Genomic DNA, 72,089 nt, shown 5'->3' with positions numbered 1-72,089 from the left:
ATATAAATCGGTAGTAGAAATTATAAAATCCTAAAAAGAACTGGATTCCTTTAATTATAGTCGGATATGCCTAATTGTATATAACAGCAATTTTCTCAGAATCTACTTTAACTCCTTCTGTAGAGATTATAAAGCCAAGGTATTTAATATGAATAATACTAAATTCGCTTTTCTTTAGATTAGCTTAAAGATCAGTATCTCTTAAGTATTATAAGACCTTTTTCACATAAATCTGATATTCTAAAGAATCTAAAGAGTAAATCAAGATATTATTCAAATAGATTATACAGAAGTTATTGAGATAATTGAAAAGAATGTTATTTATATAACATTAATAGGTAACAGGATTATTGGTTAGGCTAAAAGAAAGAACATAATACTTGTAGGCTCTATAGCATGTACGGAAAGTTGTATATTTTTTGGATTAAGGGTTCATTCTAATTCGATGGAATATTTAATGGATATCGAATTTAATGAAAATCTTAGTGTTAATAAAGCGACCAAGGATTTCATCAATCAAAGGGAGAGGGTATCGATCCTTTCGGGTAAAAGTATTTAGTACACGAAAATCGATACAGAATCGAAGACTTCTATTTGCTTTTCTTATAAAAAGGATAGAGACTGTAAATAGAGCTTGATTAGATTCAATAAAGCCTTTATAAAGATTATTAATAATATACTTCTTGATTGTTTTGAGTTCTTCAAGAGATATCTTATAAAAAGAGTTGTATTTGAAAGTTTTTTCATTATTACCTTTAAGAGTAATTTTATGGTTGTATAATCGATATGGTGGTAGTATATCCGATTCGGCTTTCGAGAATATATCGGTATAGTCTTTATATTCTAGTGGAATAGAAGGTTCTACATTCAGCACAGATAATGAGACTAGTAACAAGTATACAGCTATACAGCATTACAATAGGCTAGAACGAAGATCTTGTAATACAGTATTAACTAATTTGGTTGATCTTTCCTTTTCAGAGTATTGATTGATTAATTCGCTAATTTCGTGAAAAGAGCTAATGAATAATTCATTGTTTTGTTGGCGTATATAGGTCAAATGGAATATAGGGTCTGTAATGAGAGTAATTCGATTAGATGCTTTGGAACTATCTGAGGAATACGGGGTAGAAAAGCGTCTTTTACGAGGTATAGGTATAGATGAATTATTCTTTAAGACTTTGTATAATAGATTCTTTAGAATTTCGTTTATTTGCTTGATGCTTCTGGTTATTGATTTCTTGAAAGTGTTACTAATAGTAGTCAGAATCGAGGATATCTCCTTTGAGATCTTTTCGAAGTTTTTTTTTAAAGGTTTCAAGATTTTGGAGCTTTCTTGAAGAGGAATTTCTAATACTTGGATATCAGGGGATATATTGGATTCTGTTGAATTGTTCGAAAGGGTGATTTCATAATCAGAATTAACTTGTGAAATTAGGTTTGAAGAATAATGTATATTATTAAGAATAGGGGATTTTCGTTTTCTCCAATATTGATCTAACTTTCGATCTCTTCACTCAGTGTCTAATTGCATCGCTGAATCTAGAGACTTAGGTTTGAGGTTTTCTCAAGAGAGAATACGATTGGAAGCGAAAGAAAGAGTTGGAGGATAAGAACGGGGTTAAAGTAGTTTCTGTTTTTTGTAATCAAGAAGGAGGGAATGCTCAGCTAACCATTGTCGTTCTAGAATAACATTATTGTTCTGAAGAGTAGTAATCAGAAAAGGAGTGTATGATTGAATACGTTTATTAATCGTAAGTGTAAAACGAGTGTAATGAGTAATTTGTTTATCTGCAGTGCCATTATACTCTTTGACAGGTATTGGAGCGGGTAGTTTAGTAATAAAGATAGTGAATACCGAGGAGATTTGTTGTAGAAGGGCTTCGTCAATAAATGCATAGCTATTAGCTTCGGAGTCAATAAGGGCTTGAATTTGAAAAGCAGTTTCTTGCTTCGAAATCGTGCAAGGAATAGTTATATGAGGATCTTCCATTAGCTTTCGTAGATCAAGGTATCTTATATCTCTCAGATGCTCTAGAAGGGAGACTTTTCCTAGAGTTTGTCTTTTGGGGGCTTTGTATTTATTACTTCTTTTTCCTGGGCGAAATTCACTAACTGTTGGGTATCGGAAGGGTCACTGGTAGGTTCGCCAAAAAGTTTATCAGTGCTGATAATCTCTTGAATTCGGGAATCGGATTGAGCTGGAATCGAATTTCTCGCTGGATTATTAGATTTCCAAGATTGGGAATTATGATAAGGATTATTCGAGATGGAAACTGTATTGGATCGGTGATTCGATGGTAAACGGGGTGGAATGGTATTCGCGAAATGTTGTGGGATCTCTTGACTAGTCTTAGGCATAGAGCGTGACTGTTGTAAAGCAGTCGTACGGTTGCTAGCAGGGTTCGATCGGGTGGCCGATGCGGTTGCATATTCTCTAGCTTTAATAGATCGGTAATTCATATTATGAATTTGAAGGAGAGCTACATAATCATTAACACTTCGAAAACTAGTGAACTCCGTAACGCAAGTATATACTAATCTGGTATTAATTCGGTTTCAAAGGCCATTGAGAAGAGTAGAGCTATCTTGAATTCCGGCAGTATTAGCTAATTGTCGAAATTTTTGATAGAATTCCCAAAATGGCTGATTTGCGCCTTGTCTCAATGTTTCATATTGATCTAATGCTACTCGTTGCTCGGCCGGATCAGTAGTAACTTGTATAGCGGCTTCAATTAATCCTTGTACGTTATATTCGGGAGATGGATCAAGGAGCAGGGGCTGCAAGTGATCACGAGCTATGTCTTCGGTATTAGCGACAATGTAAATCCTGCGTTGCCTTTCGCTAGTAAAAGTATATGCATATTGTTCCAGGTTACATTCAATCAGATATTTCTATAGTTTGGGCTTCAAGGCTTTGCTATCCGAAAGCTTTTCCGTAAGGTGGGGGATCTTCTCTATTCTATAGGGAGTGGAGAAAGTTGTGCCTTGCTTATCAAATGTGGGTTGTCGAGGAGAGATCGAATCAGGAACAAGATGAGTATTCTTTTTGTGCGAAGGGTGTATAGTGGCTTCCGTAGGATCCACAGGTTCAATTGTATCAAGGACTGACTGATATGGGGCTTCCCGGGGAGCAGGGGATCGATTCCGAGGTTATTCTTAGAAGGGTGAGAGGTACGAATATCGTTGATTTCCAATCTCAATTCAGCAATAGTAGCATTTTGCTGAGTGATAAGATTGAGAAGATTATTAGCCCAGGCAGGAGGCTCTTCTTTATCTGGTTCTTTGCCTTTTTGTGGCATGATCGTTCCAGGAGTGGGGGAATCCGAATCTTCTTCGTTATCGTCGAGGGCAGCAAACTGATTTGAGGTTGAAATGGAAGGGCCAGCTTCCGCTTGAGGAGGAGGAGTACGCGGTAGTCCTTTGCTTTGAAAGACTGTGATCGTACTGATTCTTCGGAATCGTGAGGAGAAGCTTGGGTACGCTTCTTTGCGACTCTTTTCGATCTTCTTGAAGAATTGGTATGAGGATTAGGGGATTGTTGTTGGTTAACCATCCTTCAGAGACGTTTCCTTGTCTTCTGGTATAGGTTCTTCTAGTCCACGCAATGTCGATGCTTGGGTGGCCTAGGAAAAGGTGAGATATTATTTGGTATGCCGTCACCGGCAGAGGCTTGTATAGGTGAGTTTTAGATAATGTGAAGGACTGTCATAAAAGGATTCAATTCTACCTTAGAATCTAAAACTAAAGAAGGAAGAAAAGAATAAGAAGAGAACTGTAAGGGCTCCGGACTATATACACCAATGAGTCACGTGCTAGGCTAAGGTCCTAGAAGCTAAGTGACTGAGAAAGGAACCTGAAAGGGACTGAATCGTCACACTACTCATATATCCTCACCAGTCCTTATACGGATTGACCATGACAGAGCCCTCTATTTTGTATATTGCGTTTCGAGATGTGTATATTTATCTCTCGAATCGGTTTGTGTAATATAAGAAAATAAGGCATCATATAATTGTGTTCGGGATATATTTCAAAAGAAAATAAAAATGCTATAAAGTTATAAATAATCATAAACAATATTTCAATGTGTTTATTATTCTCATTGATAAATCACTAGAGGCCCTATAAGTTCCCTTTACTTTCCCGAGTGTATTTTCTCTTTCAGTAGGTTATTCTTTATCTATTATCTTTCCGATCCTTGTTTTATTATGGCCGCTCCTCAACCCATCGGTTTCCAGGCAATTACAGCTCGATTCGCAATAAGCTTTGCTAATCTAATTATTTCTATATCTCTTCGTTGTCTAAGTATATTGTAATCTTTACCCCTAAAGATTTTTGTTACTATAATAAGGGTTCTAACTCCCTTTGTAGTTATTGCGATATTCAGAAGAAAGTCTGCCAGCCAGTACCTTCCGTGATATATTCCCAATATCAATCTTATATATTAGACTCAAGCTTTTTGATTAACTATTTCTATCAATAATCAAAAGAAATAGAATACTGAAAATGTATTGAAATACTAAAATAAATGTTATATCAAGAGTATAAAGGCCTTTTTATAAAAGAAAGATAAGCAGGGTGATATTAAAAAGCCAGAGTCAATGAAGGTACTATCTCTATTTGTTGTAAAAAAAACTAGATTGAATAAATGATTTTATGGAGTGTTTTGTGAATTCCTATTAAGCTATTATTGGTTATCTCTTATTCCTTTATAAAGTTGTTTTTTGCTAATATTCTGGACTTTAGAATAATTTGTCTATATTAAATATTACTATTCCGGATTTCATTCTGAAACTAATATCCATAATAGATTTGAATGATGAGGGCAAGTTCCTTGCCCCAATTGTTTACCCCCGTGCTCTCATCGCTTTCACTCTGCCCCCTGCTCCTGTAAAGAATAAGACTTCGGGTATTGTAAATATAATAATTGGTTCGGAAGGCTATCAACCCCCTCATATTAATACTAAATCGTTGTTTTATCCCTATTTCTATATTTGTTTCTCGATATACAAAAAAGATCGAATTAGGTACCCCAAGGATTCCCTTTCTGATCCTAATGAAAATAATGAGGATAATATCGGTGGTGATGGTGGTACTGCTTTTCTTCACTGGATTACTAATGCCCTTCGATATTTCGATATTTCTTATATCTCCCAAGGCAATATCAATATTATTACCCCTCAGGTAAAAAAACGTATTTCTAGGGATTCGATAGCTTTCACCCATCGATTTGTAACCAGAAGATCGACCCCTTAAGCTATCCTTCCTCCTTGTAAAACTTCCCAAATAGTTTTGAAACAAAAAGCGATATCGGCTGCTGTCGATTTTCCATCTGATTCTTGATATCGAGATTATAGCATTCCATAAAAGTTTAAGGTTCCCCTTATAAATCGTAATATCTATACTAAAGAGTCTAATGCCTATACAAATTTTCCTGAAAATATTCGATCCTATAAACACCAGCAGGTTACCAATAACTAGCTGACAGAGGATCGATTGCCTAGTAAAGCCTCTATAGAAGTAAAGGAGAAAGAGAGTGAGGATAAGGATAAAGTTGATATATCTTTGATAGAGGAGAATGAGCATAACAATAGTAATATAGATAATACTATCTTTAATACTTTTCTTCCTATACCAAATCCTTTTGATATATAAGATGAAAGGGTTAATTCTTATTATAAGACTTTCTCAATATATTAATATAATAATATCTTTATAATGATATCCTTATACTAGTCAAAGGCATATCCTTATAAGGAATAAGGCTTTATAAAAGAAATAATAATAATCTCATATACCAAGTATCAATAAGGATTCAGTTAATATTGACTCTGATACCCACGAGTTGAAACCTGAAATATTCAAGAGATATTAGGATGAGTTGATATACTTAGTAGTAGTATATAGTATACCAATAAGTAAAGAGTTGTATTTTTATTCTTGTTAGAATAAAAAACAGTAAAGAAAGAAACATTATGAACAGCTTCGACTTACTAATAGTTTGCTTGTAGGTACACAGCATAACCCTATTGTTTTGTAGCTTTTTTCCTTTTTTCTTTCGAATTCTATATTAGTAATTTCCCCTTTTTATTATATTCCTCTAATACTTTTTTTGTATTATCCAGATTATAGGAGGCTTCCCATATATCTTCTGTTAGCTGATAGCCTTTTTATTGAATTAGATATTGAATACCTCTATCCTTTTTTCTATATACTATGATTTTCTTCATTTTGTGTTCCAAATAATCGTCTATCTCCTCTGGTGATAGTAGGTCAGCAATACTGTCGGGATATCGATCATGTGATCTAAGAGGGCACTGTATTGCACTAGCGTATGTACTAGCGTATGCACTAGCGCTAGCACTTCTACTATATCAAGTACTAGCTTCCTATAGTTAATAATGATCAAGACGAATAATACAATCAATTATATTGATAAGAATGAAATACTTTACACTTTAATCAACACCAAATTGATACCAACACTAATTAGTGATATCACAAATTAGAGCCTTGGATTCTACTAAAAAGCACTAAGTATTTAGAAATAGTATTCAGGATTGATAGAAATTCTGAAGAGACCACAAAGAAAGATATCATTGTACTAGATACAGTATACTTTCTCTTCTTATTGTACTAAAAAATATGCTCTGAATAATTGTATTAGAAAAACATATTTAAAAGAATCGATTGGTTAAATATAACAAATCGATTTTGTATTTATTATATATTTACCTTTGTACTATACATTATACAAGATAAACCCTTTATCTAAATACCTTTTATATATTCTCTCATATTTTTTATACCTACAATCTATTTATAACCTTCAAAATATCTATAATCTTCGAAATACCCCTATATACACCCTATCATATCGGACAGCGACAACACCCTGATTACCTTTAAGATTATCGGCAAGGAATTATATATAGAAGAGGAAAAGGAATACTGTGAAGAGTAATTAAATCTATTAAAAAAACAATAGGTTGATAATAGAATTGTTGATTTTGATTCTAAGAAGTTTATCAAATACATCAAATTCAAATGCAAGCAATACGATTATAAGAATATTAACAATAACGAGCTAGCCGAGGTCTTTTATAATAACTTCAGTATATTTACAAATAGGTAATTCACAAAGATCCACTAGTTGGATATACAAAAACTATATATAGTATTACATACCTGAGGGATATAAATACCGAAATTAGATATTAAAGTATTTATAGCTTTATACAATTAATTATATAAATCTATTACAAACATGTAGATAAAAGACTAAGTTTAGAAAATTCTAAAAGATTGTAATCTTAAAGAACCTAAGTTTAGATTCAGAATAATTAACAGATTCATTGATAACAACTTCGAATATAACAAAGATAATCGAAAAGATAATAAGAAGAATAACAAAAAAGGAGATCCTGATAATAACAATAATGATAATAATGATAAAAAGGATAATAGAAATCGATGCGATAGGGATAAGAAACCATCGATATATTCTAATATACAATCTCTTATCAGTTTATCGAAATTCTATACCAATAAGAAGAAATATAGTGGGGACAACGATAATTTCGACTTCAAACTCTCGATATTCTACGAAATCTTACAATATACGGAGGTGCCTATGGATATGTAATATAAGATATTCCCAATTATACTAAAGAATAATATACTCGAGTTTTTTTATATTAATTATAAAGTACTATCATTTATATTCAAAGAGCTTTACATTTATATACAAAATAATTTTGAGGGAAAAGAGTATCAATATAATATACTATCTAAATAAAACAATATTACTCTCAAATCGATTAAAAAGAAGTATAAAAACAAGCCACTTAATAAATATCTTATCATCATAATCAAACAGCTATGTATATTACAGTATCAACTTAATCCCGTTATACGGCAGATATTATATTTACATAATAAGCTTATACTAGTATATAAAAATATTAAGATATGTAACCTAACTTATTTTAACCCCAAAAAAGAGATATCTAGTTTAATCAATTAATTACAACTGTTGGGATAGGGATCATGTGACTGACCGCGCTAGCGCATGCGCTAGCGCCCCCGTACTATAGTATATACATTCGTAGCCTTTAGCTTTTAGAATCTGGAGCAATATTATAATAGTGTGAATCATTAATATTATATTATTTCACCATTCTTATGGTGATATCAACACTGATCAGTGATATTACAGATCAGGAGTCTGGCACCTTAATTTCAAATACAACATAGGTTTATAACTAAGGTTGATATTTCTCTGAAGAGGTATAAGCTTTTGTATTAAAGTAACATAGTTTGATACCTACCCTTATATGAATAAGGACTGTTGGCAATGTAGTGGTAATTTTTGCATTTAGTATTAATTCAATATAATTTAATACTGACAAATCGAGTTTAGTTGGCAATATAGCAACAACCTTTACAATTAACCTTAATCTATATTTTATTCTTCAAAGTAATATACATTGAAGAATACGAATTAGTAGCTACTAGCTCGAGCTAAACACCATCTTCTAACGAATAAGTATAACTTTGCCGGATTTTGGTAAAGTTATATTTAAGCACCTCACCTTATTATCTACCTGCTATCTATTAATATAACAGGATCTTACAAAGACAACTCCGTAGAGTATAAGCCTAAACGCGACGACGACGTTGGAAACATGGCCAAATCGATTATACCATCAATTATTGCAACTGATAATTTTAATATAATAGCTAAGCAATAGCAAAACAACCCTATTGATCTTATAAAGGAAGTAGACATAAAAGAAATCAGGGATTTTTGCAAATACAAACTTTATAAATATCAACAATCGAAATATTATAACAGCAAACTATGATCGAACTACTTTCGCGAATTTGAACACTTCAATTCGGAACATTTTCAAGCAGTCAGCATACATCTTTTATACAAGTTGAAATACGAATTGCACTCGTACAGCATATTTATTGTGAAGCACAAAATCTGCACGATACAACCTGTTTATAATACTTTAATTGATACAATCCGATTATTGTATAAAGAATGATCAGATAAAGAGATTGTGGATACACTTGCAGATAAAGGATTTATATTTCAATCGAAAAGCATACAGAAGAAAATAAATAAAAAAGATATTCAAGTTTCTGTATATACATTACTAAAAGAACCCAAAGTATTTCAAATGAGTGGCTAGCCCGGACTATCAGATTTCAATTAATACAGACTACCGCAATTACCAAGTATTCTACCTCAGATCGCGACAATTTCAGGATTCAGTTCTTTAGATGGTAAAGGAAAGGGTATTGATATTGGATAAAAAGCATCATCAAAACTACAAGCACTCCATTACTATAAATTTGTTCCCCAATCTAATATCGGCTTTTTACAAGAAAATAGTGAACCCAACTTATCCGTATACTTATTTTATAATCAGAAAAAACCACTACCTTCACAACCAATTCAATATAGACAATTTCGATCTGAAATACCTTTTCAACAACCCAACCCTCCACCACCACAATCACCTCCACCATTACAAGAAAAAGATGATCAACCATCCAGTGATCTATCCGGTAGTGACGGTGGTTCGAGTAAAGGAGGAGGAGGAGGAGGTAACAAAGATAGAGGAAACGATTTCCCACAAGATAGTCATAATAGGAATAGCAATAACAGAGGTAAAGGCGGTATAGGAGGAGAAGAAGGAGGTAATCCAGAATACAATCACAGCATTCCGAAAATCTTTCCAAATCTACCACCAAGAATTATAAATATCGATCAACTTCTCGGAAATCTTGCGAAACTTTACAACAAGGATAATAAATACAATGGACAAAACAACAATTTCATACACAAATTCAACATATTCCTCAACAATTGCCAATGTATTAATCTACCTAACAATCTACTCCCAAGAGTATTTCTTGCTATGCTTATCGATACAGTACTTGATTTCTATCATACGAATTTAGAGACTATACCGATATTAATATAGAAGATTTGTAAGTTGTTTGTGGATATATTCGAAGGCCCTGAGCACAAAAGGAATATCATACAGCAATAGGAAACTATTACACTAAAGAGTGTGATAGCATAACCAGAGAATAATAGGAAATCAATCACTCACTGTCTACAACAAATGGTGACGAGATTATGTCACTTATACAAAGGATTCAGTGATGTGATTAGGACAAAGGATTTACTTCATCAAAAGATCGTTAACGTATATACACCAGTACCAGTATGCTTTTTAGCTTGTTTTCACTTAGCTGATAATATACCAAATCTCCTTGAAGAACTTCATTTAGCTATTATGATGTGGAAACTGGTTTATCCAAACGAAAACATAACATTCTATACTAATCGGAAGTATCAACACAAAGGAGGATATAATCAGAATAGAGGATTTAAATGAGGTGATCAACAATTATTCAAATCATGAATTAAAAAGAAGTGTTTTGTTTGTAAAAAGGATAATTATTAATCAATTAAATACAGTAAAAAGAAGTGTAATGAGTTACAATACAAATATAAGGAGTGGTTTAAGGGTACTAGTAACAACTTTAACAAAGGTTTTAAGCAATTTCTTATTGAATACAAAGATCCCAATCAAAATGATATTGAGGAATCTGATACTAATACTGATAAGGAGGTCGAAGCTTACTTTACTCAGTATAAACTTCAAAATTCATCAGAATAAGAATTATATTCAAGCTTTGTTATTCAAAATGGATTTATCAATAATAAAGAGATTATAATAAGATTGGCTAATAAAACACTCATTTATACCCTAACACACCAAATTTGGAAGGAAACTATATTCATAAACGGATATGATTCCAAAGAGTTCAAGGGTATTATTGTTGATATAGCTGTAGTGGAATGGTTTATAATAGGATTCAATCAATATATGGTATACAAGACAATTGTCGAGGATGTTATCTTAGACAAAAGTAGAGTAGGAGTTGCAAACGTGATATTCGGGATTGGAAGAGCTGAATCTTTCGGATTAGTCAAACTCCACCTACCCTTAGGAACTATCGAATTTCATATCATGGATGCGGAAACACTATTCTTACTATCACTTAATGATATGGATCGTTTCGGTATATACTACAATAATATTATCGACACTATCATTACAAGAATAGGAGAAAGTTATTCTTGTATTCGACACAACAAGTATATAGTTTTACTATAATAAATAAATATATAGCAATTCATACAATAAATTATTGAGAGTAATAAGTATTACCTTACCGATATAAAACTACGATGCCTATACCATCGCTTTAATCATCTATCAGTATATAGACTTTTATGAGTATTATAGCAAGCTGACTATAATAACATCTCAAAAGCCGAGATTGATAAACTCAACAAGTTTTGTCAATATTGTTAAAAGTATGGAAAATCACCAGATCGATTTAAATTCAATCTACAAAATAATGTTGACTTCAACCATTCAATAATAGTTAATATTATATATATTGATACTCATCCCATTCTACACATCATTAATAAAGATACACAATTCCAAACTGTGTAATGGCTGGACAATGTTACCGCAAAACATACTTTCGATACACTTCGAAAATGCTGAATGGACATTTATATCAGTCCATTAGATTTTATTATATATAATGCTAGGAAAAACTTTGTAAACAAGGAATTCGTTTAATACGCTACGACCATGTTGATAAGAACAAAGAGTGTACCAGTTGAGGTATATTGGTCAATTGGTGTAATTGAATGCTATTATGCAGTTATCAAGAGAGTGTATACTATTATCTTCAACAAGCTCGATAGCTTTATTATAAAAGAGATGATACTACAAATAACTATAAAAGCAATAAACAATATTACAGGATTAAACAAATTAATTCCAACACTTCTAGTCTTTAGAGTATATCCGCGGATATCTGAATCTGATTTACCCGTATCTATAGTTCTACAACAACAATTAGTGATCAAGAAAGTAATAAATGAGATTTATAAACTACGAGTGATATGATAAGTATCTAACACTTTAAATCAGCAAAATAGACCGTCTATAATAGCTTTATATAACTTATCTATCAATTCGAAAATTTGGGTATGGAAAGAACATAAAAATAGACGGGACTATATTATTTATTGAGTATAAAAGATGAGACATGTACAATACAACTATCAAGCAAACCAATAGAATTTTGTATTATTCAGATTAAACCTTATATAGAGAATATATAGGATTGGCCTCAAAATCAATCCCAATCATCTACCGAATCAGTACAAATACTATCTGTACAAACTGAATTGATACAGTAAGGGCAATTTGCTGTATCTAGTGCAAGTAGAATAACTTTGTTAAAATCTGGCAAAGTTATATCTACCCCCTTACTAGTTATTATCAGAAGTAGGAATCTAGAGGAGACCCTTTTGGATATATCTAGGAATCCCTAATTTCAGTAACGATGGATCCCTCAAGTAGTAATTCCAGTATAATCAATACTTTTTGTGAAAGGAGAAAATATCGAATCTACAGAACACTTACCGGATTTGTTGATTTTTCTATTAGAGGAAGACGAGTTTAACGATATACAGTACATTGAATACTATATAATATCTACTGATACCTTATTATCAACAATTTTCGTAGAATCAAAATGAAAGGAGATCGATGGACTTATGAAAAATGGTATTTTCTAATTTATAAAGATTGTGGATATCCCTGTAAGTATAAGGATTTTTAACTCTTGTTTTGTTGATGAGATTAAGAATAAAGGAATTGACAAAACATTTCTCAAGTTCTGATTGGTTATATAAGCATGGAAAGATTAAGGAAAAGGTATTGTTTTAATATAATTGCTAACAATATAATATATCAGCCAATGTATTATGCTGGTAGTGATGGCGATACTATTCAAGAACAAGATAACCATAAGTATTCGCGATATTACATAAGTATATATATAGTCGACATTGAATTTAGTTCGGAAGTTTTATACTCGATCACTACCGGAAATGGATATTCCAGAGGGTTTTATTCTGCAAGTTATATAACTATTATATAGTATCCCGGAAGCAGGTAATTACTAGTTTAATACCTATCACAAACATCATACCAATGCTCTCAAGATGATACAATCGACTTACGATCCATGTTTGTTGTATACAATTAAAGACAACACAGCATTTGGTATTGTTGGATTACAAACGGATAATACACTCATTATAGCTAATAAAGTATTTGCAGATTGTAAGCAAGCTAAACTCAGAAATACTAAATTTATAGCAAAAGAGTATAAGATACTCATACTAGATATATTACTCAAATTTAATAGTGGTTTGATTACTCAGTAGAATAATAGCATGATTTATCTTAATTAGAAGAAACAATACGAAAACCTTTGTTTAATCAATTCAGAACCATCTGATATGCAAAACACATGCAGCAAGCTTAGAAAGTCGGCGATAGCAAAAGACTAGTATATTGCACAACACACTCAAGGAGTATACGTAGTAATTATATATCAATTAGAGGCAGCCTTTGATTTATCATATACAGTACAAACAATTAACCCAAAAGAAGAAAATGCTAATACTCTCAATAAACATATCCAATAGCAGATTAACAATTAGAGAGAGGATTATAATTTGTTTTATTTGATATGGACTCTCTCAAATTGATTGTATTTACAGATGTGTCTTTTGCTAACAACAAAGATTTGTTCTTCCAGATTGAATATATTATTATTTTAATAAACAAATTCGATAGGGCTAATATTATTTATTAATTGTTAATCAAATATAAGAGAGTTACTAGGAGTATACTAGTATCAGAGCTTTATAGTATAATTTTGGACTTTAATATTAGTATAGTAATTAAAGGTATACTTGATAAGATCTTCCCAAATCGCAAGATATTATTAGTTATATATATCGATTCGAGATTATTATATAACTATTTTACAAAGCTTGGTACAATTACCGAAAAGAGATTAATAATTGATATAATAGCAATTCGAGAGGTATACGAGAAACGGGAGATTGTAGAGATCAAGTGGATTAATGGAAAATCTAATCTAGCAGACGTGATAACTAAATCTAAACTATATCAAGCCCTAAAGGACTTGATCAACAATAACACCATAAAGATTAAAATCACAGAATAAGTTGAAAGAGATTAGTAACATAGATGGTTATACTGAGAAAGGGACATTAGCTAGAAAAGATACAATACAACAACTTTAGAGAATCGCCAGTATTAGGATAGGGATCATATGACTAACCGCGCTAGCGTATGCGCTAGCGCCCCCGCACTATAGCATATACATTCATAGCCTTTAGCTTTTAGAATCTGGAGCAATATTACAACAGTGTGAATCATTAATACTATATTACTTCACCATCCCCATGGTGATACCAACAACAACAATTCATTAATATATAAGAGAGATTGTATAAGAAAAAAGATACAATACTATTCATTGATAGAAGATTCCGCAATAATAATAACCAGAATAGTTCAGGTGGTTCTAAAGGTTTCAGAAGCAATAATTTCAAAAGCAATAGTTTTCAAGAATATATTAATAGATTTCGATAATAATCTAATTCTTCGAATCACGAAATCATTACTGGATATATAAAAAAAAGGGATGTTAATCAACAAAGTATTCCTAAAAGGAATAGAATAAAAACTGATATAAATATCAGGAAAAAATCAAGAATAATAGTAATAATACATTTAATAAGTATTATGACTAATAATTGATTGAATACAAAGGAGAAGCTACTGATACAGAATCTGATTCAGAAACCGAAATGGAACAGTTCTTTGTAGATCTTGATATTGATGATATTGAAGAAAAAGCATTTTTCGTTAATTCAGAACCTGTGAATAGCTAAGAGATATTCAATCAATTATCAGTCAATACGATATTGTATATATTGATTAAAGACCCTATTAAAATTACTTTATTGGCAGAAAGTGTAATAGATGTTTTTTATACAAGTTATACAAGTAAGAGTTCTTTGATATATATATTGATACAGCTTGTACAAGTAAATCTATAATTGGGATTGAACAATATCATGTATAACAACAGATATGCCTAGTGATGTATAATCCACAAACAGTAGGAGCAACGAATGTATGCTTTGGGAAGGGGACTGTGATATTAATAGATTCATTTTGTATCGATATATTATTTGGATATATTGTTTTTTACATTATAAATACCAATATTCTATTTTTATTGGGATTTGAGGATATAGATCGGCTTAAAGCATTCTACAACAATATCACTGATAAATTCATCAATTCAATCAATTAATATTCTATCATTAGGAGATGCGGGCATGTATTTTTGATATGAAAGGTGAATATAAATCAGCTTATTTAAAAGTTTATTCATCAGAATGATTGCTATTTAACGACTACTGAGCTATAGTATTTATATCGATAATTCAGCTACTTATCTGCATAACGCTTTTATAGTGTACTACAATGTACAGACTATAATAAAAACAATAATACTATAAAACATCTTACCAATACTACAAACACTATTAAATATATAGCAAGTCACCCGGATATTTAGATTCATTTTATTAAAGGATACTGAATTTAATTATACTATAGTATCAAACATTATATACATTACAAACAAATCAGTTCTATATATTATCAATAAGGCAATATACTATCAAGTAGTTTGATTTTTCGAAAACATTTTAGCTAAATATATATTCAATATTCTTCAAGAATACTAGATTGATATATATATAGGATCACCAGATTATATTATTCATGATATAGAAAAGAATTTTGTGAGTAAAGAGTTTATTTAGGAATACAAAATTTATATCAATTATTATTAAAAATATATTAATTGAAATATATAATTCTATAGATATAATGAAAAGATATTATTACTCTCTATGCTGTGTGTACAAAATCTTAACTAAAGAGCTTGAAAATAATAATTTGATAAAAACAATAATCCTGTAAATAATAATAAAAGCTGTGAATGATATAATTGGATTGAATAGACTTATTCCTATATTATTAGTTTATAGGATATATTCTAAATTGAATAATATTAATTTATTAATCCCGATATCATTTAATATACAAAAACTATAAAGAAAATTATGATAGAAATATATTATATACAAACTAAGAGATAGATTACAAAACACTCAGATTGAGAAATAAACTATTTATAATATTAGTTCTTACTTTATTATTTAATTCATAAGTTTTAATATAAAGAGAAGGAAAAGGTAATAATATGTTAGGCAAGTAAACTAAACTATACACTTTGATTGAAACGGATAGGGAAATATGTAAAGTGGAACTTATTAGTAGATTAATTAAATTTCAATCTACATTTATACAACCTTTTTATAAAGAGTCTGAAGAAATCAAATCGAGAATAGTAATGATATGGAATAATAACAAGGATAAGAATACTATAATAATTAATATATTACAAATGGAAATACGATAATCACAAACACCACCACCAGCGGTACAATCAGATATATAACTATATCGTTGTATAAAAGCAACTTGACTAATATAGTCAATTTGACAGATATCGATATTAAATTATTATCATTACAACTAATTATATTCTTATATAGATAATATATCTATATAATATAAGGAATTACAACATAAGGAAGTTAACGGATTAATAGAAAATGGAGTTTTTAAAATCGTTTCAAAAACTAATATACTATCTGGAATACAATTATTTAAATATGATTTGTTAATAAAATAAAAAAAAAAGATATTGATAAAGTATACACAAAATCACAACTAATAATTTAGGTATATTAAAATACAAACAAAACTATTGTTTTGATATAATTACTGATTATTCAATATATTAGCCAACATATTATATTTACACTCACCGCTATTTTGTAAACATCAAATAAGTATATTCAGATCTATTTATAGGATATTATACAAATATACACCCAATCAACTACAACTTTGAACAAACCTATTTATATGAAAGTATCAAAAAAGATTGAATTTGATTTTGGATATATACTATATATTATAAAGCTCTTATATAGTATACCAGAAATAGGAAATCACTAATTTAGAACCTACTACAATCACTATAAAGATAGGCTAAATATAATATAATCTATATACAATTTCTGTTTATTTTATTTTAATAACAATATTAATATTATAGAACTATAAACCAATAATATTTTTATAATTATAAACAAAAAATTTGCATAATTAAAACAAGAGTAATTGAAGAAAGCCGGATTTATGGCTAAAAACAGAAAGTAATTCATTAAAGATTATTCACTTAAGTTTAATAATGATTTAATTATTTTAAAGATAATAGAATCTATCTGAATTAAAAGAAATAATATAATAATTTCCGAATAATTATACTAAGGGAATATTGATATACAGAAAATAAAGGAAAAGATTTAAAAGAATATTATTTCGAAAAATCAATATATTGTTTAACACACGAGAAGTATATATATCACAACAATATATTAATCAAAAGTATTATACCATCTTTCAATTATTACCCAAATAATAGATCCGAAAGAAAAAGATATTATTAAGCTTAATAAAATTATCAAATAACAAATAAATAATTTAAAAAGAAGATTAATCTTTATACTTCTCAATATAGATTCTATTGATTTAATTATCTTTATCGATATATCCTTGTTAATAATATTAATCTATCATCACAAATCGATTATATTATATGCCTTGTAAATAAACACAGCAATACTAATATTATCCACTAGATATTAATTAAATACAAAAGAATTATTAGAAATATATTAGTTTTTGAACTATATACACTAATTCTAGATTTTGATATCGGAATTATTATTAAAAATATTATTAATACTATTCTTAAATCTAAAAGCGAATACCATTTATACTTTATATAGATTCTAAATTATTATATAACCTATTAACTAAACTCGATACAAGCATAGAAAAACGATTCCTAATCGATATTATAGCTTTACAACAATATTACGAAAATAAAGAGATCACAAAAATTAAATAAATTAACGAAAAATCGAATTCTATAGATACTATAACTAAAAACAATATATATCAAGTTTTAAAAGATTTAATTGATATTAATAAAATAATTATTAAAATAATGCATTAGGTAGAAAGAGAATAATGAAAAGGGAACTAAGGGAATAGAAATAGAATATTATACTTAAAATTGAATAATAGGCTTAGACTTAAAGTACATGATTCATTTAACTTAAAAGTTACCAGTATCGGGATATCGATTATATAATCTAAAAGGGTATTGTATTGCACTAGTGTATATACTAGCGTATATACTAACACTAGCACTTCTATTATATCAAGTACTAGTTTCCTATAATTAATAATAATCAAGACGAATAATACAATCAATCATATTGATAAGAATGAAGTACTTTACACTTTAATCAACACCAAATTGATACCAACAAATACCCTATTATTCATATTATAGTTCTAGTAAGGAAATGTGGAAAATATTATGAATCTTATAGGTAGGTGGTAGCTTGAGTTCATATACTTGACCACTGGTTTTTATACCTATTACTTGAAAGGGGCCTATAAATCTATTCGAAAACTTTTTCTTAGGTTAAAGTTGCTTGATATTTTGGATGCTTAATATCATTTTATCCCTGATATTGTATTACTGGGGTACTTTACTCTCTGTATTCTTCAATTTTCGGTTTATAGCTGCTTGCCACAATTCTTTTAATTTATTCCTTTCTTTATTGAGGGAGGCAATTCGCTTGTGTATAGCTGGTGCTCTCCCTGTGATATCAGTATCCTCGCCAATGTAGTGGAATGTTGGTAGGAATCCATATATTGCTTGGAATGGACTTGTATTTATTATACTATACCATATAATATTATAAATGAACTCTACGAGTGGTAGTAGTAAAGCTTAATTGTTCTGTTGGTAATTAGAATAACAACTGATATAGTGAATCAGATTCTGGTTTTGCCACTCCGTTTGCCCATCGGTCTAAAGGTAGAACGCAGTAGAGAGCTTGTATCGTATTCTAAAGTAAAATAGAAAGCTATTCTAGAACTTGCTTGCGAATTACAGTCCCCTATCTGAAATAATACTTTTTAATACTCCGAAGTCTTTGAACACATTCTGTATCAGTGTTTGTACAAGCTTCAGTAAAATGATCGCTTTATTAACAGATATATATCAGGCAATTTTCGTGAATCTATTGATAATTATTAAAATCATATTATAGATGTGTTTTGTCTAATTTCGATAGGGATAGATTTATAATAAAATCTATAGTTATCTCTTTCCAAGATCTATAGAGTATAGAAAGGGTTTGCAACTTGCTGTAGAGTTTATACCTTTTGATAATGATTTGTTAATATATTGTGTATATTTTAATATACATTTTCACATCTTTTCTTATTAAAGGCTAGAAGTATTTAGATCTCAGATTTCTAGAGTTTTAGAACACCCCAATGTCCACCTGTAGAATCATTGTGATAGGCTTCCAGGATCTCTATTCTCAAAGTAGAATCTGGTGGTATATAGATGTTCCTATTGTATTTAAGAAACCCATTGGCACCCACCTATTAAGGTGAGGCGATTTTAGCGGAATGTAGTCTTTGATTCAGATACTCTTTATTCTTTATAAAATCATTATTCACTTAAAGCCGTAATAAAGCATTTCTTATTATTTCCAATACTAACTTAAATACTGTTTTTATCTTCTACTAAAACATAAGCTATCCGATATGATATTGACTATTTGCAATTAGCTTTAACTAGTAAATTTGATTGTTCACAGAATGGTAGATTATACTCTTTTTTTTATAAAAGGCCTATAATATTATATAGAGGCTTTATCTTCTTGATAAAGAAACTTTGAAACAATTTTATAATTATTAATCTATTCCTTAGTTTATTCTGAAGGATCGGAAGTATATTATTAATATCCTTTATATTGATAGTATAATCGGGGTGGTATGATAGCCCATCTATGGATTCAATTTTCCTGTTCTATATACTATCTCGAAATTGTATGTAACCAAAACCTTTGTTTACCTTGCTTATCGATCATTTAGGCTTTTTTTTGTTATAAAATACTAAAGGCTATTATAATCCGATTTAACTATAATAGTATATCAACTCCCTATTGTATAATAGTATTACTATACAAAAACAATATATATTGCTAATAATTCTTAATTGTAAATAAAATATTACTGCTTTGCTGGGTTTAGCTTTCTCGAATAGAATACGATAGAGTGCTATTATTGAATCAATATATCTTTGGTTTCTTTCGAGAAAAGCTGTAATAATATGTAACCTAATGCAAAGATTGAAGCATTGGTTTCAATTATTATACAGAGTAAGAGATCGAAATGCCGGAGAATAGGTACCAATGTAAAAGCTCTCTTCAATACTTCGAATACTTTTTGTATTTTATTAATCCATTTGAACTCGACCACCGTTTTCCCTTTTTGTATTCCTTTTATTAATATAGTTATACTATAGGCCATTGCCGAATAAACCCTAATAAACTGTTAATAAAAGTTCGCGAAGCTAAGGAACACTTGTATATCCTTTAAACTACTAGATATTGGCTATTCCGTAATAGTTTGAATATGCCTGGATTTCATTGTAACCTCTTTAGCTGAGATAACAAATCCTAGAAATTCGATTTTGTTGGTATAGAAGATACATTCTTTAACTTCACAAAAAGCTTATATTCAATAAGACATGCAAGCACTTATTGGATATCTACTGTATGTATAATTCTATCTTTAGAATAGATTAAAATATCGTTGAGGTATACTATACATATATTATCCACTAACTCTACTAGCGCTTGATTGATATATATCTGAAATATTGCAGGGGCATTAGTAAGACTGAAAGACATCACCTTATACTTATACTAGCTATATCGTATGTAAAAACACTGTCTTCCACTTGTCGCCTGTTCTTATACGGATATGATGGTATGTATCTCTCAGATCTAATTTAGTAAATATAACATTTTGTTGGAGTCGGTCTAGGGATTCATTAATAAGGGGTAAGGGAGTTTGATCCTTTTTTGTAATTCGATTAAGCTCTTGATAATCGATATATAATTGATAGCCTCCCCCTTTTTTAGAACGAATATAATAGAAGCTCCTGCCAAGTTAATGAATCTTCTTATTTATTCTTTCTTTTGATATTTATCTAAATAGTCCTTGTAATATTACTAACTCTTTCTCTGATAAGAAATAGATTGGGCCTTATAAGGAGGTTGAATCGGGTTTGAGGTTAATACAGTACTCCATAGAATAGTATTCGAATAAAAGGCTACTTTTTTTTTAGAAAAAGCTTTTTTATATTCTTGGAATTTCTCTGGTATTTTATATGAGATTAATACGAATATCAAGCAGCCCTCTTTTATTTTTGAACACAATATTATCTTATCCAAAAAGATTACAAAGACTACTTTGCTTTTTTTCATTTTTCAATAAAATTCTTTTACAGGAATAATCTCAAGCTTACTCAAGGTATAGCGATATCGGAATGATATCGACTTCCAATTAATATCAGAATTGATTGTTTGTAATTATAAAAGATTTAGAATAATATCTATCCATAGTAGGTTCAGTATTGTTGATATAAAACTATAAATATAGATTTTCCTTTCCTCTTTTTCATTTTTTATTTCAATAAGAAATTTGTGGTCTTTATATAATGTAATTGTGGTATTATTCGCTGATACAAGGGAAGTGCTTTTCTTGGTAAAGATTTAGTCCCATTTAATATACTTGTTTTGCTGTATAATATTGGTTTGCATTCCCGAATCGATAAAGTATCAAAGTGTTATCGATTTGCTATTGTTATTAAAGATTGCTATGACTATAAAGATTATTCGTCTTTCCTTATATAGATCCAGTATTAATGGAATATTCATTATAATTACTGGATCTAGATATTTTCTATACAGGTAGTCTCAGATGAGTTACTTTAATAATCGAGTTCTTTATATCTCTCTCTATAATATCTATATATAATATTATTCCAATAGATTATAACATAATACCCCCTTTTATTAATATTTATGGTATATAGCATTCCGAATACAATCTGTATATAATATTTCAACAAAATATTTCAGGGCTTTAGGAAGTTCCCTTCAAAAGAGTTGATTAGATTTTTAAACCTTTGATTTAATAATTAGAATTAGATTGTTTTCTAGATAAAAGTATTTAAAAGGGTTTCGATATCAAAAGGGTAATTGATTGTATTTGCGGAGTTGCTATAGCTCCCCTATGTCTTTTTCTTGGAATAATTTCTTTATATTTTCCAATCTATAGGCTTATCTTATAAGCTCATTATACAATTCAGATTATTATGGGGATTCCGAGATTTTTCTGGTTATATTGGGTAATAGACCTACTAAAAGCCTCTCGACCAAACACTCTTCATTTCCTGCTCGATGTTTTCTTCAAGACCTTCTAGATAAATTACAAATGTATTTATAATTTCTCCTTTCCTTTGCCTTATATATATAATCTTTGGATTATTCGTTGCTGCCTAGTCCCTTTGTTCATAATAATATCATATATATATTCTCTGAAGTTTTCCCAATTTATCTCTTCATAACTCGACTTGCTTATATATCAACACTAAATCGCTAGAGACTATTTTTCGAAGTATTAAATAACATATTCTATCTTCTTTGTATCAATAGGAAAATAATATCCATTATCGCTTTGAAACATAATTTCTACCTGGAAAAAGAAGTTCTTAGCTTTCTTGATATTCTTTTTTTTATATTGTTTTAATCTCTGTAACTTCAATGGTTTTCTCAAATTGAGATTAGCAATCTGGTTGATTGTATTCAGTATAACTGCGGATCGGTTATACTCGATCGGGGTAATTGTATATAAAATACGGTTTATAGCTACTCTGTAAGCTTTTCTCATGACTGCCATTTCTTTTTTCATTTCTCAAAGTTGTTGAGTCAACAACACATCCTCGCTGTTACTAGAAAGGTATAATAAAACCAAATAGATATCGCTGTTGATACCCTATAAAATTAATCAACAATTTTATCGGATTGGTTTTAAATCGTACTACAGGCGTCCCGCTTTTTCCTTAAAACAGATATTCTTTTTATTGAAACTATAGTAATACTAATAATTACTCGATTAAGAAATAGTTGATGAATTGTTTTATATATAGAATGAAAAAAAATTGTTAAAATAAATAATAGTAATAAATCAATTAAGTATAATATAATATAAAGACTTTTCATTAATTTCTCTAAACTATAAAAATTCTACAATTTATAATTGTACGCGGATTGACGTCGGCCCGGGGTAGGCCCGCAGGGCTACTCACGTGTCCTCGCCAGCCCTTACGCGGATTGACCGTGACAGGTAACTAATACTATAAAGTTGAATTTCCTGAGGTTTGTCTAGAAGAATTGAGTAGGAGCTATTATTGAATAGTTGAAATTGCAGTACTGTAATATTAAAGCCAATAATCCAAGTAACTCTTTTAATAATCAGGTTAACCCTATTATATACCAATTTGTAATTGATTAACTACTTGCCGGTTTGAATTATAATCTCTTTTTGATAAGCTTAATAGATATAAAAGCAGAAGCATCTTTAATATAATAAAAATCATATGATACTTATAGGATTATATATATAAACCATTTTTCTAATTTATATATACTTATTGCATAAAGAGTTTTAAGTACCCACTCGACATTTTCTGTTTTTATAATTTTCTTCCGATTAGTATTAGAGCTGTACCTTAATATCCAGCCTATATTGTTTCTCTGAAAAAAGAGGATCTCTATTAATATAATCCCAGCAATTACCTCTTTTATTCTGAATCTTAACAGAAATAGACTAATTTCTAAAAACAGAGCTTCCCCGCTAACTATTATAAGGATTGTTTTCTCGATTCGATTATTCTCCCTTTTGAGTCTGTATGCTTCCGAGCAATTAGTGTTTATACTTCTACTAGAAGCAGAGCGCATTGTATTAATGGAGCCTGTAGTAGGGCTTGCTGCCTTAGGCCTCATCTAAGTTTTTAATATATCAGTATAGGTTTTCTGTATATTGCTTTCTGATTGTAATTGCTTTATTGTAGGCTTTCTTCTTTGATTAAGGGTAATCTTTGTTATTCCTAGTAAAACAGAAATAATTATACTCTTAAACTTTACAGCAAGTTTGTATTATTAGCTTTGGAATCCTTATACAAGTTATTTACTAGTATTACAAATATCTCAATTACCTCCCATCTCTCCCCCTCTATCTTATCGATCCTTTCGAATTATTCCTTAATTATATCAAAAACAAAACCTATAGGCAATCTTATAATTAATAAGGGCTGTATGCCAGCCCCTAAGGTGTTAATAACTATTGAAGGGGGAGCACCCCCTGGGTTGAGAAACCGCTCGGTGCGTCAGGGGTATGCATCGCTATCAGCGTGATGGGAGCCTTCTGTGATTATAAGGTTTAATAAAATTAAGCCTATCAGGGCAAGGGAAATAAATAAGGAGTATATATGAATCATCCCTAAATATTATAGAGTTTATATCAATATAAATACAAATCTCAATAATGTATTTACAAATCATATGATTGATTATAGTATAGTATAATAGCCCCTGTACTAGCCTTTTCGGGACGAAAAAGGTTAAAGAGGAGGGCTCTGTTATATGGATATATATATAGTAGTAAGCTATCAGGAAACAATCCCTGATACTGTGCCTTTTGGACAGATTGCGTGTGTGGCGTAGTGGTAAAGCTTACAACTCCTATTGTGTCCGCTTACGTAACACAAATACTCTAAGAAACTAGAACTCTTATAAGCAACTCTTCATTATATACTAGCAATCCGTTTAGTATATAGCGATTTCAAAAGCTATTATCAATGATTTAAATACAAGAAAATAATAATCCATTACTCATATAGAGTATTCAAATCCTCTGAGCATATTATACATTACTACAAAGTTCTTGTAATCTATAAAATCTGGCCCCCAGATATCAAGTTCAAATACTTATTCTGTAATTAAGCAGTTCAAGAACAATTATTGAAACAGTTAATGTATATACTAGTCAAATTCGCTAAATTTATTACTATAACAAACTTTTATAAAAATATATACCCTAAAATGCTATCAAAAGAATAAAAGGAGAGAAGGAAAGGGATTGATTGATCTAGGTGAATATAAATAGAAAATAGAAGGGAATAGATTTAGAAAAGTTATATAAAAGAAAATTGAAGTATACAGTATATTATATTGTAATAGAATATATACAAAAGCTATCCTTATAGAATAAAGCAACTTTCAAACAAATACTATATAGGAGATTGGAAAGCGTATATAGAGACGCTCAGAGGATCGGAGATAAAGGTATAAGTGCATTAGCCATCGCTTGGGAGGCTATTGAGGGTATTGAGATCCCATCCCTAGGAAAAGGGGATCATATAAATTAGAAGATCATCCCGCAGTTAGCCCAACCGTAATGCCCCCTGGGAGGCTCGCCTATACGGCCCGGTTGAAAATTACTAATAATAATAATAATAATACTTAATATAAACTGTTTTAATAATCTGAAATATTCATATAATAATCAAATTGATGGATTTATCAAAACACATATCAATCATATTTCGAAAATTAAATTCTTTATAACTTTCAAAGTTATATATCAAAAATCAATTACAATTCAGAATATGAAATTAGGATTTTAAAGAATAGATTTAATACCTTTTGATTCTGAAACTATATTTTCGAAACTAGATATTCGAATTCGTATATCTATTCCCTCCTTTTTCAATTTAGATCAATAAATTTCTCAAACCCTTTATAATCCAATAGAAACTTTTTCTCAATTAATATTAATTAAATTTCGAATAACTTGTTATCAAACAAACTCCTCTATACTTATATTTGAGATCGTATTAATTCTAGCTAAAGATATAAAGAAATTAGCTTATAAAAATATACTTTTGAATACTGAGATTTATATACTTCAGAAATGTCAAGGTACGGGTAAAGACTTATATTATATCATAAGGGTAGAAGAGCTATGGAAAGTGAAGCCCTACTTATAGGAAGTAGAGCGTGCTAGTATACTGTGCCTGAGGTATGAAGGCAACTACAGATCATATAGTTGGCGTTATGATAGTATTTTCTGCTCAAGGCGATCGATTTATAATCGTAATATTAATTAACCTTTTAGAAAATAAAATAATATTAAAATACTCTAATTTCTATTATTGAATTAAAATAAACTTTCTTAAAAATAATAATCAATTACCAAAGTTTTTTAGGTTTGCTTTAATCTCGATTCGGGGATATGCTTAGTATAAGTATTAGTAGGGGATTAGAAGTAATAAATCTTTTGAAGTTTATTTAAGTAAACAGTTTTAGCTTATCTGGATTTGCTAAGTGGAAAGCGATGATTATATCTTCTTGGTTGTAAAGGTTTTTTAACGGGTTGTTAAGATGCTAGGTGATATTTCTATTTGATTTGGTAGTGAAATCCGTTCTTGTTATGGTAGTCAAATAGTTTATCGAATTTCTATTGCTTGGTTTCTTTATTCGTTTTATTATCTTTTTCTAGAATACAGTCTTAGTTTTGGTGGGATTTGGTTTCGTTAATTGCTTTTTGATTAGTTAGTTTAGGTGAGCGGTGGAGTGATCGAAGTAATGAATTGTAGAATACTGAAAAGATTTTAAAACTAATAAGGAGTTGGAGTAGATAGGCTTGTTTATAAACTTTTAGAATCTTATAGGAACTATCCTATTTATTATTACCTTTTTTATTAAATAATTAATTTTCATATTTTTAGTATTAATCTATATTTTATTATTTTCTTTGTATAAAAAGATATCGATACAAGTCTTATTAATATAATCTTTATATCTCTGAATGAATTAAACAATTAAGGCTTTCAATTTTGTTAGGATAATATTAAATCGGTTTGTAATCTCATTGGTCTTTAGGAATTCATATTTGTATTAATATGATAGGTTTGAGGGAATAGGTAAAGAGGGTTTAATATCGAGATATAAATGAAAACTGTAATTAGCAAAGAATAGGAATACATCAATAGTCTTTGAGATAATATTATTAAGCACAAATTCTATAAATAAGAATTAATTGTATTAGTTATTTTAATAAAAGTTTATAAAAATCCAAAGATATTATTCTACTATAGCATTGATCCTTTCTGTTTGTTTATTAAACTCGGGATAAAACGAGAAGGATTGTTTCAAAGTGATCGATAGATGCTCGGATAAGTGTTTCCAGAATTCTGATATAATTATAAATCTTTATTAGATTACTATATTGTTAGGTATATTATATAGACAATAGACTTTTTTAACAAATCAATCAGCGAGTTCCTTTATGAATAGTTCTATGACCGGAATGAAATGATACTTTTTTGTTAAGCAGCAGATAACTATAACGATATATTAATGCTTTTTGCTATAGCATTTGCTAATTGGTAGTGGTATAATATAATCAATAAAGATATCGGATTAGGAGCGGAATGGTACTAGTAGGGGTTCTAGGAATCCGGGTGTAGCAAGATAGAAGGCTTAGTTCGGAAGTAGAGTTAACAGGCTTATACATAAGTTTCGATTTCTCTTGATATATTGAGCTATTAATATATACAAGAAACAAGATTAATAGTTTTAATCAATCAGGATATCCTGTTGAACCAATAAAGTGCATTTAATATATAATCTAGATGTAAAAACTTAATAAAAAAGAAAATAAAAAGGTAATTGCAATAGAAAATTTTATTATTGATTAATCTATAATCTTGAAAAAATGATTTGAAGGTCTTTTCGGATCGATAGTGGCCAATAATAAGCAATTAGGTTTTAAAGTGTTTTATATATAATAATAATCAATTCAAATAATTCATATACTTTATCAATAAGATTATTAATCGGCTTCTCAATATTAAAATAATTATACCCATAGACACCATAATAAGATCGATATTGTTATTTGTTTATCAAATGAAATCCTTGAATATAATAATATCGAATACTCTTTTTGGGAGGATTATTTATAAGCGATTCTTGATTCGATTATCATTAGGGTCGATGTATACAAAGCGATCTTCTGCTTTTCTATTCAATATATCAGGGCGAATTACTTTAAGATCTAGTCTGTATATAATATGAAAGTTGAAATCAATCAGGAATTCAGTTTATTTAATTTGTTTTTGATTCAATATCTTTATCGATATAAAATACTCTAGATTCTTATAATTAGTAATGATTTCGAATAGCTTTTGAGTTTTATATAATTCGAGTCTTCATTTTTCTAAGGATTTGATGATAGCTAGTAGTTCCTTATTATAGATCTTGTAGTTGTATTCAGTAGTGCTGTATTTTGAGGAGAAGTATATAACCGGGTATAATCGGTCTTTATCGTTATATTGAGAGAGTACTCTGCCTGCAGTTTAGTTGGAAGTATTTGTTTCGATAATTGTGTAGTGGTGGTGATCAAATATTGTAAGGATTGAGGTGGAGGCGAAGGTATTTTTCAAGTTTTTAAAGACATTCTTTTGATTAATAGTTTAATTTTATATATTTTCTTTTTTTAATAAGAGGTTTAAAGGTTTTATGATTTTAGAAAAGTTGCGAATAAAGTGTCGATAGAAATTAGCAAACTTTAGAAAACGTTGAAGATCTTTTAGTTTAATTAATGACTTCCATTCGAGGATAATCTTAATCTTATTAGAATCCATCTCGATATTACCAGAAGTAATGATTAGATCGAGATACTTTGTTCTCCTTGTTTCGAATTTGTATTTGTTGATATCGATTGTAATCCAATATCGATGAGTTTTCGAATAACTTTGCGAATCTGTTTTTGATGATTTATAGTGTTTTCGAAATAAATCAAGATATTATTTAGATATATTGTACAATTCTTATCCAAAAGATCGAAAAGAATATAATTAATATAATTCTAAAACAAGATAGGAGTGTTACAAAGGTTGAAGGGTATTATTAGGGACTCGAATAGGCTGAAACGGGTTATAAAAGTGGTTTTCTATTTGTAATCTTCTGTAATCCATAGTTTATTAAATACAGCAATAATATCCAATTTGGTATAAACTTTAGTATAGCATAAGGCATTAAGGGTTTCTTTGATTAGTGGTAATAAATAATGGTTTTTAATAATAATATTATTTAGTTCTTAATAGTCTTAACAGATCTGGATACTCTCTCTAGGCTTTACAGCTAGGAGGAGTAAGGTGGCTGATCGGGAATGGGATTCATGGATAAATCCTTTATTTAGATTATCATCAAGCTATTTGTAAACGACTTGAAGCTTGGCTGAAGATATTAAGCGGCCTTTGTTGTATAGGAGCTCTTTATCTGGTATAATTTCGATCTTGTGATTCTAAAAGTATTATAGCAGAAGCTTGTTAATAAGGAAGGGTAAGAAACTAGCAAATAGATTACAAAGCCAAAACGAGAGTTTGTTTTGGATCTCGGCTGCAGATGGCACAAGTTGATTAGTCTTTTTTATAAACTTCTCGATGTTGTTTTCTGCGATACTGTAGTATAGTTGAATAGGGTTATTTGTTATAATTCGATATAACTCGTAAGCTTTATCTAATTCATTCTATGTTATCTTTGTAATATAAGCTTTTTGATTTTTATAGAATTGAATAAAGTTATTAGTTGTAAGGAACTTTATATTATTTATACTCTATTGAATATTTTGTAAGGCATTAAATAGTTTCTTTAAAGGGTTTGATAGTGATGAGGGGTTTAATGGAGGTAAAACGTTTGAGTTCTGTGGTAGTCTTTTATATATCCTGAAACCCGCAATGATTCGCGTTGGGGCTGGTTTCAAGATCAACCGGTTCGGTATCATTTTGATATGGGTTTCTGCTTTTCTGTTGATTCGATGAGTATAATAGTGATTTGAATTGATTGGCCTTGGGTTAGTAGGATTTATGTTATCGAGGTTTCTATTAGTAATCTTTTCTACAATTGGGATTGGAGGAGTGTATTCCAAGAGTATTGATTATTCTAGGAATAAGAAAGAGAGGATCTAGAGATTTTTATTGATGATTTCTTTAGTAAAAGCTTGATATAGGGTTGAAATAGATTTCTTTAAAATAGATTTCAAAATAGATTTTCTAATAGATATATGTAATATCGGATTGAGTGTTGTGTTTATTAGGGTTAGTATATCATTATAATTAGGGATGATGGTTGTAGTGGAGTTAATTAAATAGTAATATCTGGAGTAGTATGTAGATGTGAATTTGAGAGTTATTGTTATTTAATCAATGATAGGGTTATAACGCTGGAGCCACAGAAGACCAAGGATTATAGGATTTGCTTTGGAAAGATTAATGATGTAGAATAAGCTGATTTCTTTATGATTGTTAATCTGTAGGTTTAATAATGTATATTGAAATAAGATATCAGAGATTCTTTCGTTTATTAGTAATAGATTGCAGATAATAGGGAGGGGGTGTGTAGGAATGTTAAACTTGAATATAAGAACTCTATCTATAAACCCATATCCCATAGCTTTACTATCTATTAAGTCAATAAGCGGAATGATTATATTAGATGTAAGGGAAATTTCTGTTGAGATTTTAAGAGATTTGCTATTCATTGTTTTAAAATATAAAGGATTCCTAAATATAACTAATCTCTTAATTCATAAAAACAAGCTTTCCATAAAGAATCTCGATTTGCGATTATAAACCGAGGTTAATCTTTTAATGTATTTAACTGGGGAATTGAATTTCCGTTATTATTAGAATATATAGAGCCTTTTACGAACCTGCTCAGATCCGAGCTAACAATAGGGACTGGGGTGGTATATCGAATTAATATTACGGCAATCGGGAATGTATTCTGGTAAGTAAAGCGGTAAGCATTACGGTAGGGTTTGGGGTTATAATTATGATTAGTAATAGGAAAACAGTAAACATTCGGAGTATATTGATTTATAGCAGAAAAGTGATCGGGGTATAATATAGTTCCTGGGCTAATATTATATTTTGCATTGTTACATTGCTTTTCCTTATAGTTGAGTTTGATATAACCCGGCTTCTTGTAGTAAAAGCAAAGGCTAAGCTCGAGATATTGTTTTTTAGTATAATATACTAAGGGTTGCTAACCTTGACAAGCGATATCTAGTTGTATGGGATCTTTAAAGTGATTAGGTATGAGTGTTATAGCAATAATAGCAGGCTTCTTTGTATTGAGTTTAATTTAATTATTGAAATTGGTACTTTGGTTTTTGTGTTGATTATTGAGGTGAGTCTTTTCTTTTAGGTTATTGTAAATGCTTTGCTATTATATTATTTATATATTGATATCAGTAGCGAATAGTTTATTAGAGTAATAAATAAAAGTATTAATAAATTTTTGTAATATTTTGAGTTTAAGATTAGCAACTTATTATTTAGTAATCTTTTTATATTTGATTGTAAGTTATTTGAATTCGGTAATGAAATTACTAAATGAAGTCTTTTTCATTTTATATTTGTTGTAATTTATAGAAGCTTTTTGTGAGAGGTCTAGAATCTAATATTGCTTGTTTAGTTTACATTAGATGCCTGTAATAGTATATTATTCAGAAGGCCAAAAATCAGAATCGTACAGGTTATCAATAATTATATCAAAATATATCTGATTATTTGTATAAATAGAGTCGGAAAATAGATTAATAAGAAATATGATTTTCTGAAATTCTGATTCGTTTTTGTAATCTATAGTCAAACAATAATTGACTATATTATGAAAAGTCATATACTAATCTTGATGCTTTGCGATATCTTGCTTATCACTATTAAACTTTTCGGGGATAGTGAGATACTTGCAATAAAGTAGAGCTTGTGAATTATTGTAAACAGCAATCTTCAATATCTCAATTGTATCTTTCAATTTGATAATCTTTGATTAAGCATTAATAGCTTAAACCTAAGTAGTAATAGCTTAGACTTATAATAAGCCTACAATCAATTCGATCGATTCAAATACAGCTTGAGCGGTAGCAAAGTGTATAGTATTTGAATCATTGAATAGATCTGTAAAGGGAGAGATATCGGCTTTAATAGAGTTAAGAATGTAATTTAAAAAAAGGAACTGTGGAGGTAAGTCAGATACAGGCATTTCTGGTATAAATGCTTATTTACTTATTTTCAGTACTTTTTGAAGCTCAAAATATTAATAGTAGGATATATAATAGATTAATGGTAAGTGTGATTAGTGTGATTAGGATAAGGTGTTAATAGGGCTTTGGAAATAAAATAAGAAATAAAGTTGTGATAGTTTATTTGAAGATGGTATAAATTGTTAAGATACGGGTAAAGACTTATATTATATTATAAGGGTAGAAAAGCTATGGAAAAATGAAGCCCTACTTATAGAAAGTAGAGTGCATTAGTATACTATGCCTGAGGCACGAAGGCAACTACAGATCATATAGTTGGCGCCGTGACAAGAAAGCAAATAAGATATTAAGCAAGTATCGATATACAAAAAAAACTCAAATATATCAAGGAGGAGTATTTATTAAATAAGAAATCTTTAATATATTATTTTAATAAGAAATTGATATTCAGATTTAATATAATAAGTATCAAAAAGAAAGAAATTCTAATAGGAAAGTATTTTCCAGTTAATGTTATAGTAAGTATGGAAAGACAGGATATAATACAAGGACTTATCAGAATAATACAATAAATCCTAGATTATTAGAATCTTTATAGTTTCAATCGATTGATTTAGTTGTTATTGAATAATATAGCTTTAGAATAACAATTCGAGGTAAAAATGGTCGATTCATTGATATGGCCGACCTACTGTTAAACCATGTTATAAGATCATATTATATATGTATTAGTTATCAAGATATCTCTTAATTAGTAAGATATTAATAAGTAATTTAGTGGATTTACTATGAATCCTTACAGTTTTTAGAAAGGTTCTAGAAAGATACACCCTGTCACAAAGCAGGCAGGCAGAATCAGGAATCTATATTCGATGGTGCTAAGAATAATAGGTATAGGGTGTAAATTAAGATATAGCTTGAAGAGCTATGATATAAGATCTTCTAATGTGAAGATATACAGAATTTTCATTTATAAGCTAGCTTAACAAAGCCTAGCTTATCGCTTATCGATTATATATATCCATATTGTAACATTATCCCCCTCCTTCAAACCAAGCTTCGACAAGGTGACAAGTCATAGTTCACAATCTCATAGGCAGGTAATTCAGGTTAGATAGATTCAGGCTTATCAGGGTATCTATAGTGAAAGTTACGGATCAGTTCCTATATACTTTCAAGTAGCTAGCGGTTTTTTCAGTTGGCTTATCGTAGTCAAACCCAGCGAACAGTATACTTCAGGCAAGGTCCTTCACAACCTCTTCTTTCCCAATAGGAATTTAGGATTTTGGTGGCTTCGAAATGCTTCAAGCTATCGATTTCTACAGATAGTAATAATAGGTTATACTGTTTAGGGATAGGATTATCATATACAGAGTATAACAAGTTGATATGAAAAACAGGGTGAATCCTTATAGAGATAGGGAGTTCCAGTTTATAGGTATAGAAGTCTATTGGGCTCAGGATTTTGAATAAACCAAGGTTCTTTTAATCAAGCTTCTTCTATAAGCACAGGGTTTTGATGTTTCTAGCATTTAGCCAAACCAGGTCATCGGGGGCATATCGGTAGGCAAGGGAATAGCAAGAGTCAGCATTCTTCGAGTATTGGGCTTGGCTGACGGTCAATTCTGTTTTCAGATACGAGGAGATTATTTCCATTTTGGAAACGAATTCTTCGGTATTTTTTATAGCAGGATGGTTGCTTTTGGATAGAGCAGGCTCAAAGCCCAAATAGGGATGAAAACTGTAATTGGAGAAGAATAGGGTTATTTGGGTACTCTCAAACCAGGCATTATTGATAGAGAACTCGATAAATGAAAGTTATTTTGCCTAGTCATCTTGCAGGTAAGCCATATATAATCGGAGGTAGTGCTTTAATATTATATGGACTCTTTTAGTTTATTTATCAGTTTCAGAATAGTAAGCAATAAAGAGTTTGACGGATACTTTTAAATACTTATAGATATGCTTCCAGAATTCGGATATAAAATTGAGCTTTACAATTGGAAATGATTATTAGAAGCAAGTTGTAAAACTTCCAGATATTTTTTCGAAATAGATGGGCGATTTCTTCAAAGTTATAGATACCATAATAGAATAGAAAGTGTTTTATTTTGGTCAGGTAATCGACTACCACTATAATAATATCAAAATTAGTACTTTCAGATAGATGTATAATGAAATCTATAGAAATATCTTACTAGACTCTTTACAGGATTGGAAACAGGTAGAGGATTTCTTTCTGATTTTTATGATTAAGGGTAGTGCGATAATAACTATAATAATTGCAAACCCACTGCATAATATAATTGTAATAGCCAGACTAGTAGTAATCTCGAAATAACAATTCAAAAGTTCGGGTATAGTACAAGTAACTAGTATAAGGGACTCGTAATACAAGCAGAACAGATGAGATTTCAGGGGATCATAATTGGGAACATACAGCTTTCCTTAGTAATATAACAAGCTATTGTTTTCGGAGCACTTAGCAAAAATAATTCTTGAATGTTTTGAGGATCTCTTTTATAGGGATTTCAGAATGGATTTGAGAACAGGATTGGCTTGATAATCTTTTTGGAATAGGGATAATAGATTGACAGATAGGTCTAAAGATATTTCTTGGTTTTCTAAAGGTATTACAGGGTTAGGTTCTGGTATAGCGGATAGGAATTCAGGTTCGGGTGTGACAGGATCAGGAGAATTAATAGTATTAGAGTTTCTCTGGCTTTACGTGATAACAGCAAATCGTACTTTTTTAGCGATCTTGGCTTTTTTCGGTATATCGATATTAGGAAACAGATTAGGGTTTAAGTTTCTTTTTTCAAAACAATTTGGTTTTGATGCAGAAAGTATTCATTCCCTTTTTTAGGGAGATCTTCTAACCTTCTGGTTAGGGTATTAAGCTTAGTATTTAGCTTTTTAGGGCAATAGGTGATTCGAAAATTAAATTGGGATAGAAATTCGAATTAGCAGGCTTGATAGCGGTTTAGCAGTTTCGTTGTTGTAAAGTATTCCAGGTTTTTGTAATCTGTGATTACCTGGATCGGAGACAACACGCCTTCAAGTTCGGGATATCATTTTTCGAAGCAATGAATGATAGTTAGGAATTCTTTATTGTAGATCTTGTAGTTATATTTAATAGCGGAATGCTTCTTTGAAAAAAATACAATAGGTTTCAGGATCCCTTTCTTATTGTATTGAGAGAGGACTTCTATAGAAATATAATTCGATATATCGGTTTCTAGAATTATCTCCTTTTTTCAATTAAAGAAAGCTAGAATAGGGGTTTCAATAAACGTTTTCTTTAATCAATTGAAAGCATTTTGATAAGTATTATTCTATAGAAACAGGATATTCTTCTTGGTCAGCTTTATTATCAGATTGATTATCTTCGAAAAAATCCTTAATAAATCGATAATAAAAATTTACAAACTTAACAAATACTTGTATATCAATTATGGTTTTGAGTGGTTTTCAGTTTATAATAATCTGTATCTTCTCTGAATCTATTTGGATATTATTCTTTTCTATAATTAGATCAAGAAAGGTAGTTTCAGATTTCAGGAATTCGCATTTTTCGAATTTTGCGAACAGGCTAGCTTTTTTTTAGTACTTATAGGACTTTTTGAATATAACGAATATGTTCCTCTCGGATGCAATTATATCAATATATTATTCAGGTATACAGTACAGAATATATCCAGGTATTTATATAGGGAGTCGTTAATAAACCTCTAGAATATGGCAGGTGCCTTTATCAGCTTAAATAGTATAACTAGGGATTCGAATAAACCGAATCGGGTATAGAATATAATCAGATACTTTTGTCCTTTTTTGATTCTGATATTGTTAAAGATAGAAATAATATTAATCTTATTAAAATACTTTATTCCTTTCAAATTGTTTAGGGATTCTTTAGTTAACAATAACAGGTATTGATCTTTCACGAATAGATTATTCAGAGTTTTTATAATCGATACAGAAACAAAAGCCTTTATTGGCTTTCTTAACAAACAATACGAGGAATACGGTAGGGAAAGAGTTGAAACGAATAAACCCTTTCTTTAGGTTTTCTTTTAGTTATCCTTTTAGAGCTTTGAGTTTGGTTTGGGATATAGTATATAAGGCTTCAAAGGGTAATACAGATCCCTCTTGGAATCAGATTTCATAATTATACAATTGGTGTAGTGGTAGCTTGTTAGTATTCTGTAGGGAAAATACATCTTTCCAATTTCGGAATTTGGATAAAAGATCATTCAAATCAAACTCTTTCTTCTTTTTCAGAATATCGTTAATCTATCCAACAGAAATCTGGAACATTTCATACTTCCGACAGGCGTATGTAGAATAGGCCTTCAGGGAGATTGTGGCTATATCTCGATCCTCGAGGCTTTTAGGGTGATTGGGTAGGTGTATAGATCAGGCTTTCGAGGGAATATCGGGAAGAGCTTTATTCGGGACGGGCAGAATAAAGTATTGTAAAATTCGTAATAATACAAGCTATCGAATTGGAAAGAGTTTGTTGTAAAATCGATATAGGGATTGTATTTCTTAAGCTAGGCTATACCCAATATCATAGGGTAATGGGCTAATTCAGTTACATACAGAATAACTCTCTTCTCAATATAATCATTAATCCTAAATCCATATGGATATAGGATATAACCCAATTTCCAGGTAGAATTTTGCTATCGAATCCAATGATTTCGAAGGCAGCAGATAGTTTGTGTTCAGGGATTTTCTGGGATAGCATTTAACTTCGATTAGTGAAGGCAGTTCTTTCATAACTACTATCCACCATGACATAAGTTGGGAGAGTCTCTCTTCCTAGGAACAGAATAACAAATAGGATTATTAGATTCATACGATTATTCAATTCATTTTTCAAGGATAATCCTTGAGTGGTAGTAGTAGATAAACAGAGTTTATATAGAAGGTTGTTCTGATGGTGATTTAAATCAGACGAGTTTCGTTTTCCAATTCGAATAAGCTGGTTGGAGAGCGGGGTGGTGATTGTAGTGAGAAGTGAAACAGGGATCGGATGGATATTCTGCTTTTTAGTAGACTTTTCGGAGTGGGATTGTATCTAGATAAACTGGAAATCCCAATTCTGAGTTAGATAGGGCAAGTATTAGGATGTAGGCAATCTCGAATCAAGTAATCGGCAGAATCATAATGATAATATTCTTTTTGTTCTTTTCGAAACAAATCATTACTAATAATATAATGTTGGGAACTGAGATCTATAGAATCTTCTTTCTAGATAAGCGAAAAAGCAATCTTGCTTGTATAGGAAGGTTGGATTATAGGGTTATAGATAGATTCGAATAACAGAATGGAAGTCTTTTTTTAATAAAGATAAAAGTAATAAACGATTTCGAAAGATTTGTTATTAATACTAATAGAATCGATTATCAAATTGTTATAGATGAACAGAGTATTTCTGGAAATCATGGAATAGGAACAAATTGTAAAGTAGTATATCTTGTAGTTCTTAGAAGATTCCTTGGAATAGCAATGGGGTCAAAGCATTATCAGATATCTCGTTTTTAGAGTTAGTCTTTAGAATTCAGCGAAATAGATATTGAAATCGAGATATTTTTGTTTGAGTAGGTATAATTGGTTCTAAGTATTCTGTTTGTGATTGAGATTCTTAAAAGTGTTCTCTAAGTATTCCAAAAGCAGACTATAATTGGTGAATTGCGGGATACCGTAGATAATCTTGAGGAGGATCAATTCGTAAACTCTTCCAGTAAGTCTTCCAGTAATATAAGTCAGGTAAGTAAAGACAATAGGAAAACGATCGAATTCGAACTCATCTTTGTATATATCTGTTGAACGAATCTTTGCAAATCGGATCGGGAACCATCAAATTCTTTGGAATCGGGAATACATTCACTCAAACGGATAATAACGGATAGGATGGATATAGTAATATCAAATAATTCGAAGACAGATTTAGTAAGTATTGTTTCAGAGAATATAACAGGAATAGATACAAATTCAGCAAAGCGATTGAACAAGCAGATATTCTGTATAACGATTTACTTATACAGAAAGACCTCAATATATCTTTCAATAAACACTTCTCAAATCTCGTATTCGAAAAACAGGTTAGCTTTTTCTAATCTAATAGTATACACGGCTGCCAACTAGAGGTATTAATACCAAACTTGAGAATCCTCTGCTACAGCTATACTGAGCTCAGAGGTATCCTTCGGGTGATTGAGCAGGTGCAGAGCTGATATTGCTATTACAATAGTATTAATAGAAGCTATGTAGTGTTATAGGGCAGGCAGGCGGGATCAGAAATCTATATTCGATAGTGCTAAGAATAGTAGGTATAGGGTGTAGACTAAGATGTAGCTCGAAGAGCTATGATACAGGATCTTCCAATGTGAAGATATACAGAATTTTCATTTATAAACTAGCCTAACAAAGCCTAGCTTATCGCTTATCGATCACATGTATCCACACCGTGACACACCCATGTCGTTACAGTGGTTGAAAACGGGCTCGAGGCTTTTGATGCTGTTAGGGCAAACAATACGACATTTTGCTAATGGAAATAAAAATGCCAGTCATGGTAAGTTTTCCTCTAGTTAATTCTAGCTTTATATAGTAACGGGGTTAGAGGGCGGCTTTGAAGCCACAGTAAAGATCAGAGAATATGAGCAGAGTCAAGGCCTTCGACGAATCCCATTAATTGCTCTTCCTCTCGCTATACAAGAAGAAGAGGAGGAGTGTTTAATGTCTAAAAATAGGGATGGATGACTGCCTTTCTCAACCGAAGTTTTCAAGGCACTTAATCAAATGGTCTCTAAATATGTACAATACAAGGATGTAGCTAGTTTGTCTTGATTTATTACTATAATATAATATAGTCATATAAGGGCTAGTATCTACATAGGGTTGTCGGAATAACTTTATGTGACTTTCAAGTTACGTAACTTGTTCTAGTACAAACCCCGCTGCGCCAGCAGCGGTTTTAGAGCCTAATAATTTTACAACACATAGCAAAGAGTATAGCAAAGCTATACCCTCTGCCACGTGTAATATATACCATTACTTTCGCTCTTCTGTTCTATTCTACGTGACTGCTACAGCACTATCTGAATCACTACTTTGTGCTACGGCTGATCCGTCTCAGCTCCGAATCACCTGACAAGCCACTCCATATCAGCCGACTAATTAGACAGACGGCTTCCACTCAGGGACAATTAACGAGAAGCATCGAATCAGAAAGAGAGTCCGAAAAATGAGAGGATCGCTTCAGAGCATCCGCGAACCTATGGATGACTTTAGCCGATTAAGGAGCTCGTGCGATCGAGTGAAAAGATTGTCGTCATTAGCGGGGCTGGCATCTCTGTCATTGCAGGCTATGAGTTGTAGTTTGTTTATAAGTCCCTTCATCGATACTTCTTACTTACCTAGTTCCTACCTTTGACGATATGCGGAAATCCAAACAGACCACGTTCGACCGCTCTCTCTCCTCCTCTTCCAGAGAGATGATCAGCTTCCACTCCACAGTCCGTGGCATGTGTGAACGCCTGCATTCGGATTTGACCGAGCCTTCACATTTCCTCGAGTTTATGGACGAGCTTGCGCGGACTCGCCATCATTTTCGACACTATACACAGAATATTGATTGCATCGAGCGCATGTTACCTGATCTCGACGCTAAGACGATATGCCTCTATGGTCTAGTTGATCAAGCCCTGTGGATTCAATTTACTTGCAGACGTGAGACAATAATCGTGATCGATAAGTAACTTTGAAAGATAAGGGTTGGTACAGTGTATCAGCGATTAAATTAGACATTGATGAGCTCTTCATCAGAACTTCATGTATCACCTGCGTACATTCTCCTAAAATTTTCAAACTCGGTTTGGACATCGATGCACAGTTGTCTATATTGAACTAGAAATTGATAGCTCATTGTTCAAAATGGGTTCAGACAGTCAAGACTCATTGCGCACCTTGAACTAAAGGATTCGAATCTTATCATTCGAGCTGCATTGGATCGTATAGTGAAAGACCGCTATGTTCACTTGTGCAATAGTCAGTAATGAAACCATCTTTGTATCTGTTAACACCAACAGAGAAAAGACAGTAGCTGGCAAACACAGAGCATCAGAAAGGTTCGTGTAGAAATCATGAACGAATATCTCAAGGCTTTCTTACATACCTACATAAAGTCATAATAACTTGGTGAGTATGAGGTATAACATTATGATTGAATAATAAAGCGGTGCTTATGGTACCATACCTAGTTATGCAATCCATCCATGAGGCATTAGATATTGCATAAGTCCCATTTCTAAAACGATTTGTAGATATACTCTCCTAAAAGTACCTATTGATACATACTTCAGAACGACACAGTTTCAATTCCACCACTTCATCTCAATAAAATTTCAAAGACCTACCTAGTATCCACCTACCTAGTATTCAAACTCCTATATCACAATGCACCAACCCCATTCTCAAGCGAGCTTTCTAGCAGCATCAAAAAGAATCCATATCCTTAATACCACAATGCTCTTTGTACCAATTATTCTACATGTGCCAGTCCCACTTTCTTAACATCGTAGCTTAGCATTTATATGAATCCGGATATCAATCAATCCCTGCACTCCTACACCATGTGCGGCTTTTGCAAGAAAAAGAAAAGAAAAAAAAAGTACAAGCTCATCAAACGCTTAAGCTGCTCCAGATGCTCACAGTACTGGAGGAGGTATAGACACTCAAGGAAACATAGCCACTCAAGGAAATACAAACACTCAAGGAGGGAGCTCAACTCAAGCTTTCCCCGGTACAGAACTCAACCCACTGAACACTAACCCGTCAACATCGGTGCCAACAAAATCTGGAAGCACACGGCAAGACTTCCTTCCCCCTTGAACCAAGAGCTGACACTAGGCCTTCCCGGCTTACAGAACAGGGACTGTGAAATTAAAAGAAAGTGGATTGATTAATCTTTTATCACAACCTGAAGGAATATGCCAACAAGATGTAAAGCATAGATACGAGCCTTGAGCTACGAGTACTCGGTAAATCTGGATTTTCCAGACGTAGAACTTTCCTCGCCTAGATTGAAAGGACGCAGTCATAAAAAGTGGATTACATGGGGTTGACGATGTTTTATTCTTCTGGCCTCTAGCTACTAACCTGTCCCCTTCAACATCCATAAGGTATTGTTTAGTAGCAGATAGTGTGTTGTCACGTTGACTTGAGATATGCCTGCCCATCCATTCCATTCAAACCATCTCCGTCGTCACATTCCACTCATCATTATCCATAACCCGACGTTCTTCCACACCTCCAAACCCCATCACACCAGAGCCAAGTTCATCATGCCAGAAGTAATATCACTACCGCCCAACCCCTATGCCTTCATTTATCTTCTCGCATCGAGATATGCCTTTGCATCATCCCATGTCTTCTTCTCAGCCTCCTTCATCTCTGCATCGGACAAAGTCTTGACTCCCTTATACAAAGCATCAAAGAAACCAAATGCAACATCAAGATCCTCTACAAAATTAATTGCGTAAGGAATATATTGATTAGCATATCTCGTTACTCTTTTCTCCTTGTCCTCTTTCAATGATTCGGGGTTGACACAGTCATCGAGGTAAGTTTTGACGGCGATTCCGAAAGCGATATCAATATCATTATCAAATGGGAGACTATTCCAGAAATTGTTAGTGGCTTGACAACTTCAGAAGTTGATGATCAACTAAGAGGGTGAATGAAAGGAATGAAAAAAATAACGTACCTGCGACCTAACCCTTGATATTGCTTAACATCACGGGCAACTTGACCACTCAAAAGCATCGAGGCGACAATGGCTTCAATTAGATCTCTATCTGTTTCCCGAATAGATTTGATGATTGAATGATATGAAAGGAAATTCTTGCTTAAAGGACCAGTATAACCGATTGGGGAGTGTCTGACTTTCAGAAGACAGGCAACCCGACTTATGAGCATACAGTTTGCTTTGTCTTCCTCTTCGCCTCGCAGTGGCCCTCCAATCAATTCAGGGTGATGGTCACGATTGTGGAGATTTTGAAAACGAATGAGCTCGAATGCCACGAATGCTGCTTCCTCAATAAAGTGAACATCCTTATGTTTCTCGGAAATAGGTTGGATGGCTTTCAAAGCAGTGGCTAATGCTTTTCCCCAATTTGTAAGCTCGTGTTGATCGTTGATGTAGCCTCTGAGATGAAGTAGACGCCATAAAGAATTGGAAAGGATCTCTGCCTTCGAGGAAAGACCAGTAGTCTTTCCTTTGCCGATAGTTTTAGCGGGGAGGTCCTTGTTATCAAGTAATGATATCGCGGCAAAAGACAAGGTTCCTGCTTGTAATGATTTTGCTTCCAATTTCTTTAATTCAGGATCCTTTAAACCCCACACATCAACCAAGTTATTAGTCTGTGGTTGTAAGCGTCTATGATTTAAGGATGGCTTGTTTTCATCATCGAACCATAAGCGCATAGTGATATCCTTGTAGAGGAAACCACGATGCATTCGGGGAGCAATGAGGGCTGCAGAAGTCTCTTTGAGTGGCAAAAGAGATTCTGTAACTAGCTTTCGATATTCAGGTGATACAAAGCCATCAAGAGTTGGAAGAACATGGTATTCGAGAGAGTTGAAAGTGTTCATAAGACGCGAACTGATCACATCTTTTTGAAGATAAGAGTATAACTCGGCAGGTAGTTGCAAACCAAGATATTCATGATTGTCTCCTGTCAAGTGATCAAAATCTCTGATATGAATGCTTCCATCTGTGTGCACAGTAACACAATGCTTGATACCCATCTTTGCCTTTCGGTACTTGTCAAGCCAATCTCGATCTTGCAAACTTAAGATATCGTTGAAAGCTGTGCAAGTCGCACTAACCGACTTTTCCGAGGTTCTCAGTAGGTTGACAGCATCACCAACGGTGTATGGTTGACGGGTGATGATAGATTGATCTTGAAGGGGAGGGAACGGTGGTAAAAATGAGGTTCCGGTCATTAATAATGCATCGGCAAGCATGTCTGGTGTAACGTTAAGCTTCTTGATAATTTCAGACCTAACAACGCCTCTTAAAGATCTATTCTCCCAGTCCGCTGGGGTGGGTGGGTAAATGACAGCATCCCAAATGTCATAGAGAAGTAATTCTTGAGAGCCCATAATTCCATCAATGAATTGTTCATCATGACGATCGAGGGCGGCGAGCTGAGCACAAGCACTGAAAGGAGCAGTCATGTAATCCAAGTCCCTCGCAGTAAGCACTTCCTTTAGGATATGATATAGGTCGGTGATTTGGATAGCGCCTATCTTGAATTAGTACAAATAACGATATTGATTAAACACTCAGACACTCACTAGCTTTGCGAAAAGCTGCGACAGCATCTGTAGGATTGCCTTGGTTATAAATTGCCCAGGCTTGCTCTGTTTCGGGTATGGCAGACTTCAGACGGCGCATAGTCATTTCCTTCTTGCCGACAACTGATTGACCTTCAAAAACGAAGTATGGCTCCATTTCATGTTCCTTCCATTTGTCCAAATCGTTCTCGATGTGTAATTTTAATGCCATGGGTTCTCCGCCCAAAGCTGCAAGTAGAGGTTCATCGGCAGGCCCTTTCAAAAGATTTGACAGGTATGCTGTAGCTTCCACACCAATTTTTGCGTTTACTAAATCGGAAAGTGGCATAGAACTGTTTGTCGCAAATTAGCAGATGACTTCCTGCGGAATGATTGAGATCTTACACTACCCCAGCATCAATGTACGGGTCGCCAGTATTTACTGCATATGCTATATCAGTCCAATGCTCCGGAATATAGTATGCACGATCGTATGTGCTATCAACCCAGCAGACCGATGCCAACAGCGCATTTTGGATATCCTGATTATTATCGAAGGGATTTGTCGCCACGAACTCAGCTTCGGAAATCACTTCACGGATGATTGAGCCAAGCGTATCCTCCGTTCCGCAACCCATTTTGCTTGTCGAAGTTCAGATTTTCGTAGAGGCGGAGGTGGAAGTTGAGATTTGTCTCGCGATGATTATGGTTGCGGTTGAGGTTAGAATTGAGAAGGAAATTGAACTCACGAGGCATCTTGAATTTAAATCCTGAATACTATATTCACTTGTTCTTTCCAATTATGATTCGATTCCTAAGTGCTTTCCAAAAACGAAAGATACCAAACCTTATATTCGTGTTGTGGCCCTCTTAGATAATATTGGAGGGGTGTTCGTGGGAAGGAACGTTGGTGGTCTGTAAGATCGATATTGAGTCAAGGGTGAGTTGAAGATGTTATGGGTTGGTGTAAAAGAAGGAACTACGGCGGAGTATCTTGACGGGGTATCTGAGGAGTGTATTGGAGTGAGATGAGGGTATATTTCAGAAATCGAAATGAATGTACTAGATGCGCAGAGGTGGTGGTTGTGTCTTCCCAAATATAATTTTGAAATTGAAGTTCAGACCACAACCGCAGTTCGAGAAGTGTCCAAGCTCCCAAAATGATCGGTTCAAGACTTATTGTCAGTGTCCCCGTCCTCAACCCGTCGTGCCGTCCATCCTTTGGTCTCATCACGTGCAATTTACGATAAGGGGGCTCTTCAATGATTTCTTATCAGAAGGTTTTTACAAATGGATATATTTCATCCCACCCTGGAAAAGATATAAAGGTATAAAGGTATAAAAAAGAATCATATCCCACTTACATTCAACCATACATCCCTCAGGAATCATGTCGTCTTCAAACGAAGGGAGCATACCAGTTATTGATATTTCAGGCTCAGTGCCTCAGTCGGAAGTTGCTAAACAACTTGTGGATGCAGCTGCAACCTTTGGTTTCGTTTACATAAAAAATCTGGGGAAAGATATCCCTGTCGATGCCATTGACAGAACATTCGAGTTGGTGAGTACGCTTTCCTCGAAATTCCGTTATTCTTATGGCTAAAACATAAAGTAGTCTCGAAAGTTCTTCTCTTCTCCAATCGAAGAGAAGCTACCATGCAAAATCGCAAATAATGTATGTGATAAGTTGATTTGTATTCAACCATGACAGCTGATGAGGGGTTAGAATAGGGGATGGTCTGGAATGCACACCGAGAAATTGGATGAGAAGAATCAACGAGTACGTTATATCTTCAACAGAACCATTCAAGATTTCAAAACTAATAAATTTACAGGTTGGTGACTTCAAAGAGTAGCTTGCCTTTCTCCTACAGCCCGTCCATTCAAGTCCGAACTAACTCTTACCCCTTAGAGCATTCAATTTAGGCGACTTTGTCAATGGAAAGGCTGAACAACCACTTCCACCTTCATTATCTCCACATGAATCAGAGCTCAACGAGTTTCAACTCTACTGCCATAAGCTTTGTCTTAAACTCCTTACGCTTTTCGCCATCGGTCTCGAGGTATACATTCTAAACAACCCTCTTTAATTAACACTCTCATTTGCCGCAAATTACTCAATCACAAGAACGTTAAAAATGCTAACTTTCCACAGATCGACCCCGCAGCTGGTGGCTCCGACTGGTTCTCCTCTAGACATCACGGGGGCACAACAGGATGCATTCTCCGTCTGCTCTATTATCCTTCCTTGCCCCCAAATTCTGACTACCAACCCGATGTCGATATCCGAGCTGGTGCTCACTCGGACTATGGATCTATTACCCTTTTATTCCGTATGCTCATCTCCTCAATTGCTATCACACCCCCAATCTAACAACTAATTCCTTCAGAACGACCCTCCCAACCGGGTCTCGAAATCCTTCCTCCTTCCTCTTCTTTAGAGCCAAAATGGACCCCAGTCCCAATCCAGCCTCCAACTACGGAAAATGACCCATCTCCACCAATCCGTAAGCATATATCCCCCCCCCCCCCAAACTTTGACGTCTTCGATCCTCCGTATGCATGTCGCTTTTCCCAAATCGCCCCCCTCTTATCCACCTCCAAAATGCATTTCCCTTTCTGAAAATGTAACTAACCTCTACCTCACCCCAGTCGTAAACATAGGTGATCTCCTCTCGCACTGGACGAACAATCTCCTCGTCTCCACCGTCCACCGCGTCATCTTCCCCAAGTCTGTTCCAACAGAAATTACAGATCGCTACAGCATAGCCTATTTCTGTCATCCCGTCGGCACCACCGTGTTAGAAAGTGTACCCAGTGAGCGCGTACAGAAATTTGGAGAAGCCAATGGAGAAATAGAAAGGAAGAAAGGAGAGAAAATTACAGCTGATGAACATTTGATGGGAAGATTGAAGGCTACGTATGCTGGTTTGTATGAGGAAGACAAGGGGGACAAAAAGGAACGAACGTGAGGTGTGATCTAACAGCATAGGAAGATAGTAAGTGAATATGTTCTTGAACTCTAATGCAATAGCAATTCTATCTATCAGTAAGATTCGCGCCAATAAAGGCCTTTCCTTCCGAAACGCTTGTATAATACAATTGATGAAATCGTTGCAAAGACGATGCCGATCTATATCCCATGAGATACCAAACTTGAGTTTTTGTTTTCTTCCGGCAAGGTGACAACCCACGCCTCAAAACAACCAAACTTTGAGTTATTCGCAATGCTAGCATAATCTGCCTCCAACCATTCGCTCTATGCGTCGGCCTTTTCTTCCTTGATCTCGGTGGTCTCATCATTTTCTTCCTTGATCTCAGCGATCTCATCTTTTTCTTCCTTGATCTCAGTGGTCTCATCCTTTATTTCCGCCTCCGCAGCAGGTTTTTCTTCTACAGGCGGCGCTGCGGCTGTTTCTGTAGCACTCTCCGCACCAGTCTCTGTCTTTGTGACCTTTTCTGCATTCGACAAAGCATTCCATTCATCCAGATACTTCTCAACCTGTGGTCCCCAGACCTCCTCTCCCTTTTCCAAATCATCGTAATCCAAAACGTTCTTACCCAATTCAAACTGTCCCTGTCTGACCCTAACCAAACTAGTCATCAATCCCGCTGATCCCAAATCTGCGCCGAGATCATGGCATAATGATCGGACGTAGAAACCAGATGATACAGTCATGCGGATTTTGGCCGCTGGGGGTCCTTTCTTGACTTCTTCTTTGGAGGGAACAGGTTGATCTTCAATTGGAGTTTTGTCAGAAGAAAGACCTCCTGACATCATCGCATCTTCCTTTTCCTCTTCGGCTTCCTCCTTGGCTTTCTTGGTCGGCTTTTCCAAAACTAAGTCATCTTGATCATCACCCATTTTTCTCTTCCTACTTTCGAAATCTTCCAGCGCCCTCTCATTCTCTGCCTCCTTTCCATTACTTGCTGGCTCAGCTCGCTCCTGCTTCCATAACTTCGCCGCAACATTGACTTCCGCATAACCCGCTTCTTCAGTTGGCGCCTTCCATTCATGTTCACCACCTTCATACCACTCCAGCAACTCCAGCTCCGAGACATCAACGGGTCTTCTTTCAATTTCTTTGGGGATTTCCTTTCCCTCGCGCGCATATTCGTAAAGAGGCTTTCCATTCATTTTCAAAGCCGAAAACAACGGTGGGAGTTGCATAAATTTTCCACGATATTTAGCAAGTCCTTTCTCGACCATTTCTTTCGTAATGTGCTCATAAGGAGCTCTCTTCAACAATTTCCCATCTTTATCATATGTATCTGTCGCAGCACCAAATAATACAGTTGTCTCATAAGTCTTAGTACAGAGAAGGAAATTGCTCAATTCTTTTGTGCCTTTTCCAACTCCCGCAATAAGGACTCCAGTAGCCAACGGATCTAAAGTTCCTCCATGACCAATCTTGACCTGAACTCTCTTACCCGACTTCCTACGTCTTTGTTTTTGGTTGTGCCATTCGTTTTCTCGGTTTCGAGTTTCTATTTGAATGTAAGGTGCGAATAGTTCGGAAGGATTGAAATGGTGTTGAAGATCGCGAACGATTTGAGCGGAAGAACGACCAGTGGGTTTATTAATGGCTGCGGGGTTCTGTCAATTATTTTGATCAATTGAAGATAGGAAAGAGCGATTCATACCGAAAACGCCTTCCATAACCTTTCCTTTCGTCATTGTCCACCAGGCACGTCTGGACATCTGCTAGTCTTAGGTTGTTATGGATGGTAATAGATATCTGTTGGTCGATATGGAGTGGAGTTTATTTCGATTCTCCAGCTTTTTTTTGTGCCATGGAAGTTGCTGCAGAGTCTTAGCTTGGCATCCTTATCTCCATGTGACATGTGATTCGAGCTTTATCCTGAGACAATATTTTTTATTTTTAGTCTTGAGAAGTAGAGGAGATGTTTGTTTGATCACATAAAAAGACTGTAACAGTTATTCTAGGAAAGAGATTTCCTTGAGAGCAAGCAGATACTTTTCTTATCAAAAGTTATCTTCAAAACCCAGTAGGTCAGCAATGTACTCCATAACCATCTGACTGTATGGATTTCGAGATTCATCATGAAATTCAGAACGATTATCAGGGACTTCGGAGTCGGAGTTTCATTTGGCCGACTATCATCTTTATCAACAAACACAGGCGGACATAGCTTGCTTGAGTTTGAGGGGGTAGAAAACAAAAAAGGCTCATTGCACTTGACCTTGTTCTACCTTGTTCTACACAAAGACATTGTTGAAGAAAAGATCATCTTCTCATCTGGAATCTAAGTATCAACTGCTACGAAATTGTATCGACTATTGCATTATTCCCTTTTTCTTTCAACAGATATAAAGCCATAAAGCCACGAAAGCTTCCAGATCTCAAATGTTTGGCTCTGACACACCTGGTGCTGTACTATATAAAAGTTATAACTCTTCAGGAGAAAATCTCGATAAAATGAATGTTGATGAGCCAAGGCTTGTTCTTCAAGATACGATTGTCTATCAGAAAAACCGCAGTATTGCCAATGTATTCGATTCTGTCCTCGGTCTGGAATTGCGCGCCGAAGGTACACTTTGGGTAGAAAATGCGGAAAGATACAAATGTAAGTTCTGACTCTGGGGATCCAATTTCCATTCATTGCATTAATACCTAATGCTCTGATAGTTAAGAAACCAAATGGTTCACATTGCCAGGTTCAATTCCAAATGTATTCTTACGAAAGGGATGAGCTTGGAGCCATCATTCTTTACGTTGAAGATTCCGCAACTAAGTGGTGGGTTGAGCTCAAACCTTCACAAAAGTATGTAGCGCACTTTACAAGCATGGTAGAAAGTGCAGAACTTAAGCACTTTGTTACCGATTACTATGAGCGTGTAATCAATAGGGAGTGTAAAGATGACTTGGGTCAGTTATGCTGGGAAGTGAGTTTCAATTGCTCTCCAATGTTGCTTCGCTCCAAAGGCTGATTCTTCATTATAGTATGGTCGTGAAGATGGCAGTGGACTGTTACAAGACGACGTTGTCGAAGTTTTGACTAAAGATGCAAATGCATTCTTTCTGTTGTCAGCTTTTCGTGAGGAAACTTGGGTCGATGGAGAGGCTCAGACTATGAGATGGTCTAGTACAGAAATCTACAAGCTCCTGAAGAAGCAATGCCCTGTACGTATCTTTATACTATTCTTCAATTCCACAAGGCTAATTTTGAAAGACCGCTTATAAGAGAGCCAATACATTCGTTTCAGTGGAACCAGAGCCAATGGCTGTCGACTCTCCTACAATTCCAGACCCTCCTCCAGCTGCTAGCAATAGTGGCGATGCACAAACCAATCAATTGGAAATGCTGATGTCGTTGATTAGCGATGAAATCGAAGACGGCACTCTTGTCAAGAAACTTACTCCCGGATCCCTTTGGAATAAGCTCTTCATTAGAGCCAAAATTCCAGACCAAGGCGACCCGGGAGCTGGACCACGTATTGCAAAGTGTATTGTCTATAAAATTGGGGGGCTTCTTGCAGACCTATTAGAAAGGCGTCATCCTGATCTATTTATGGGTTCAAAGTTCATTGGTGGTCTTCGCGAATTGGGTCGTACTCGATATCCACCATTCACCAAGCAAGTGACCACTGATCAACAATGGCAACATTATATGGATTTGGCCGAGGGCCTTTACCTTGTTCGTCGAAATAACAACCAGCATGATGAAAAAGCTGGCATCATGCCAATCCGCGGGTTTACGAAACTCCAGGTCAAGGATATCTTCACTGGGGAATTATTACCACCTCGTCCGGTTCCACGTGTCGGAAGTGGACGCGTGGGACGTCCACCAAAGGCTCGTCCGGAAATCGAACTCTGGGATGGTGAAGATGAAGACGAGGTGGTCGAGAACTCAATTGATACTGATGTACCTCTGTCAGTAAAAACGGCATGGCAGCGTGTTTGGCAATTGGGCGGAGAGGAGAAAACTATTGGTGGTCGTGTTGTTCCAGCTCGTATTCAGCGGTCCGGCTATTGATTTTTAGTGCTGCATCCAGATTGGCGTTATCATTAGCGATAGGTAGATACCCCGTGATTCGATTTTTGGAATTTAAAAAATGAATACATGATTTACTGAAGCGTTGTTTGAGCTTTGCTTGTTGGTTTTCGTTGGGTTCCGTTCATCTTGTCCCTTTTTCAGTAATGTTATCACCTTTGGCGATCTACCATCGCGATCTATTTTACCACATTTTGTACACTCGACCTGAAAGCCAAGATGTCCCCAAACTTCATATTGAACTCGGGTAATGATCTTATCTTCGCACTCAGCTGGTGGCCGACTCTCACAATATTCCTTATCAATTCCGCTAATTATCTTGGCAATTTAAATAGGTTCGTTCAAATCAATCACAGCACTTTCTTTCGTCACATCAATCTCTATTCTAACTGGAAGTCTAGGCCGGGAAAAGATTTCGGCCCAAAAATGGATTTTTGATCCTCAAACTAAGCTCTATGCTTATCGTCTGTTTGACGACTCAAAATACTCTTCTGACATTGTCTAAATAATTTTGATGTACAAGTGTACTAGCTTATTGGAATTCCGATGGAGTTGTCTTTTGAATTTTCTGTCTGTAGTCCAGCGACAGATATCAAAGGCTGGGTCAGCAAGTGATGACCTTTAGAATTCGATAAATTCAGCTTTACTCGCGTATCATGACTCGCAATTACATGGCAAGGAGCACTATGGTGCAACATGAAGCGAACCACTGAGAAATATCACTGATTTGTGGTTAGTCACACAGAGAGTGCATAAAGAGCTCGTAACCCTGGTTGTCTCCGTGAATGAGTTGATAAAGCTAGAGGGTGTTAAATGTATTGCGCGGAGTCGAAATAGATACCTCAATATCGTCACTGAATTTGGCTGCGAATAATATAGCTAATCCTACTGCGAAACCATTGATTCCCCCGTGGCAACTTCCCCCTTCCATTGTAAGCGAGAGCTTAGTTCATTTGCTGCTCAGGATTGTGGTAATGTACCACGCTTTATGATTACATCTAATCTTATCATTTTCCACCATATACTTACTCGGATGTACGAGTATGTCTACGAGCGTTGGATGTATTACATCATTACTTTGGTCTTTCCTCATCTTTATTAGACACGGCGGAACAATAATCGGACGATATCCGGGTACTCCCGCTGGAAGTTTACCCGGAATTAATTAATACCCGATTTTTTGCACCTGTTAGATGATCGCCAGGGTGACAAATGGGTTCGCTAAAGATGCATTGTCGATCCGGCTAAATAATTCTTCAACGTACCCCTCACTTATTTACCCCTGGGGTTCCAGCATGAAAATGTATATAACTATGTATAACGAGTTTTAATAAGATCATCTCAATTATTACTTGATAGTCTTGTGAGTAAGCTGTGATGCTCAAAATGCATCCGATATCTTGGATCACGGTCCTAACCCTTTCGCATTTGTCGCTAAACGTTCAAGGCAAAAGTCTGTGGTCTACTCAACCGGCAGTCTACCAGGATCTTATTAGGACAGCCTATCCTATAGGAAATGGTCAATTAGCTGGTATATACTTTAAGCAAGACCTTATTGAGTCGTTGTACTGAATAAAACACAGCACTTCCATTTGGTACGCCAGGTTCCGAAAAACTTAATCTCAATAGAGATTCATTATGGAATGGTGGACCCTTCGAGGACGCCAACTACATTGGCGGTAATCCAAACTCCTCGGTTTCTTCCTCATTATCAGGCATTAGAGATTTTATCTTTCAGAACGGCACTGGAAATGTTACTGCCTTGATGGGTTCAGATGACAATTATGGAAGTTACCAAGTCCTAGGAAATTTATCCGTGTCATTACAGGGCATTTCGGGAGCTACGGAATATAAACGAAGTCTCGATTTGACTACTGGAATTCATACTACTACTTTCAAGACTGCAAATGCTTCTTATACTACGTTAGTCGTACTTATTTCGGGACTCGGCAATTTCTAACGATTATTAGTACTGTATTTTGCTCCTACCCAGATAGTGTATGCGTTTACCAAGTCAGCTCAACAACTACTCTACCTAAAATCGATGTTCTCTTCGATAATGTATTAACTGATAGCTCTTTGATCAAGTCATCTTGTTCGAAATCTTCAAAGTCGGCTCTATTCAGTGGTATCACTCAAGCTGATATAGGCTTGATTTACAAGGCTGAGGCTCGAGTACTTGAATCCACGAAATCAGTGTCCTGTTCCAATACCACAGGTACTCTCAGCATAACACCATCTCGTGATCAAAAGTCCCTGTCTTTAGTCATCTCGGCTGGTACAAACTATGATGCTACAAAAGGTACAGCTGCAGATAATTACTCATTCAAAGGGATAGATCCGGGCGCCTACATTTCCTCTAACATTGCAAAGGCTGCTTCGAAAACTGTTAAAACCCTCCGGAATAACCATATATCTGATTTCTCCGCTCTAATGAATACTTTCACACTCAATCTTCCCGATCCTCTCGGATCAGCAAACAAGGAAACTGCCTCTGTAATTGCTGCATACAATACTACAGACAACACTCATACCGATCCCTGGTTCGAAAGTCTTTTATTCGATTATAGTCGTTATCTCTTCATCTCCTCATCACGAGATAATTCTCTCCCGCCCAATCTCCAAGGAAAATGGGCATATGGTCTATCTAACGCCTGGGGTGCAGATTATCACGCCAACATCAATATTCAAATGAACCAATGGGGAGCCGTCCAAACCGGTCTCGGAGACTTGCAATCCGCATTATGGACATACATGAGCGAAACATGGGCACCGCGCGGAGCAGAAACTGCAAAACTTTTATACAATGCACCGGGATGGGTATTCCATGATGAAATAAATATTTTTGGACATACGGGGATGAAAACGGGAGATGAGTATTGGGCTGATTATCCGGCGGCGGCGTCTTGGTTGATGCAACATGTGGCTGATTATTATGATTACTCGCGAGATGAAAATTGGTTGAGGGAAACGGGATATCCGTTGTTGAAAGCTGTGTCGGAATTTTGGCTTAGCCAATTGCAGAAGGATGAGTATTTCAATGATGGGACATTGGTTGTTAATCCTTGTTCTTCGCCTGAACATGGTCCTGTAAGTTTTTCTCTCGAATAATCGACGCAAAATTTCAATTGGTACTAACACAACTCATAGACCACATTCGGCTGTACACATTACCAACAACTAATCCACTCCCTCTTCACCACCGCTCTCCAAGCAGCGCGGACCCTCTACCTCGACAGCACACTCCAAAAATCCCTCACCACCTCCCTCTCTTCCCTCGACAAAGGTCTCCACATCTCCCCCACGACCCAAATCCAAGAATGGAAAATCTACTTCCCGAGCTACGAAAACACCACGCATCGCCACCTCTCCAATCTAATCGGCTGGTTCCCCAGCTCCTCTCTCTCCTCCTATCTCTCCGGCTACACCAACTCTACCATCTCCACCGCCGTCCGCAACACGCTTATCTCGCGTGGACCGGGAATCATCGATTCCAACGCGGGCTGGGAAAAAGTATGGCGAAGCGCTTGTTGGGCACGATTAAACGATACGGACACTGCGTATGCGGAGTTGCGATTGACGATTCAGGAGAATATCGCGGGGAATGCGTTGAGTATGTATAGTGGGAAGAATGAACCGTTTCAGATTGATGCGAATTTTGGGTATGGGGGTGCGGTGTTGAGTATGTTGGTTGTGGATTTGCCGGTTGGGGTTGATGATAAGGGGGGAGTGAGAACGGTGGTGTTGGGTCCGGCTATTCCTGGGGTTTGGGGGGAGGGGAGTGTGAAGGGGTTGAGGGTTAGAGGGGGGGGAGTGCTGGATTTTAAATGGGATGGTGAGGGGATTGTGGCGAGTGCGACGTGGAAGATGAAGGGAGTGGAAAGTGTGAGGATTGTGAATATCAGGGGAAAAGTACTTGCATAGTTAAGTTTACTAGTTTTCTGTGGTTTTCAGAAATAAAAGTTATTCATTATATAAATCTGGTCTTTCACATGACTTTTCGATCTCTGGAACTAATTTGTATCGTCTAATCTTCAGTACGCTATACACTGAGCAGAAATCTCATAGTATCGTATATAGAAGCATCACTATATTCTTAAACTAAATTTCAACTAAGAAAAGATATCACAGATGGTTTCCCTTTAAACATCGCTCAAGAGCCTTCTCATAAAAATACATCACACAGTCAGCAACATATACTTATACTCTATATAAATGAATTTGTAAAAGGGGGTTCGCTTCCAGCTTTTGATTCCACGAATGAAAAGAAAAACGTAACACTAGCACCTCGGTTAACTTCACACATACTAGCGAGTTTCGATAATCTCGTATTATGAATCCTCATCTAACTTACTCGTTCTGTAATGATCTAAGTATTACTTGATTTGATTGTTTATATATATAAGTATCTAGATATCTATTCAAATCCTAATTTTCAATATTCGATTTCAATATCTAAATCTAATACTCAAATTAAACACTCGATTTCTTATACTCAAAAAATAGCTCTTATTTCTTACTCTTTAATTTATCTTCTATAAATCTATAAATCTATAGCTTATAATCTAACAAATATCTAGTATTTAATATTTAAAATGAAATAATTCAAAGTGTTTATCTGAGGATTTAAGTATCTAGATCCTCAGATCCTCAAATCCCAAACAATAAGATAAATTCAGTTCTATTAAATTCGATCCGATTCGATTCAACTACTATTTGATAAAATAGAACATTATTAGATATAATTAGAATAAAAAAAGAATAAAGAAGAATCTCTATTTATTTTTATAAAATAAAGATATCCGGAATAGAAACTAGAGACGATAGTATACGTTTTGTTTTTTAGAGATATTGTTTTCTCTCTTCTTTTCCTACTTTTCTTTTCTCTAAAATTACGAATTTAATCTCTTTTTTAAAATCATTTACTTATCTTTTCCTCTTTCTCTATCTTTTATTTTATTTTAATCTATTTCCTCTCTCTTCTCTTTTCTCTTATTCTCTTTTATTTTATTTTATTTTATTTCTTAATATATTAATCTATTAAATCTCATATTCAATAATTCTTTATGTATTCTATCTCATATATTCTATCTTATATCATCTCATTTCTTTTAATTCTAAATTAACAAATCAATTCTTTCTATTCTATCTTTCTATCTCCTATTTTAACTTATTAATTTATTGTAACGAACCCAACAAGCGTTTAGAGATCAACCTTAGAATTAAAAGCTACAGAGCTAAAGAGAATATGCTACGAAACTATATATGCGATCGGCTCGAAGCTTAGTACTATACTAGCCCGATCAAATACGATCATATATATAGCATAACACTATTCCCTCTTTCTGAAAAAGTTTGTTTCGAATTTGTTTTAAATAAATAACTTAAATACAAAATATAATCAATAATCTTTCTCTTTATTATCAATATTACTATTTTCTTTATTGTTTTTATATAAAATATTTTAAGATACTAAATATATAATAATCAATTAGAAATTATTATAAAAAGCTTTTTGTCACGGGATCACTTCTGGGAGTATTCAGAAGCTTTACCGCTGAGCTAAACGCCCAAAAGACTAGGAGGTAGAACTGGAAGTTCTACCTTACTCTCACATATATAGCAGGACAGGACAGGACAGAAAGGGCTTAATGTCATCCCGTGACACTTTTATTTTTTTCAAACAATCTTTAAAGTATTGATTATTAATAATTTTATTTAAATCCTTATCTTTATTATTATTGTATTTAAGATTAATAGAAATAATTAGAATAATTAGAATAAATTCTTTTTAGTCTTGAGTATTTTGATACAAATCAAATAAATAGAATTGTATTTAATGAAAAGCATTTCTGTATTAAATACATTGTTTTGTTTGTATAAAAAAATTCTTTTAACAAAAAAAAACTTAGGTATATAAGAATAGAATAGAATTAGAATAGAATTGATTTAAATATCAAAAGAATTAAAAGTATTAATAATATTAAGATTACTAATATTCATTAAATTATAATTATAAAAATAAAATAGATTTTATAATATATAACGTGTTTTATCACCGAGTGGATCATATCACCGAGTGGATCACTTTCACCTCAATTTACCACTTTAAACTTATATTATTCAACAACAATTGAATCAATTGATTAAAACTATTAAGAATCTAGTAATCTAGGATCTAAGTCGGATACCCCACTTTCTGGCCACCCCCCTTTTGGGCCACTTTTTATACCCAAAATACACCAAAAATGGAATTTTAACTTTCTTATTTATGGATAGAATTCAATGAAAATTTGTGTATATATAATTTAAATCGATTTAAGCTTATTCTGAAATTTTTAGATTTTTTAGGATTTTTCTGTATTGAGAGCTAGAGCTTCAAAACATCGATTTCTAAATTTATATGGGAATCACATACAAATTTAAATTTCTTATAAAATCTTTAATAACTTTTTAATAAAAATTGCTAAAAATAAACTATATAATTTTATTATAAATTTATAGTATTTTTAATATAAGAGATTCAGAAAAAATAGAAAATTTCTTATAAATAAATATTTATAGGGGTACCCTCAAAATGACAGGGATTATTTATACTATTCTAAACTCACCATATACTATATCTCTATATCTGTTAATTTTTCTTAATTTTTTTTTGAATTTCTATATAGATTTAAGTTCAAATCTTTCAAAAAGATATACAGTTTTCTTTTAATAATTGTTGTTAATAAGTTATTAAAGGTTTTATAAAAATTCTAAATTTGTATGTGATTCCCATACAAATTTGAAAATCGATATTTTGAACCTTTAGCTCTCAATCCAGAATAGTCCTAAATATCTAAGAATTTCAGAATAAGCTTAAAACGATCTAAATTATCTATATATAAATTTTCATCAAATTATATTATATATTCATAGAGATATTAATAGGCCTAAAAAGTGATTTTTGGTGTGAAAGGGTGGCCCAAAACAGGGGTGGCCCGAAAGTAGGGTGCCCGACTTATTACATTGTTTTGACAAGTTCTTGAATTATAACCTGATTTTCCATACTTATTACAGTACCTATTAAAAGATGCTTTCTTAATAGGATTTCCCTTATTTTGATGCTCGTTGTATTGAATCTGAATATCAATCTCTTGCTGAAATAATACATCAAGAGCCTTTTATTCAATAAACACTTCTCCTTGATGTAACTGAATTTTTTTCGCGCATCAATATTTGCTTAATACCTCATTTGCTACCCAAAGTATATAAATCTCTACATTTAAAAATATATTTTCATAAGCTAATCTCTTTATACCCTTAGCTAGAATTAGTACAGTCTCAAATATAGATATAGAAAAGCTTGATTGATGATAAGTTATTTGAGATTTAATTAATGTTGATTGAGAAAGAGCTTCAGTTAGGTTATAAGGGGTTTGAGAGATCCATTAATCTAGATCGAAAAAGGGGGGGATAGATATACGAATTCGAATATCTAATTTCGAAAGTACAGCTTCAGGGTTAAATAGTATTAAACCTGTTCCTCGAAACCCTGATTTTATATTCTGAAAGGTAATCGATTCTTTATATATAGCTTTAAAAGCTATAAAGAATTCAACCTTCAAGATATGATTGATATATGCCTTGATAAATCCATCAATTTGACCACTATATGAACATTTCAGATTACCAAAACAACCTATATCAAATAATTGAGTTAGATGACTTGAATACAGTAGTAAACATAAATATATAATATCGTTCTCTTCACAGTATACTTGAAAAGCTCTTAATTTGTAGCTTTCATACCCATTTAGCATCAATATTCGATATTTACCCTTTCTTCAATTCTTAATATACTTATCGAAGTATTTCAATCATTCTAAATCCATCTTATTATTTATCCATCCATTAAATATAGATTTAATAACCCAATCCACAGGAAAATCGATTTCGATATACCAATTGGAAAGATGAACCTGTCCTTGAACCACTAGAAATGAGGGTATAGTTTCACCCTTCTCATTATTATATATAATCATTATAGCCCATTCTCTATTACCTGATTGTATTGCCTTGTTTTTGCTATTTCGTTCAATACTAATTACCACCATTCCAAAGCATATTATACCCATTATAAAGCCCATTTCATCGAAATTGTAGAAATCGCAATCGAGAATACCGTATTTCGCTCGTATATTCGAAACTAGTCAAAACCACTTCTCAATAAGCTTAGAATAACAAAAAGACCATTATTCTCCGTAAGGAGTGGCTGGCTCAGTAATAAAGTGATTGGTGCCCACTTCTGCTTAAAGCTATATCCCAATCAATATCTATCTTTTCGAAACCTAGTCATTTACAAAACTATAGTTTATTATTTGTATACAATCAAAGAAAGGTATTGTGCTCCTTTCCTAATCCTTTAACCTCAATATAAAGAAGCTTTTGTTTTATTGTTATTCTACCTCTCTATTGGAAAAAGTAATTCTATCTATATTCGAGTGATTACAATATATCTTTTTTTTCTTGATAATAATAATTGTTTGCTTATAGTAATCTACAATCGCCTTGATTTTTAACAGTCCGATTACTCTGGTTTTTATTAGTTTATAATCACCCCAGCCCTTACCAACTAATAACCCCTATCTTTTCACAAAAGACTCCAAATAACCCCTAAACTTTTTAATATGAAGTGAGTTGGATAGCTCGAACTTATAAGTTGGAATAAAGCAGCAAAAACCACTCATAACACAGTCACCCCGCTTACCATTAGCATTATAGCCATAGAAAAATGGAATGCTTGATTATATTAGTAATTATATATATATAGAATTGTTAGTTTAATCTATTCCTAATACCCCCTAGGAGATTGTGGCGAGCCCCTGTGGCTTGCCCCCCGGATGTAAAATAATAAATAAATAAATAAATAAATAAGCTTAGAATCTTCACAGAGAGCCCTTTGAAAGTCATAAATACAACTAAAACATATTTTTAATTCGATTCGATGCTTTACGAATCGATACATCCAAAGCTTTCCAATACACTTTGTACCCCTTGATTGTCACGGGATCACCTCTGGGAGTATTCAGAAGCTTTACCGCTGAGCTAAACGCCCAAAAGACTAGGAGGTAGAACTGGAAGTTCTACCTTACTCTCACATATATAGCAGGACAGGACAGGACAGAAAGGGCTTAGTGTCACCCCGTGACATATAGACTCTCTATAGCCTACCTACGAAAGACAATCATTACCTATATACTTCCTATTGCTTTTTATAGTTCCAAGGTATAATTTGATGGATTATACAAACAATATGTAAATACAAGTTATATTCTAATCAGTATTGAGATTAGAAAATATGTTGATCTAGTTAGTAAGACAATTTACAATGCAGTATAGAAAGCTCTACCCGTTTACAAAACGATTCTAATAATTGCTCTTTTTGTAAAGGCCGATTTCTCAACAAGGATTGTTATATTAGAACAAGCCAGATTGAGGTTTGTATTTCGATTATAAATAGTTGTCACGAGAGAATTAGCCTATATAAACCCAATTAGCTTAATGCTATCGTGATATCACTTTTAGCGTGATAGTTATGAGCCCGGTATGCGTTTATAGCGCAGTGGCATAATTCTTCACTTTACCGTACTCTCTTGTAGTGGTTTTCTGTGGGCCCACTTATAAGAGGGTGTTTCAACAGAACCACATTAGTCATCTGATCTTGGCCTATTAGAGCTAATGTGAGGACTCTGCTCTGTTGCCCCACTATTTTCCGCTCAGCCTATTAGATGTATCCAGGGAGAACCTAATACTAGTTTGTATCCAATCAGAAGAGAACCTAGATTTGGCATCATATGGAAATAGAAGGAGATCTGCGTATGACTCAATGAGGCTAGTACGGAGATTACTGCCCACAACCAGCTAGTCAGCAATCTCGGGGGTGTGTTATGAGAGTATATGCCTATATAAATTCAATTAGCTTAATGCTCTTGGTGATATCACTTTTAGCGTGATAATAGTAAATATATAATATTTACTTGTAAATCAATTAAAGCTAGGTATTAGGAAAAAAGGATGAGATATAGATACTCTAAAGAGCTCTGATACGAAATTGTAAAGGATAGAATAAGCAATCCTTATTATTGAATGTTTTAAATTCTTATAATTATATTATTCTCTTGAATACTATACTGATTCAACGAATAATATAAATAAAGAGGATGCCACAAAAGCATTCAAGGAGTAGTGGAATTTAATCCCTTAAAATGACTACTCTGTATTCTCAGATAAATTTGAATAATATAACGAAAATGATTATTATATAGAATATAGCTTTGCAATATATTATAACAAGCAATAGATTAATAATGGCTATAGCCGAGTATACAAACAGTCACATATTTTTAACACTAAGATAATCAGCATATAGCAGAAGCTAGAATATCTTCTAAGTACTATTAATCGCTTCTATAGGAATAAATATAATTATACATTAATAATACATTAGTAATCTGAGGAATACAAGAAAGCATAGCTATCTCTTTTCAATAGGTATACTACAAGTATTATTGAGCAATACAATATTACAATATTGCAATCAGATAGTTCTCTGAATATATTGAGATTGAGACAATAAGGTAGTTAATCGTTTTGTTAACCAGAGTACAACTAGACCATTTGATTTTGGCTTCTTTTGTTTCTTTATAGTTAATAATACTCGCTCTATTCTATATATTAAATATCTATACTCCAAGAATAAATAATAAAAGAAAAAGAGAGACCTGATCTTCAAGATATACAATATATGGAAACCAATATATAATATTTCGGAACTAGGGAACCTCAAACTTTCTTGCAGAGTACTCTACAGACTTATAGCAATAAGAACCAGATATAATGATTTTGTAACTTATCATACCAAATTTAATTACAAAAATAGTATAAATATTTGTACATACAAGATTGAGAAAAGCCTACTACATTTCTTTTAATACCTAATCAATAATCAAATATATAATAATTAACCACTTGCATCAAATCGTCTTCAATCCGAATAAAATATAATAGCATATATCAATCGTATTCTATAAATACAAAACAATTTCACTAATCTTCTTATTAGATTCAAATTCTATACTAAAATATATTCAAATTACACAAAATCATATGAATATCAACTTATTCCGATATCTCGAGGATAAGCTCTCCATTCCGAACAATCTAAAACCCATACTGATTAACTATATATATTTCAAGTACACTCCCAATCGATAATAATCGATCTGATTATCCACCGATATTCGAATAATATACAAAATAAGATTCTCTAAAAGAGGATTACAAACTTTTAAACAAAACAACTACAGGATTGTTACGAGCGATATTGAGTGGAGGAACACCAGAGGCAACAAGCTTCTGATTAGTTAAAATTATACTATTATAAGCGATGGGAATATCAGTGGTCTGTAGGCCCGCTCCTTAGTATATCTAGAATACCCTTCGGGAGGTCAGACATCAGACGTTAATCATTATAAATAAATAAATAAATAAATAAAATTGCTGATTATAGTATTATCTATTTATAATTTTATTTAAATCAAAGATAATTATATATCAAATTTCTAAAAGCTATTATTAAACTTTTCAAAATCAAAAAGAAAGGATTTTAATTGGAAAGATATATATAATATAAAAAAGCAATTGAGAATTAGAAAATATAGGAAAAAGATTTTATTATGTTATTGAATTATTTTGCTATAAAGTTTCTCAATTGTATGAGAGATTGTACTGATCTTTATAGTTTAAGAAATTAAGGATAAAAAAAAAGATAATATTTTTGAATAATTTCAAGAAGATTTATATATAAACAAAAACACAGAAGTGATATATTTACATAGAAATAAGTAGAATATATATACAAGCTTTATTTATGAGTATATATTGATATTATTCTATTTTTTATTTGAAAAAACTTTTAATAATATAACAAACCTAATAAATATTTAAAGATTAATGTTGGTTCGAGAGAGATACGGAAGACGTGGTTCCCACTATCAGTAGGCCCCTAAATGTCTATTTGTATTCAATCTCTAAAGAGCTAGCTAATAAGGGGAAATAGTAGGCCTTATATAGGCACTACTGAAAGAGCTAGTCTCCTTCGCATTCGCCTAAATACCTTTGATACAGTAGCCATTGTATTGAAGTCATTCTTTTGAAGTGAATTCCCTTGTTCACACAATTAATCTTAAAATTAAAAGCTACAGAGCTAAAGAGAATATGCTACGAAACTATATATACAATCAGCTCGAAGCTTAGTGCCGTACTAGCCCGATCAGACGCGATCACATGTATAGCGTGACATTTATAATACCATTATATAATAAAAATCAACTAATTAATCTAATTAAATCATTTAGCTTTATAAATTTAATTAAATATTTATATTTAAATATTTATACTCAATCTTCTCTCTTTTTCTCAACTTCTCTATCCTTCTCAACTTCTTTATACTATTACCTATCATCTATCACCTAATACCTATGTACTTTCTTCCCTTCTCCCCTTTTCAACTCCTTTTCTTTTTAATCTCTCTTTTTATTTCAACTCCTCTCCTCCTCCTTTCCCCTTGTCGGGATATCGATCATGTGATCTAAGAGGGCACTGTCACGGATCGCACCCAATCGCAGCTGCGATCGCTCATGTGCGCGCTTGCGCACGTGCACGATCATATGTACATAGCTAGTATATAGAAGCGTTTTATAAACACTTTGCTTCTGATTCTGTAATTATAGATTCTAAGGATAAATTGTACCCTACTCTCGTAATTCTTTTAAGGCAAAGTGTTACATTATCTACAACTCATTATACAATCGCACGGCTATCTGGTGGCCGATCAAATAATACCTTATAACTATAATACCTTCTTGGGTATATTGAGGACATTCGATATTATTTATAGGAAAAGGGCTGATTTCGAGTAAATCTACTCGATGGAAAACAATAAACCCTTAATATATAGAGTTACAAATATTACTATTATATTCAATCCATTTATCTCAAAAAAACTCTATTACTTTTCCCTTCTCGCTAGCTGAGCACCCCCAGCTAATGATAATCAATCTCAATAAAGCGATGGTTATAGTCCTTACAGTTCTAATATAAATATTAGTAGATATAGAAAGGGTAAACAGCTTGAAAATAATTCCTTGATTGAGATATTAACTCTCGAAAATAGTATGCTGATATACATTCTCTTATCACAGGAAGAATAAGTGCCGACCCTTAAAGACTTTGAGGATTTGTAAAACGAAATTGTAAGATTTAAAAACAAATTGCTATAGTATAATGTCACGGAATTCACCGTATAGTGTAACCCTACGGTATTAATCCTAGTACTCCTCCGGAGTACTCATTCCCATGATTACTAAAACTATTTCACTCAGTTCATTTGTGTACCCTATATACCTAATTAGGCGACTCCATCGCCTGATCAGGGTATATAAAGCAGGTATGATCCTTATGATCACACCTCAAGTCAATCTAGTTTATTATCACTCTATATACCTATCTCCTGATCAAAGTGACCATTAGACATAGCTATTACCTCCGTGATATATAATCTTAATACTGTTTATCTATCTCAACCTTCAAAATATTAATAGCAATATTATGTAGATTTCTTTACAAATCACGGAATTCAGACTTCTGATATTCCAGTCGATTCTATTGAAAGGGTATCTCCTATTATCAGGAAAAGAAAGAATAAGAAAAACCCTTGCTCACGAAATCAGTCTTCGCGACAATCCCTTTCGAATATTGATAGTAGATTCCTTTCAAACCCGATCGCCTTGCTAAGTAATCTACAAATTCATTGAACACCCCATTCTTGTTTATTTATTATTATAATAAAGTATTCATACATTCTGAAGCCCACCAATCTTTTATTCAAATTCAAAGATAATATAAAGCTGAAAGCAAGCCTCTGATAGTTATTAATCACCAAGCAACTCGAATTTTATGAAAATTCGCTTATCTCGGAAATACAACAATAATCTTATATAATAGATTAGATGGAAAAAGAGGTACAAGAATACATATTCTTGTTATATATTCAAGTATCTTGCTTAACAGGATAGTAATTGATTGATCAGTTTGTAGTTATTTATAAGAACCTGATTAAAACCAATTATATACAAACTGAATATAAATATTGAGTTATATCTAATAATATCTAATGAGAAAACTTTCTAGTATAATATTGTAGATTTAAATTATTAGCTATATAGACAGAAATCACTAATTTGATAATTCTCCTCTACAATCTGGAAAGAAAAATATCTGATTTTTTTCGATAAACTATTAGCCTCCATATTAACAAATACTATACTATCGAGAATCTAGCTATCAAGCTTATTGAAATCAACAAACTCGAAGTTATACTTTGAGAATACAATTGTTATAGAATAATTAAAGAGATACCTTTTAAAAAGCCATTTAATAACACCGATTTATCAACTACCCCTAAAAGTACTCTCTATTTATTAGATAATTCAAACCTATCTACTCAATTTCACACCCAATATCCTCCTTACACTCCTACTAGCTATACAGAAATCTTCAAGTCAAACAATATTTCATTTCCAGAAAACAATTTCAATCATAATACTACTACTTCTATATTAAAAATGAATTACAGTTTCATATTATATATAGATAATATAAACATTATAGCCGAGATCTAAGAGATTAGAGAAAACAAAGAATTTTATAATATAGAAGAGAATACTGAGGAGAATATAAACTAAAAAGTACAAGCAAAAACTATCGAGTCTGTTTGTATTGTTGAAAACTAATATTTAAATTAATATATTTAGATAGAAGTTCTTTCCTAAACACAATCTGGGATATGAGATTTCTCAATTTGATAAAACTAATGAGAGATAATTCTATAAATCTATTATATATACTTTCAAAAAACGAATATTTATACAATATTCAATCTTTTATAAATTCCAAAGCGAATAGCTTTGTTTTTATTGATAAAACACTCTTTTTATTATTATTCTCTATATTCAAACCCCGCTTTATACTATTCAAACTACCAATTGAAATCAAAAGCTATAATAGTATACAAAGTAAAGCTATTACTTATTTCACATTTCTTAATTTCACAATTGATGCTTGACAACAATCTTATTTACCATTTCTTATTACCAATTTGGATTTATATAATGTAATCCTAAATTGCAAATAATTGGCAGAGACCCGAATTAAAGTCGATTATTTTAACCGACACTTTGAATAATCTTCCGAGTATCCTTCTATTGTTTTCTTATCAAAAAATATACTTTTAATCAGAAATAGTCTTTAACAACCCAGAATCAGTCACTTAAGACAGAAAGATACTGATAATCAAAACATCCAATTAGAAAAAATATACCACCGACTTGACAATGGATAACCGATTATAGCACCAATCATACCTGAAATACTTATTATCCTTTCTCAAGAGATTAATATAATAATCCCAGATACAATCGAAGTTCAGATTCCAATTAATTTGAAAAAGAAACCTATTCTCAATTAAATCTCTATTCAATTTGTTTACAAATCTCTCCCGCTTTGTATCTCCGATACATTCGATATCTATACATTCAAGCCAATTCAATTTCAATTTACCTACAAGAGAAACAAGAATTATAAAATCTTTACAGTTACATGTACAGAGATTAACAATATCATCTCAATTTATAAATCTAGTTAAGACAACAACTATCGAATCTCAATTATAGTTATTGCCTTAAACAATTCTAAATCAGAAATTATTGTTGCTCTTAATCACATTATTGCAAACATCAAAACAGAGCCTCCAATTCCCAAAACTTACCAGTAATATCATTAAATATTCTTTAAATACAAGTCCAATATTCTATTTCTCTTTTGGTTATATGATTATAAAATTATATTTGAAGAAGAAAATGAAAAAGCTTTTAAATACAATCCCCTATATAAGATATCGCTCAAACAGTTTGAGGTTGTTAAAGAATATATCACAAAAAATCTTACCAAAGAATTTATAAAACCCAGTTAAGTACTGTTTGTAGCACCGATTTTCTTTGTAAAAAAACTGAATGGAAGCTTAAGGTTCTATATAGACTTCTGATTACTCAATTCTTTAATATACAAAGATAGATATCTTTTACCTTTTATTGATGAGATATTTGTATAATTCATTGGTACAAAGGTATATACCAAATTAGATATTCGATAAGCATTCCATCACATTCGCATAGATCCAGCTTCCGAAGAATATATTACCTTTTACATTCGATATAGTTCCTATAAATACAAAGTTTTACCTTTTGGATTAACAAACAGTTTTGCGATTTATTAATAATATATAAACAATATCCTATTTGATTATTTAAATGACTTCTGTACTGCTTACCTCAATGATATTCTTATATATTCTGAAAACGAAGATAAACACAAAGAATACATTAAGCACATCCTCGAACAACTTAAGTCCGCTAGCCTTTAGGTAGACCTCAAGAAGTACGAATTCAATGTCAAATGTACAAAGTATTTAGATTTTATCATCTTTACAAACAGCATACAAATCGATCCAGAAAAGATTGAAGTGGTTATTACTTGGACTTATTTTATTATCATAAAGAGTATCCAATCGTTCTTAGGTTTTTATAATTTTTATTGCTGATTTATTAAGGATTACAGTATAATAGCAAAATCTCTTTATAAACTTATAAAAGTGAATATTAAATTCCACTTCAATGAAATCTATCAAATTATATTTGATATATTCAAAGACAAACTTATCTCTGCTTCTTTTCTGCAGTATTATAATTATACATTACCCTATATACTGGAAACCAATATATTTGATAATATAATCGCTAGTGTACTATCTCAAAAGTATAACAACGAATGATTACTAATTATCTACTTTTCGAAAACGATGATTGCCGTCAAGTTAAACTACGAAGTTCATAATAAAGAAATACTTGCGATCATCAAATCCCTAGGCTACTAGAAAGCCGAACTTGCTGAATCCCTACATCAGATTAAAGTGTATACCAATCATAAAGCGCTTGAGTACTTCATATCAATCAAACAGCTGAATGTTTGATAAACATGTTGAACAAAACTATTTGCTGATTATAATTTTATTATTATATATTATACTAGAAAGAACAATCTACTTGCAGATATGTTTATACATTGTATTGATGAATTGAATCAATAGAATAGTATTAAAAAAAAGAATTGTCTTTAATAGTTTATAAAAAATGATTAGGTGGATATAAAGATTATGTGCGAATCTTTATGGCAAGATCTGGATATAATTGCAAATATTAATATATATATAATTACATTGCTTTTCGATATTATAAATTACATTATTAAAGCAAATAAATCTTATTCGAGTTTAGAAGCTTTGTGCATTCAGATTATCAAATCGTATAAACATTTTACACTCAAAAAAGGACTCTTGTTTTATAACAATCGACTTTATATATCGGATATTGAAAATCTACAAATCTATTTGATTCGCGAAGTTTATGATTTAGTTTCTATTGTATATTTTGGTATTAAAAAGACCTATGCTTTTTTGGCCAATTAATACTATTAGAAGAATATGAACGATACAATCAATTAATATATATGGAATTATTATAAATACAAGCACAGCTCTATATTAAAAGATTGTATTCCCAATCTCCTTTATCTGTTTTTAATCTCTATGCGAGTATGGTAATATATTATTATAGATTATTATAATTTCAATAAGGATAAATACAGTTATGATAATGTATTTATTATTATCGATTAATTAATCAAACAAACTATTTCGATATTCTATTATAAATCAATCGATTTGAGAGATCAGGCCTGCTTATACTTATATTATGTATATAGATATTATAGTGCTCCGGAGATTATAATCTTTAATTGTAATCCTCAATTTATATCCAAATTCTGATAAGAATTTAATAATATCTTAGGAATGCAAGTCAAATTATTTATTATTTATCACCTATAAACTGATAATCAAATTGAGATTTATAATTAATATCTTTAACAACGTTTGTAACCCTTTATAAGTTATTATCAAGATAATTAATCTGAATTCTTATTAATGATGGATTATGTTTAATTTATACTTCTTTATAAATCATTAGGTGGTCAAACCCTATACAAACCTTATATAACTATCTACCCCACAATCCCTGGGATTGGAAACCCAATCTCATTGCGCTTATCGATGATTTGAATATAATTGATGTTAGAGAGTATACCAAACACAATAAACTAGTATTCGATTGAGTAAAAGAAAATATCTTGTGTGTACAAAAAAAGATATCTCGATTGGCCAACTTGTATTGCTGCTTAGTCGACTTCGATATGGGAAACTACGTATGGCTCAGTATAAGGGACTTTCTGACACAACAACCATCCAAAAAACTGGATTACTCTACTCAAGAGAGATTCAAGATTATTAGTTGGACCGGAGATTCTTTCCGATTGGATTTACTGCTTATTATAAAAATCTACCCTGTATTTCCACCTAGCAAACTCCGCAAAGCGGCAGACGATCCACTTCCCGAACAAATTCTTAAACCATTGCCCTCAATAAATATCACCAATAATACCGAATAGGAAATAGAGTGTATTCTAACTGTAAAGAAAGTATACTGACAGCTTAAGTATAGAGTATTGTAGCTAAACACCAATAACGATTTTATCTAATATCCCACCTCTAATTTAAAAACTGCTCCGTATTATTTTTATAACTTTCACCTACGAAATCCTATTTTACTAGAATCCCTTGTGTATTTACCAAAATGGATTTGTCTCTACAAAAATGGAAAGGATAATTATGATTTTACAGATAACAATCAATATATAAATAAAAAAAACAAAAAGAACTTCTTTAATTTATTATTGTAATAAAGAAAATCCTAATCATACAAAAAGCTGAAAGCAATTGAACAAAAATAAAATATCAACAAAAAAAGTCTTTTCCTCTATCCAACAGATTTAAACTAAACCAGAAAGAAAGCCTTTACGATCATCAACGATTATAGTCGGGCAAGGCACGATAGCAAAAACTGAATAGTTTAAACCGAAATACTAGTTGAGTCCCTAGTTAACAACAATGATAAGCATATACAGGACAACCATAAGCCAAAAGACAAGACAACCTTTAATCACAGCATGCGCGATTACAAAACCGAGCTGGTATTCAATCACACCCAACCGCTTATGAGCTGTTGAAAGCTCTACTTCCATTTAAATTACAACAAACTGATACTACTATTCCAATTCGTCTTCCCGCACTGCAACCTTTGTTACACAATGTTTTTACGGCTTCTCGAGCAAGAGTAAGAGGAAGCATTTCTTTCGAAATACGATTTTTTAGCTTTTTCCTGTATATCAAATTATTTCAAGAATTAACTTTACTAAAAACTGGCCAAATTATAATTTATCTCTACCATATTACCATACTCAGTAACAGCCGATTGGTATTAGAGAAACATCTTGCGCGTATCCCTGTCAGGCAAGTGCTCACACTTATACTTGTCAGCCAAACAAAACAAACAGCAAGATTAATTAGATGATTGTTTAGGAAGTCGATAGTAGACATTATTTCTCTTATCAGAAATACAACTGTATATATAGTTAGCACAAACCCAACCATCCTTTTGAACGTATTATTCCTATTATAGTATTATCTTTTTTAATAACCTTTTGCTTGAAGATCCTTACTTGTTGATATTAACAAAGCCAACGCTTTTGCGATGGGGCGTATTGAATTTGCAATCAGGTTGACTTTGATATAAGGCCTTTAGGATATCTTCCTCAACTATCTCGCTATCATTTTCGAGATCACAAAAATGATATACTATTGCGGTCAACTTGTCAGCAAACTTCTTTTTGTAATCGTTAATACAATCGATTAAGGGATTATATTCTTTCTTTGAATTCTGTTTTGAAAAACGATGGAATGGATATATTCAATGAGTATATTGAAAATCGACCTCACCCTTAGGCATGTTGCCTTCGGTATTTGTAATCGCATTTGTTAGATAAGCCGATTGCAAACCGGAAATACCAAAAAAAAGCCTTATTTATGTGTATCTTTGTTGTTTAATCTATCTTCCTTATTATCTTTCTTCTTACCAATAGGATTATTATTACTTTTGCTACAACTCGACTCTTTCTCTTCCTTAACAGGATGCTTGCCTTGTGTAACAGAAAAGGCAGATACTCTCTTCGCTACAAGCTATAAAGAAGTATATCAGTAAAGCAAACGCAAAAGAAAAATAAACAACTCATTGTCGCATGTGTATCCTCCCGTTGCTTCAGCTGCGTTGGCGACAACTTGTTTTTGTTGCTGTGTTTTCTTGATGGTGTGGAAAGTATATTGATTATTGATTGAGGGATATGAAGAAGGTAAGTAACCAGAAAAGATTGGAAAAGAAAAGGAAATTCGGGCAATCTATATATTTCGAAGGCTTTGTACTATTGTTAGACTACAGAATGGTTTCCTTTATTTCCTATGTACTTTCCCATCACGAAAAAAGCAAAATTTGTGTACACGCCTGTTTACTATACCATGTTATAATGTAAACAACAACACTTTATTGAGATTGTCAATACATCTATAGATTAAGTAATTGTGAAGTTTGAGGGTAAGCTTTTTTGAAAAAAGGGGTAATGTTACGGATCGCATTTAATTGCAACTGTGATCGCTTATATACACGCTTGTGTATGTGTACAATCATGTGTACATAGCTAGTATATAGGAGTGCTTTATGAGCGCTTTGCTCCCGATTCTATAATTGTAGATTCTAAGGATAAATTGTACCCTGCTCTTGCAGTTCTTCTAAGGCAAAGTGTTACAGGCACTGTATTGCACTAGCGTATGTACTAGCGTATACACTAGCGCTAGCACTTCTACTATATTAAATACTAGCTTCCCATAGTTAATAATAATCAAGACAAATAATATAATCAATCATATTAATAAGAATAAAATACTTTATACTTTAATTAATACTAAATTGATATCAATATTAATTAATAATATTACAAATTAGGGCCTTGGATTCTATTAGAAAACACTAGGTGTTTAGAAGTAATATTCAGGATTAATAGAAATTCTGAAAAGACTATAAAGAAAGATATCATTATATTGGGTACGATACACTTTCTCTTCTTATTATACTAAAGAATATACTCTGGATAATTGTATTAGGAAAATATATTCAAAAGAATCGATTGGTCAAGTATAACAAATCGATTTTGTGTTCATTATGTATTCATTTTTGTACTATATGTTGTACAAGGTAAACCCTTTATTTAAATACTTTTTATATATCCTTTTATATCTCTTATACCTCCCTCGCGGGTACTACACAGACTCATAGCGATGCGGACCGGACACAGTGACTTTGCAGCCTATCACATCAGATTCAATCACAAAAATAGCACGAACAT

General features: G+C 32.8%; 5 protein-coding genes across 5 annotated transcripts; 3 read left to right on the top strand and 2 right to left on the bottom strand.

Annotated features, from left to right (window-relative positions):
- Positions 1–41,344: 41,344 nt before the first annotated feature.
- On the bottom strand, positions 41,345–44,700 carry EAF02_009154 (uncharacterized protein). Its single transcript, XM_038905202.1, has 4 exons — positions 43,974–44,700; positions 43,590–43,921; positions 41,995–43,537; positions 41,345–41,905 (listed from the first exon to the last, which is right to left on the bottom strand). The coding sequence occupies exons 1-4, from the start codon at positions 44,204–44,206 to the stop codon at positions 41,617–41,619; spliced, it is 2,397 nt and encodes a 798-aa protein (XP_038755099.1). The 5' UTR covers positions 44,207–44,700; the 3' UTR covers positions 41,345–41,616.
- Positions 44,701–44,958: 258 nt separating this feature from the next.
- Positions 44,959–46,540, top strand: EAF02_009153 (uncharacterized protein; the record flags this gene model as incomplete). The annotated part of the gene is made up of 8 exons (XM_038905201.1): positions 44,959–45,129; positions 45,184–45,243; positions 45,295–45,348; positions 45,404–45,420; positions 45,481–45,631; positions 45,724–45,901; positions 45,959–46,075; positions 46,221–46,540. 8 exons carry the CDS (start codon positions 44,959–44,961, stop codon positions 46,538–46,540), a joined length of 1,068 nt encoding a protein of 355 aa, XP_038755098.1.
- A 287-nt stretch (positions 46,541–46,827) lies between these two features.
- Positions 46,828–48,270, bottom strand: EAF02_009152 (uncharacterized protein; the record flags this gene model as incomplete). The annotated part of the gene is made up of 2 exons (XM_038905200.1): positions 46,828–48,155; positions 48,213–48,270. 2 exons carry the CDS (start codon positions 48,268–48,270, stop codon positions 46,828–46,830), a joined length of 1,386 nt encoding a protein of 461 aa, XP_038755097.1.
- Positions 48,271–48,937: 667 nt separating this feature from the next.
- EAF02_009151 (uncharacterized protein) lies at positions 48,938–50,567 on the top strand (the record flags this gene model as incomplete). Its single annotated transcript, XM_038905199.1, has 4 exons — positions 48,938–49,157; positions 49,220–49,476; positions 49,535–49,714; positions 49,764–50,567. The coding sequence occupies 4 exons, from the start codon at positions 48,938–48,940 to the stop codon at positions 50,565–50,567; spliced, it is 1,461 nt and encodes a 486-aa protein (XP_038755096.1).
- A 1,404-nt stretch (positions 50,568–51,971) lies between these two features.
- On the top strand, positions 51,972–54,509 carry EAF02_009150 (uncharacterized protein; the record flags this gene model as incomplete). Its single annotated transcript, XM_038905198.1, has 4 exons — positions 51,972–52,116; positions 52,169–52,508; positions 52,556–53,675; positions 53,736–54,509. 4 exons carry the CDS (start codon positions 51,972–51,974, stop codon positions 54,507–54,509), a joined length of 2,379 nt encoding a protein of 792 aa, XP_038755095.1.
- Positions 54,510–72,089: the final 17,580 nt, after the last annotated feature.

The sequence above is a fragment of the Botrytis sinoallii genome, assembly GCF_014898435.1.
Source record: "Botrytis sinoallii strain Bc 23 chromosome Unknown BSIN_018, whole genome shotgun sequence".
In the NCBI taxonomy this organism is placed as follows: Eukaryota; Fungi; Ascomycota; class Leotiomycetes; order Helotiales; family Sclerotiniaceae; genus Botrytis; species Botrytis sinoallii.
This window is presented reverse-complemented; position numbering and strand designations above follow the sequence as displayed.

Bases quoted from the DNA above. Each gene is read 5' to 3' on its own strand.
- EAF02_009154 (XM_038905202.1), bottom strand. From the start codon at position 44,206: ATGGGTTGCGGAACGGAGGATACGCTTGGCTCAATCATCCGTGAAGTG. The intron at 43,538-43,589 runs GTGAGTGTCTGA...AATTCAAGATAG, and splicing joins CGCAGCTTTTCGCAAAGCTA to GCGCTATCCAAATCACCGAC. The intron at 41,906-41,994 runs GTACGTTATTTT...TTTCTGGAATAG, and splicing joins TATCAAGGGTTAGGTCGCAG to TCTCCCATTTGATAATGATA.